This window comes from Felis catus, chromosome B1 (assembly GCF_018350175.1).
Source record: "Felis catus isolate Fca126 chromosome B1, F.catus_Fca126_mat1.0, whole genome shotgun sequence".
Lineage (NCBI taxonomy): Eukaryota > Metazoa > Chordata > Mammalia > Carnivora > Felidae > Felis > Felis catus.
Window position 1 is genome coordinate 192819674 of NC_058371.1, and position 61964 is coordinate 192881637.

The following is a 61964-nucleotide window of genomic DNA, read 5'->3' on the forward strand; positions in this document are numbered from 1 at the left end:
AAAAAAACAAAAACAAAAACAAACCTGACTCTCTGCTACTTTCCAGTGATATTCCTTAAATATAAGAATACAAAAAGATAGAAGTAAATGAATGTAACCTGTGTATCATGCGACATATGGGAAACAAAGTAGATTTTAAAGGATGGAATATTACTAGATACAGAAAAGGATATATAGTAATGATAAAACAGTCAATCTGCCAGAAAAATATTTTTAAATCTAAGCTTATATGCACAGAATAACATAGCTTCACAACATATAAAGCAAAAAATAAAAAAACGAAACAAAACAAAAAGTTTCAAAGGGGAAATATACAAAACCACAATCATAGTGGAAGATTTTCACATATTTCTCTCAGTAATTGATAGAACATGCCATCAAAAACAGTCCTTAAGGAAAAATAAGATTTGAACATATATGGAATAGTGAACCTAATTGACTTACATAAAATAATGAATTCAAGTGTAGGAAATATATCCTTTTGTGACTCCCATATAACAGCTGCCAAAATTTATTTATGCTATACCATAAAGTAAGTCTCAACAAATTTAAAATGATTAAACTACTATATATTCTTTGACTATAGTGAAATTAAACAACAACAGAACAACAAAAGCCAGCTGGAAAATCCCCTAACATTTTGAATTTAAGACTTACACTCTCAAATAACTAATGAGACAAAGAATAAATCAAAATGGATATTAAAATATAATTTAAGCTGGGACGCCTGGGTGGCTCAGATGGGTAAGCATTTGACTCTTGATTTCGGCTCAGATTATGATCTCACTGTTCGTGGCATCGAACCCCATGTCGGGCCTGCTTGTGATTCTCTCTCCCCTTTCTTTCTGCCTCTCCCCACCACTCATGCTCTCTCTCTCTCAAAATAAATATTTTTAAATAAATAAATACATAATTTAAACCAAATGATGGTAAAAATTCAAGACATTAAAACTTATGGTATGTGGCTATAACCATGCAAATAGTAAAATGTGTAGCTTCAATTAAATACATCAGGTAGGAAGAATGGCTACAGGTCAGTGATATAAGATGATAGCAAGGAGGACATGTCAAGAAGAAAATAATGAAAAAATATTTAAATTAATGCAATACAATACAAACGTTCAGCAAAGAGAATCAATAAATGTAAACATTGATACTTGAAAATTTCGTAAAATTAGTTAATTCATTGCAAAACACGTCAAGAAAAAAATGCTAATTTGCAAAAAAGTAATATAAATGGAAAACCTAAATTATAAACACTAAAATTAACAAAATTTTCTGATCAATTGTTTCCATAAATTAGAAAACTTAAGTAAGTGATTTATTAAAAAAACTTATCAAAACTGACACAAGAAGAAATAATCTAAATATTCCTATGCATACTGAAGATATGAAAGTAATTAAATATTTCCATAAAGAAATTCAAGACCAAGATAACTTCACTGGTGAATTCTTCCAAACATTAGAGAAAAAAATAACATCAATAGTATACAAATTCTTCCAGAGTATAGACAAAGACAGTACATCAAAGAAGGTACATTTCCCAAGTCATTGTAGAAGGCCAGTACATCTTTGATACCAAAGCCTGACAAAGACATTGCAAGAAAATAATTAGAGACCAGTATCTAACATGAACATAAATTTTTAAAATATCAAACAAAATATTAACAAAACAAATCCAGCCACACATTAAAAGGATAATTAATACATTATAACAACATCATATTTAGTTCAGGAACATAAAGCTAACTTAATAGTCAAACATCAATGAATGTAATCTATCATATTTAATAGAATAACACAAGAAAACTATATGAGCATGTTAATTATGCAAAAATTTGATAAAATTCACCATTAAAAACTTTGAGCAAGCTAGGACTAGCAGGGAATGTATTATATTTGATTAAGAGCACCTACAAAAAAAAAAAAAACTTCAGAAAATATCTTACCTAAGGGTAAGATATTGAAAGTAATAATGTAAGATAAAGAAATAAAATAGATAGGGTTTGGAAAAGAAGCAAGAGTGTCATTATCCCCAGATAACATTATTGTGTATATAGAAAATCTAAAATAACATAGAGATTAGAATTTATAAGCAAACCTAGCAAGGTCACTGGATAATTACTTAATATAAAAATTCACTCTTATCTCTATATACTGACAACAAACTACTAAATTTAAAAGATACTTTTTTTACAGTAGGATCAAAAACATCAAATGATTAGGAATAAAAGAAACAGAAACAGAGAAGGTGTGAGAAAGGTGCAAGACCTCTAAGAGAAATCTATTGAGAAAAGCATTTTTAAAACCTAAAAAAATAGAGGAATATATCATGTTCATAGATTGAAAAAAAATGCTGTAATGATTAACTCCCCACAAGTTAATCACTGTAATTTAAATCAATATCCAGAATGATTGCTATAAAAATTGACAAGCTGGTTTAAATATTTTTAATGGAAACATAGGGTCAAGAAAAGTCAAGACAGTCTCAAAGAAGGACAAAGCTGGAGGATTTATGGTGTCAGATATCAAGATGTAATATGAAGCTACACTAATTAAGAGAGAATAGTATTGACTTAAAGACAGACAAATAGGCCAGTGAAATGGGATGGAGAGTCCAGGAATGGGCAACACATAATGGACACTTGACATGAGAATGGCAAGGCACTGCAGTAGAGAAAAGATGGGTTTTCAATAAATGGTATTGTGTCACTTAGGTATCCATGTGAATCTGGACCATTACTTCATAAAGTACATAAAAATCTAGTCCAGACAGACTGTAGATCTAAATATGAAAAGGAGAACAATAAAGCTTTTACAAGAAAACACAGGAGAATATCTTCATGACCTCAGGGTTGGCCAAGATTTCTTAAACCAGACATAAAAGGTATTAATCATAAAGGGAAGGATTGATAAATTGGACTACATTCAAATTAAAAACACTTGTTCATGCAAAGACACAGTAAAGAGAGTAAAATGACAAGACACAGAGTGAAAAAAAGATAACCAACAAAGATTTAATTTCAGAATGTATCTTATGAATCAATAAAAAAAAAAGACTGGCAACCTACTCTTTTTACTGGGTAAATGGCTTGAGCAAACAGTTTAGAAAAAGCCAATAAATATATGAGAAGGTATGCAACCTCATTAATCATTTGAGGGACACAAATTAAGTCATGACACTGAATGACTACCTTTAAAAAGACTGAAAATCCCAAATATTGAGGATGTGGAATAATGAGACTTTTCTGACACCATTGCCGGCAGGGTATGTTGGAATGCTTTACGAGACTAGGTGGTTAATTGAATTATGGGTTCTAACTCTTCATTTCTGTGTAATAGAATCATATATCCACACCCTAACAAATATACCTTATGGGAGGTGGAGTGAATTTCTCCCATCTCTTGGGTTTGGCCATGTGACTTGTGTTATTCAATGGATGCTAGTGGACATAATGTGCACAGAGACTCCAAATGTGCTTTAGCAATTAATACCATCTTGGTTCCAGCCTTGAGAAGAGGCTTCGTTGGCCATTAAAAAAAAATGTGCCTTGATGAGCCACGGGTCCAAGAAGGATGACAGACATATGGAGCAGATCTGAACTGAATGTCCAGATCAGATCTAAGTCCAGCTGAGTTCAGCTTAGATCATCAGCGTCCCAGCCAACCCACAGATTTGTGAGTGTTAAATGCTTACTGTTGTAAGAAACTCATTTTGATGTGGTTAATGGTGTTTCATTATTATAATAATAGTTGATTAATATTTGCTCTACATTCTAGAGATCAACATATGTCTACCCAGAAATTTCACTGCTACCTATATCTCCTAATTACGTATCCAAAAGAAATTCAGGCATATACTCACCAAATGTATAAGAAGGCTCATTGGAGCATTATTCCTAATAGCCAGACATTAGAAACAACTCAAATATTCATCAACTTCAGAATGGATAAGAACATAGTAGTATACTCAATGAAAGACTACATAGCAAAGAAAATGAATAAATTTCTACCTACCAACACGGACAAATCTCACAAAGATAACATTAGACAAAAGAAATTCAGTCTCAAAATAATTCATATTGTATGATTCTCTAAATATAAAATTTAAAAACAGATTAGGACAAGAATCATCTGCAGGGACGAGAAAGCACAAGACCACACTGGAGGGCTGGAAAGGTTCTAATTCCTGACCTTCACAGTTGGTTATGTGGGTTCACTCTGGGAAAATGTGCAAAGATGTACACTTGTAACATGTGCATTTTTATGAGCACATGTTATACTACAATAAAAATACAAATTTTGATATTTGCTCTTTAGATTTTTTTAAGGAAAAAACCCTTATTGGGAAATCAGTAGACTCAGACTCTGGTTTTTCCTCTTCCCTGCACCCAATGGCTTCCAAAGTGAAACAGGAAAGATCATCTTTCGAGGTATAAGAAGATAATACTGGGGCAATTATTTAATTAGTTATCTTTTAAAAGAAAAGCCTTACTAGTATTTGATATAAGACTGACACTCTCACCCTTCTCTGGCCCTTATGTCAGAGGGTTCACATGCCTGCCACTCAATGTCCACAGGGGAAGCCCAAGAACAAGTTCTAGGATGCACAAGAGACACCTGCAGCTTCCTCACATGTCAATTCACCGCCAGTATACCAACATGCAGGTAGCTAAGTGACTCTGAGCATTTTATGGTCCAGTTTTAACCAACTTCATAATCACAAAATGGAGAAAGGACTAAAAATACTCCTGCAAAGAAACTGGATTGAAAATAACACAAGAACACAAGAGAAAAATAAGAAACTGGTAGATCTGAATTTTCCCCCTGTGATATTCAGTCTTAGTGAGCTCCATTACAAAATAGAAATAATTAAATCAGTAAAAATCTCTCAAAAATGTTTTTCAAAATTGTTGCACTGAGGAATTAAAGATTCACAGTAGGGGCACCTGGGTGGCTTAGTTGATTAAGCGTATGACTCTTGATTTTGGCTCAGGTCGTGATCTCACAGTCATGAGATCAAGCCCCGCGTCTGGCTGTATGCTGGGCATGAAGCCTACTTAAGATTATCTCTCTCTCTCTCCCTCTCTCTCTCTCTCTCTCTCTCTCTCAAAAAAAATCATATTAATAATAAACTTTACCTAAGTATATCATGCTCCCTGAGAGACTAGGATGTATGCGTTAAGCATAGTACAAAGCCATCACAACTCATGAAACAACAAATATTGTTCATCATCACCTCTTTCTTTTTTTTTTAATGTTTATTCGTATTTGGGGAACAGAAAGAGACAGAGCATGAGTGGGAGAGGAGCAGAGAGAGAAGGAGACATGGAATGTAAAGCAGGCTCCAGGCTCTGAACTGTCAGCACAGAGCCCAACATGGGGCTCAAACTCATGAACCATGAGATATGTATGACCTGAGCCGAAGTCAGATGCCTAACCCACTGAGCCACCCAAGCTCCCCATCACCACCTCATTCTTTATTTCTATCATGTATTTTATAAGGTACACAATATGTTAGTATAGTGATTGATGTATATGAATTGTTTTAGACACCATTTTAGACAGAATGTTTTAGACATCACTGCAAATTAAATTTGATTGTCTATAAAATAAGGAACATTGAATGTACAGCTGAATATTTCTTAGACTCACTCCTAGTTGGGTGTTCTGTGAGTCTATCATTTTATGTCTAAAAACTAATTTCCCAAAATCTATTAAAAATGGAAATTAGAAAGTAGAAAGGGATCGATATAAAGCACCAACTATGAGCTAGCAGCTTTGTCTATATAACTCATTCAATCACAACACCCCAATAAGGAAGATATTATTGATCCCAATTTCCAGATGAGGAAATAGATATGTGAATAAGTCTCAGATAAGGAAACAGACTCAGAGAGCTCCTACTGTGGAGGAATTGAGGGTTTATTTTTAATGTTTTTTTTTTAATTTATTTTTGAGAGAGAGAGAGCAAGCAGGGGAGGGACAGAGAGAGAGGGAGACACAGAATCTGAAGCAGGCTCCAGGCTCTGAGCTGTCAGCACAGAGCCCGACGCGGGGCTTGAACTCACAAGCCCTGAGATCATGACGTGAGCTGAAGTTGGACACTCAGCTGACTGAGCCACCCAAGCACCCTGAGAGTTTAGAGCCAAGATCTGAATAATTGCAAATTTTCTGTTCTAACACATTACCACTCTGATGCAGAAAGCAAAATTTATGTTTGGGTTTTTATATGACGTTTATGCTTATCAGAAATGTTTTGTTTTATTTTCCTTTGGAAGAGTCAGAGGTCTTGCCAATTATCACTATAAACTTCTATATTCCCAGTATCTAGTACAATTCCAGGCACCTGGTGGCATTCCATAAATACGTTCTGGGGGAAAATTTTTGAATGAATAGATTAATCAATTACTCAATCAATCACATGGTAGAATATGTCCCATGCCAACTAAAAAGCCACTCTTCTGTGAACAGAGACACTCTCTTACTCTGAATTTTGATTTTGCCATAAAAAAATAAATCCAATATGAGCCTTCTTTCAAATCTATATCGCACTGAATACAGAACCAAAACATGCATTTAAATCACTTATATCTAACTTTTTATGATGCCATTGGGGATGGTGTTCTTTTTTGCATTTGCAGTTAAAGGGTAGAACAGATGGTGGAAGTTTAGTTTCAAGTGATGGGCCCATTAAAATAACTTATGCTGTTGAGTGATTGTTCACTCTAATGGCTCCATTCATTATATCTGAGCTGGCAAGCTCCAAAATACTTGGGAAGGAAATAAGACTACAGGAAATGTTTGCTATATCAAGAGATTTGCTGGATTAGGAATGCAGACCCACAAACTCTATCCTTGAAAGTAAGAGCTTGCTGAAGCCTTCACATAGGACATTTGTTTCATGGAGAATCCATCAGCTTGGGAAGAGCCTTGCCAGAAGGAAACTTGGGGTTAGGAAGGAAGGAAGGTTCAAGGGAACAAGTATCAAGCACCCTTGAACCACATTTTTCCCTCAGTCTGGCTTCTAGGAGAATGATAATTTGAGAGTTATAAAAACAACTGTAAAGGCAGGATGAAAAAAAAGAGGAGAAGACCCAAATATCAAATCAGGATCTGGAGGAAAAGAAGCCTGGGAACCAAATGCAAACCTCCTTCACCCTATCGCCAATCTAGCAGCAAAGAAGTTCACACTACAAGCTGAGACACACAAGTCCTTTCTATCTATTGAACTCTCTCATGTTCTTTTCAGTTTCACTGGCCCAGTGGGGGAATGGAATGTGTGCCTTGAACTGGAAATCTGGGTTCTGCTGATAATGGTGGTCAGTGAATGCCAAGTGCTACATTCTGTGCCTGGGAACTCAGATGCATTAGCTCATCTAATCTTCTCAAATAACACAACGACTTAATTATTATTGTCTTCATTTTGTAATTAATAAAACTGAGTATGCTCAAGTCCCCAAGCCACTAAGTAGTGGCTCTAGGATACGAACCCAAGGCTATGTAACTCCAAAGTCTTTCCTCAGCCCGCTTTTTCACACTCCGGTGCTGCCACAAGTCACGCTAAAAGTTCTGTTAGATAAAATGATGGATCTTAGCTGGGAGATGTTTAAGATCAGGTCCAGTGTCACATTCTATGATTACTGCATGACACTACAAAAGTAAACAATTTTTGTAATATTTATCATAGAATATTCAATACTCATTCCATAAATATTAACTGAGTGCTGAGATACAGACTCTAAATATTGAAACCTGGTTACTGATTCAGTATGCCCACTGCCCATTTGGCAAGAAGCAGAGAGCATATTCAAGTTGGATAGGTTAAGAAGAGGATCATAAAGAGAATATTTACATAGATGGGCAAGGATAGACAAGCCACCAAGGAATAATACAGGACCTGCACCTAGTGACATCCAGGAGCAGTATATGTCTCATCCTGAAGTGGAAAAGAGAAGGCAAACTTACTAGGACCTTAGAGCAAGTCGCTGTAAGGAGAGGCATCTGACAAGATCTGAGGTCAACCGAAAGCTGGCATGAAGGCAAATTTGCAATCCCTTCTTCCTCGACTGTATCAGTGGGGAAATGTTGGAAGTCTCTGGATTGGAAAACTAGAGGCAGCTCCACCTTTGAGGGAATATTCAAAAGTGAGTTCTGGCTACAAGGACTGTTCTTTCTGACCTAACATAGTCAACAGGTATTTATTGAGTCTTTGTCCAAACACTGGGTTTACGAGGAGTGATTAAACCCAGAAAGTTGACACGTAAACACGGGCATTTACAATACAGAATGAAAATTAAAATAGGCATAGTTCTGAAGTATATGAAAACTAATCTGAGAAAAAAAGCTTCCTAGAGAAGAATACACATGCTTTGCGTCTTGAAGGACAAAGAAGATCATGTTACTTGACAGAAGGAGACAAGAGTGTTCATATCAAGATAGCCAAGCATGTAAAGACCTAAAGGTGGGAAAGAGCATGAGTTCCAGGAGCTGTGGGACATCAAAGGGGAGACGGCCTGATAGTTCCATCTGGAGCTGGAGATGGAAGTGTGGTGTCACCCATAAGAATGAGGAAGATGGCCAGGGAGAGGGTGTTAAGATGGAAGAAGAAATGACGGCAATCTATGGGGTTTGGGGTGGGCAGGAGAATGGCCTCCAAGAGATGTCCACTTTCTAATGCCTGGAAACTATGAATATATTTCTTCACATGGAAAAAAGACTTTGCAGATGAGTAAATTATGGATCTGAAAATGGGAGATTATCCTGCATCATATAGGTGGTCCTGATGTAAAAGATAATCAAGAATGAATCTCACCAAAGAATAGCCCCAGTCACCTCCACAGTATAGAGAGGAACCAAGGGTGGTATTTGAAAGGAACTTGGGCTTTATCTGAAGTGATTAATGGTTTTAAAGAGATACATTCATGCATTCATTGTGTAAATAATAGAAAGTCAAATAATTTTGAAATCCTTTAAATAGTGAAGAAAGTGTCCTGGACACAAATCCCTAGGTAATATCAACATTCTATGTTCCAGCAGAGGAAGAGACAGGCAGGCAAACTCACCAGAAGGAACAGCAAAGGGATGAGAAAATCTTAAGGAAGTGTCCAGCAGGTTCAACCATGTTAAATACTGCTTCTGTATGAAAAGTAATATAAAGGCTAAGAAAATACCCATTGGGTTTAGCCCACCAAAGGCAATGATGGCCTCAGGTGGCTGAGGAGTCAATGGGACGTCAGAAGTGGTGAGAGAGAAGGTTGCCAGGTCTTTAGGAAACCATAATGGAAAGATAAAGTTATGGAAACCAGAAAGACTCAAGGGGGGGTCTTGCAAGGTGGCAGAAGCTTGGGAATATTTAGGTGCTGATGGGAAGAAGGGAAACCGAAGAGGGAGGAGATAATTAAGGGAGCACTAGAGCAGATGTCTCAGGTAGGAAGGGAGGCCATCTGGTGGTGCACAGCATGGGCTTATCCTTGCAACAGAGCACGGGAATCCTTGAAGGCAAAGCTTCAAGGATAGATGAGCACATGGGGTGAGGAGGTAAAGGACATCAATGTGGCTTGCCTTGATTGTTTTTAGAAAATAGGAGGTGAATCTGTGAACCAAAAAGGGTACGATGTTGGGTGGAGGCTTTAAGGAGAGTGGAGGGGTGTGGAACACTGCAGAGAACTGGAAAGAGAGCTGACCCAAGAAATGCACAAGTGTTACCAGGAAACATTGAAGACCCAGGTGAGTTCAAAGACCAGGAACCTAAACACACACTGGTCCACAGTGGCAGTAGTGACCAGGAACCAGGTGGGCACTCAATGGAGGAAGCTGGGTAGACTGATCCAGGGATGGGGCTTACAGATCTTCTGGCCGACAAAGACCTATGATTCCTCGAACTCTCTCCACCCCCCACTAGTTACCAATCGCCACATTCTGTTGAATCCAGTTCCTGAGTTTCCCTTGAAAGTGTCCATTTCTTGGGGCACCTGGCTGGCTCAGTAGGAGGAGCAGCAGCTCTTGATCTCAGGGTTGTGGGTTCGAGCCCCACATTGGGTGTAGAGATTACTTAAAGTAAATAAATGGTTTTTTTAAAGTGTCCATTTCTCCCCATGCTTGCAGCATTTGCCCAAGTTGTGTTTGACATCTCATCTCACCTGGATTATTGTGGCATCCCTCTCTTCCATTCTGACGCTACATACTGCATCAATATTTTAAAAAGCAAGCGTGATTACATTCTAAATCCCTTTAATTCCTTCCCTTTCCTTCAGGACAATACCCAAACTGAACCTCCCCCAGCTTAGCTCTCACTGAATCCAGTCTCAAACTTCTTACCACACTGAGTACCTTACAGTTTCCTAAGGATGCCCTGCCTGCTCTTGAGTGAGACTGTGGTTAATTCCTCTCCCAGAACCATCTTCTTCCAGTTCTTCAATGTATGGACCCCCGTTCATCTTTCTGCTTCCATAGGAGACCTCATTTCCTCAGGCAAGTCTTCTCTGGCTTCCAAATCTGAAGAGATGCTTCCCTACAGGCTCCCATGAGCACCTCTTCTCTCCAGTTTTAGCTTTATCATGCTGTCAGAACAGCAAGTTTCCTGTGTGTCTCCTGCCATTACATTCTGAGCATCGTGAGACATGGGTGCTATGACGTGCTCACCAGTGGGTCCTCAGCACCTCACATCATGCCTGGAAAACAGAACACATTCAATACATAGTTATTGAATGTTACTGAAAACCAGACCTCCAAATCCCCGGCCTTGCCCACTAGATTCTTTTATCTGTAGCACAAAAGGCTAAAAACATGACATGCAGGTATTTGGAAAAGGGGATTTATTCCTGACAAGCTAATGAGCCAACCACTTAGTATCATTAAACCGGTAGCATTTATCCCCATAGCCTGAAAAGAATCTATTTTGATGAAGGACATGCCAGGTTTCTTAACATCAATGCCAAATTATTTCTTAATTAACTCACAGGTATTGTCAATAGGAAAGTCCGATGTTGATTATAAATGAGAATTAAGGTAAGGAAACTGCTTCCTCCAGGATTTTAAAAATATGTTGTAGCTATTAAATAATCAAGGTGATCTTTGAGTAAGGTTTGCACGGTGCCTAATCTGCTGTTAATCCCATCTAGTGTGTTTTTCATCTCAGACGTTATCATTTTCATATCTAGAATTTTGATTTGGGTCTTTTTAAAATCCCTGCTACGTCTCTCCTTCACGTGTTCAGTGATCCTCTGGCTCCTTAGACATATGGAATACAGATGTAGTAACTTCTAATGCTTTCTCCACCAATTGTATCATCTGGGTTGCTTCTGAATCAGTTTCAATTGATTGATATTTCTCCTAATTTGGGGTCACATTTTTTTGTTTCTTTGCATACCTGATAATTTTTGATTGGGTGATAGATATTCTTGCAAAACTCTTATCACAAATGCCTTGTAAATTATGAGGTTTTCTGCTTTGGCTGTCGGGGAAAAATGGCATAATTCCCACCCCTGCATAAGCTCTGGGCACTGCTCCCTGTAATCTTTTTGGGTGGCTCTTTCCTTGGTCTTGAATGGTTTCCACACAGACTCGTATGGGTTGCTACTCAGATGTATATTCGAGGGAGGTGACCCTCTGTACCTCTCCAGAGTTCTCCAGGCAGCATGTTGATATTATATCCTGTGACCTTTAATTGCCTCATCTTTCTGGGCCCCCCACATCTATGTCTCCAACTCCTCGAGTGTACTGGGCTCTTCCTGGTTTCCTATCCCTGTGCGTGGCTGGAAATCTGAACTTAGACTGGGTGAATCCCCAGGAAGGCTCAAAAGCTATGATCTAGAACTTCCTTCCACTCCCTCTCTGTTGGATCCCCTGGGTCCTGTGTTTTCCTATTCCTTGGTTTTGCTGAAATACACCTTCCAATAGCTTCATAAGAATGGTGCATGGGAAATAAAATTGTAAATCCTTTACTGCTTAAAAATGGCTTTAGTTTATACTCAGGCTTGATTAAAAGGTGACTTCATGGAGATTTATTGGTTGAAAATGATAAATGTCCTTCAGAATTTTGAGAACATTGCTCTTTGTCTTGTACTCTCTGATGCCATTCTGAACCTAGTTTTTCTGTATTGATTTGCTTTTTCATCTAAAAACATCAATTCTTCTCATTTTCACTGGTAGTCTAAAATTTCTTGCTGTTGTGCCTTGTCGTGGGTCTCTTTTCATTCACCATGATGGGGATGGGAGGGGGCCTTCAATATGAAAAGCAATGTCTTTCTATTCTGAGAAAGTTCTCAGTACTATTTCTCTGAAAATTTCCTGCCAGTTTTTCTTCATTTTACTCTTTCTGGAATCCCTGTTAGGTGGATATTCGATTCCATAGGTCGGTTCTCTAATTTTTCCCATTTCTTCTATTCTATTGTTCACCTCTTTGATTTTAGCTCCAGTTTTTGAAAGATTTTCTTGACATTTGTACCAATCTTTCTATTTAATTTTTCACTTTAGCTATTATATTTTTAAAATCGAAGAGTTATTCCTTTCTTATTGTTCCTTTTTTAAGTCATCCTGTCTTTTTCATGGATTCAGTATCTTCCCTATATCCTTAAAGATGTTAACAATACAACTTTTTAAATGTTCTTTTGCCCTCTTTTTTGTCTTTATTTCTTCTGAGTTTCTTTTTCTGTTTTGATTTCTGTCTTTCATGTTGGCATCTTTCTGGAATTTTTCGAGTGTCGAGTGATGCGCTACTGTGAGAATGAGCCACAGAAACACGAGTGGCAGCTCTGTACTGGTGAGCCTCGCCGAGATGCGTTGGAGGCAAACTGGGTTTTTCAGCAGGGAGACCTCTGCGTGGCCAGGGTGTCCACATCTGTAGCAGTTCTTCTCTTCAGCAGTCCCATATCTCCAAAGAATCTGTGATCTCCTTGCGTGCATTGGCGGTGATCGGAGGAGGATGGACCGTCCCTGGCTGATGTTCTGGAAATGAGTCAGGAAGCAGGGACCGGAGGTGGGCTGCCGTGTCTCAGCATTCAGTCTACAGACTTTCACTCAATGCCTCTTCTTTCAACCTGATTCCTCTTTTCACTGCACTCCGACTAGCGTCCTCAAGGCCTGAGACCAAACCTCCGGTCCATGGAGGAAGGAAGAAGGGCTGTCTCCTGGCAGCAAGAGGAAGGGGATCTAGGGTCTCACTGTTCTGTGTCAGACTTCCAAGCCATTCTGGTGTTTTCTTTTTTCTTTTTCTTTTTTTTTTCATTCTGGTGTTTTCAGTCTTGGTCCTCACCTCTGGCCTTCAGCAGTTCATGGTGCTTCCAAGTCCTCGAATTTTCTTGGGTTCTGCGGGGCCAACATAGGCTCACTTTATGCCCTTACCCATCCCTGTGGGCACTGAGGCTCTGCTTCCTCTACTCTGCTGTGCCATTTACCCCTCCTCTGGGTGCTTCTAAAGTGTCGTTATTTGTCATACTCTGTTTTCTCCTCTCTTGCTTCTCTCATTTCTGAGAGAAGGAGGCACACATAAGATTGATGCTGGGGCACCCAGTGGCTCAGTCTGTTAAGCAGCTGACTCGATTTCAGCTCAGGTCAGGATCTCGCAGTTCGTGGGTTCGAACCCCACGTCAGGCTCTGTGCTGACAGCTCAGAGCCTGAGCCTGCTTCGGATGCTGTGTCTCGTTCTCTCTCTGCCCCTCTCCTGCTTGTGCTCTGTCTCTCAAAAATAAACAAATGTAAAAAAATAAAAACGAAAAAATGATTGATTCTAATATATCCTAAGCAAATCACGTGTACTCTCTTATTTAATCCTTACAACAGTGAGATGAATGGCAATGAAACACCATCATGTAGACAGAGAAACTGAGGCCCAAAAGTTCTAAGGCATTTGCTTAGGTCACATGGTCACATGGTCTTAGGTGGCAGATGCAAGATACACAACCAGTTCTGAGTCCAAAGACCATGACCATGACCTTAGCCACAGGTGATTCTGTTCTAACTTGAAAGGCAGAAACATGGACCTTCAAGTTTATCAGTTCCTGTAATCATTTGCATCTAGGTCCCCAAAGCTCCCCTGTATCACCAAAGCCATGTTGGTCCATGCACGTGCAATCCCAGAGTATCCAATCTTGGCCTCCGATGTCCTGCATTACTGAAACACAGTCACTTGGACAAACTCCACAAGCTTTCCATTTTTTGTGTGCCATTTCTTTCATTAAGTACTTAATCTTGAGCAATGCCATATGCTGGGCACTGTGTGGAGAATGACTCAATGGAGCAAACAGGGACTGGTCTTTGGAGTGTTCACACCTAGTCACGGGAGAGACCCCTGAGATGAAGACACAAAGGAAAAAGGACAAACCGTGACAATGTGCCCTGATGGAGTAGAACCTGCTTTAGCTGGGATTTCAGGGATGGCCTCATGGAAGAGGTGATACTTACATGGTTTGTTTGTTCATTCTTTCCTATATTTATTGAGCATCTATGATGAAAAGGGAAATCCAAACTGACATAGGACCCTCCAAGTGCCTGGCACTGTCCTAAGTGTTTGATGTATGCTAACTCATTTAATCCTCAAGAGCCTAAGACACAGTTTCTGTTACTTTTCCCATTTTACAGAAGATAAAAAGGAGACACAGAGATTTGAAGTCACTTTTTCAAGTTGACACATCTAGTAAGTTTTCGGGCAAGATTGTGCACTGGTTGTTGGGTGCCAGAGTCAGCACGCTTGATCACTTTGCGAGGAGGAGGGGAGAAGATGGAGGTAAATGTAGCCAGGTGGGTGCCCTGCCCCCTGTGTAGTGTATATTCTAGAGATGGGAATGAGATGAAGCCGGTCATCAGGCACACACACACTAAGGCCATGCATTGTAAGTATATGAAATGGGCTTCTTGGGGAGAAGCTAAAATGTGGAGAAGTAACACAAGGCATGCAACCTCCCCAGCACTCATTTTCCCCCCCACACAGGTGGACTGGATCCATGGCAGCAGGTGCATGGGAAGAGAGGAAGGCAGACCTACTATGCCAGCTACTAACAAGCCTCTATGTGGGGGGAGAAATGGGACTTCAAGATGGTCTAGATTTGTCTCTCTTCACCATTCTAGCAAAGAGGGCATGGAGGGGGGAGGGACCAGTGTTTCAGGTGGAGGTAACCATGTCTGTGGGGGGTGTGAGGGGGTCAGAACATTGGAGGTCAAGGTTGGATACCTTGGGATTGTGTATATGGACCTGAAGGATTGAGGACTCAAGAGAGGTTGGAAGAAGAAGTCTTGGGAACCCCAATTGTGACTAGTGAATGGAATATGCATGCCCAAATGAAAACCCTTAGTGGAGGCTAGGGCTAGAGTGTGTTAGATGAGAAGGGAAATGGTAGGAGCAGGGGTTGGAATGGAGGGTGTGAGTCACATGATGCAGGGTTGGTAGGCCAAAGGAGGCTTGGTTTTCAGGCCACTGAAGGCCTGATTTCAGTTTTAAGAGCTCCTTCTGGCTACCATTAGGAAACTGGGTATGCATTGGGTGCTCAGTCAGTTCAGTATCCAACTCTTGATTTTGGCTCAGGTCATGATCTCATAGTTCATGAGATCGAGCCCCACATCAGGCTCTGAGCTGACAGTGCAGAGACTGTTTGAGATTCTCTCTCTCTCTCTCTTTCTCTCTCTCTCAACTAAATAAGTAAACAAATATATATATATATATATATATATATATATATATATATATATATTCAAAAGGCATGAGGGGAAGCAGACAGCCCAATTAGATATAAAAGATGTTGGAAGTTTGGACCAACAGCCTAGGAGTGGAGAAGGAAAGAAGTGCTCAGATCAAAGACATATTTAGGGGGTAAAATGGACACACTTGCTCATGTACTGGATAAGGAAGTTGAGAGAAAAGGAGGGAAGAGAATGGCATCAAGGTCTCTGTCGTGGCTAGACGAGAATTGTGATACCGTTGGGTGACAGATAACAAGTTGAGTGACAAAGTGGAGGTGAAGCAGGCGGTGCTTCAATTTATACCGATCGGCAGCGTCACCAGGATTGGGAAATATTGGTGGAGAGACACAGGCATCCTCGTACACGGATTGCCATGGAAGGCCAGTCCAGCTCTCCATTTACCTGGCGCAGAGTGAGACCAACAAAACCGAGTTCTCTGTGAGCTCTAATAGGCTGGAAACCAGGCAAGTTGAAATGAGTATCTACCCTAGACTCCTCTGGGTCACAGAGCAATCACCCATCCTGAAGTATGACCATTTTCCTCACATTTCTAATGCCATCTCAATGACACCTTACATTTTAGTTCAGATCTGCCATTGTATCCAGCTGGATTTCTTCTCAATTCAACCCAATTTTAACCCCGACGTTCAAGTTATTTTTCCCCATTATGCCCATAAATGGAAGCAAATCATACTATCTTGTATAAATGCAGCTGGTCTTCTCTCTCCTCTTTTCTCATTTTAGACGAAAATCCTCTGTCGTCGTCTTCTCCTTCTCCTTCTCCTTCTCCTTCTCCTTCTCCTTCTCCTTCTCCTTCTCCTTCTTCTTCATTAACAACACCACCCCCTCCCTGCACCGGCTGAGTTCCATACCATCAGCTCTTCCTCATCTCCTGTGTTCTTTCCTGTTTCTTCAGGGAGCCCCTGCAGAGATGTTTTCTTATATAATCAGATTATAGGTCAAATTCATCAAAGAGCCCACAGATACATTTCTTAGGAACATGTAAACTGATGTAGCAAGTAACGCATTCTTCATTTAAGTGGGAGCATTGGTAAATAATGGATGCTCTTTGGTAACGAAAAATGAAGTGAGGAATAAAAAGTATGCCAAAGTGCCTTGTTAAGCTGCAAAGCTGTGCAAATATACATTGCCATCACCACCGTTATTATGACCAGGTTACGGTGTTATATATTACATATTTATATGTTTTATCTTTTAATGTTTATCTTTTTGAGAGAGAGAGAGAGTGTGTGAGTGGAGGAGGGGCAGAGAAAGAGGGAGACAGACTCTGAAGCAGGCTCCAGACTCCGAGCTGTCAGCACAGAGCCCAACGCAGGGCTCGAACTCATGAACCGTGAGATCATGACCTGAGCTGAAGTCAGACGTTTAGCCGACTGAGCCACCCAGGCGCCCCTTATAGGTTTTATAGTGAATTAGTTGATTTCAGTAAAGATCTTCGGGATGCCTAATAAGAGGTATACTCTTTACTGAGCACAGGAGATGCAGAGATGATGGAAGATGGTCTCTCTGTGGCAAAGGGAAAACCCAAAGGAACAAAACACATCAACAGATACGTTTGATGGGGGAAATGGAAATGCTCCAGTAGTGGTAATAGAGGGAAAACACCTACAATAACACCTACAGCAGGAGGTGCTCTGGCCGAGAGCCTATTTGGAGTCAGACATTGTGAATCAGGCTTGATATACATCGTCCTGTTTGAGCCACCCGGTGATCATGAAAAATAAGACTATTAACTCATTTTATAGAAGAGATCACAGAGTTATAGCCAGGTTGAGTAGCTGACCAAAAGTCACAAGATATGGAGTAGTAGATGGAATAAGAGAGAATAAGTTCTCTCTAGCACCAAACTTGAACTCCCTCCCCCCCCCCCCACTTTTCCCAAGGACATACATGGAGTAGTTCAGGAGGATAGAGGAAGGCACTGAAATCAGCCTGCGGTGGGATAGGGGAGAGTGGGTCCTTGAGGAAGTCCACCAAAAAGAGATAACATCACAGCCATGTCTGAAATGTTGGGGTGGCCTGAGCAAGAGGGAAGGGGAGATGGGGCAGAAAAGCCCAGAGGCATGGGCTTTAGCACCAGCTTTAGGCTGGTGGGCCAGACTCAAGTGGTATGAGAGAGCTGGAGAATCACGTTCAGGGAGACAGGGCTGGGAGAGACGAGGCCAGGACCACATCACAGTGGACTATGTGCTGCACTGAGCAATCTGGACGTGATTCAGAGAGCAGTGGAGCAGCTCAAAGCATTTCAAGCCAATGGTGGGCACAGTTGATCTGGGCATGAGGAATCATATTGTCGGCACAGTGGAGGGTACACTGGGCAGGACAGAACTCAGATCATGATCTCACGGTTCATGAGTTAGAGCCCCACCCTGTGCTGGGCTCTGTACTGACAGCTCAGAACCTGGAGCCTGCTTCGGATTCTGAGTCTCCCTCTCTCTCTGCACCTTTCCCACTCGCACTCTCTCTCTCACCCCCTCAAAAATAAATAAAAAATCAGAAAAAAATAAAAACAAGAAAATAATTGCCTTTCACTCTCTTGGACTTCTTTTTTTACTAGCATATATTACTTTTTGTATTTTCTAGAAATCTAGCTTATTTTTCAAAAATATATGACCATATTCCAAACAACGTTAGGATTTTAGTGAGATGGATCCATGCCCATATTTAACAATTGAAACAACTGGGGGTGCTTGAATGTCTCAGTTGGTTGAATGTCCAACCTCGGCGCCAGTCACGATCTCACAGTTTGTAAGTTCGAGCCCCACGTTGGGCTGTGCTCACAGCTTGGAGCCTGGAGCCTGCTTTGAGTTCTGTGTCTCCCTCTCTCTCTGTCACTCCCCTGCTGGTGCACTCACGCGCGCTCTCTCTCTCTCTCTCAAATAAATAAACATTAAAAAAAAAAAGAATAAACTGAGTCTCAGAGGGGTGACACAATTTGCCATGCAGTATAAATATCTAAGAACATGGCTTTTAGCATCTGACAGATCTGAACTCACATTCCATCTCTGCCACTGTCTCACCTTGAGCAAATAGCTTCGCCTCTCTGAGTTTCAGTGCTCTTATCTGTACAATGGGATGAATAAGGTACCCGATTCATAGGGGTCAGTGTTTTTTCTCTTTTACTGAGATGTAGTTGATGTATAACATTCTCTTGGTCTCAGGTATACAACATGATTTGATATGCACATCAATTGCGAAATGATCACCACAATACACCTAATTAACATCCATCACCAACCTAGTTACACACTTTTCTAATGATGAGAACTTTTAAGATCTACTCTCTTAGCAACTTTCAAATATGCAGTACCCTGTTATTAATTATAGCCGTCTTGCTGCACATTACATTTCCATTGTTAATTTATTTCATACCAGGAAGTTTGTACCTTTTGACCACCTTTACCCATTTCACCCATATACAAGCAAATACTTAACTGCCTACTAGTAATCCGTGCATACATAGAAGTTCTTGTCCTTTTTTGAAACACGCGGTAGACTACCATATACTTTCTGCATCTTACTTTTTTTTTTAATAAATACATCTCAGCAATCTTCCTATAAATATACACGAAGAACTTCATTGTGCAGATGAATAAAAATGTATTTAACAGTCCCTTCCTGATGGACATTTAGGTTGTTTCTGATCTGCAAGTACAAATAATGATGCAAAGAATAACCTTGCACAGACAGCGTTTCTCCCACAGAGGAGCATAAATGTTGGATAAATTCCTAGAAGTAGAAGTACCAGGTCAAAGAATGCACGCATTTGTAAATTTCATAGCTGCTTCCAAATTGTCTTTTGTAGACTTGTGCAAATTTGCACTGCTTCCAGGTATATATGAAAGTACTTGCTCTCCTGTGGCTCTAAATTTTGGATTTTTGCCCGTCTAGAAGGTGAATAATGACATTTCCTCAATAGTTTTAATTTGCGGTTCTCTTTGTTGGAGTAAGTAGAACATTTTTCACATGGTTTAGATTTCCATTTATATCTTTTTTTCTATCAGTTCACATCCTTTGCCTTTTTGTCTTCTGATGGTGAGTGTGAAATAATAGAAAACATGTATATTGATCTCTGCAGCCAGTTCCTGACCCAGAGCCCCTAAAACCCTTGTAATTTTGTAAGTAATAAGAACACTAGGAGCTTACTTTGTTCTAATGTTTGGTTTTTCATTCTGCTTCCCGATGCCAAGTTCCTAAATCCTTTGGGATTTCTTGGTGATAGGAGTATCTTTTGTTCTAACGAGGGGACTCTTGGTGGGCTCCCCGGTGGGGGCTGGTCACCAGAAAGAACAAACCATGATTAGAAATTTGGAATTTTCAGCTTCCCCTCCCATTCTCCAGCGAAGGGAGATGGGGTGAAAATGGAGTTAATGATGGATCAGGCGTATGTGATGAAGATCAAAATCTCAAAAGCACAGGTTAAGAGAGCTTTCGGGTTGGTGAACCAGTAGGGGTGTAGGGAGAATGCCATGCCTGGAAAGGTCATGGAAACTCCGTGCCCTTCCCACATACCTTGTCCTATGCGTGCCTTCCATCTGGATGTTCAACTGTATCCTTTAGCATATCCTTTTATAATAAACTTAAACATAAACGACAAGTAAACAGTTTTCTTGAGGTCTATGAGCCCCCCCCCCCCAGCAAATTAATCAAACCCAAGGAGGAGGTCATGGGGACTTCTGATTTATAGCCGATCAGTCAGAAGCACAGGTGACCAGCTGGACTTGACCGGCTGGATTTGTGTCCCAAGTGGAGCGTAGAGGCAGTCTCATGGGACTGAACCCTTACCCTGTGTGATCTGACGCTATTTCCCAGTAGACGGCATTGGATTTGGGCTACACTGTAGGACACCCAGCTGGTGTCACAGAATTGCGAGACACCTGGTGTCAGAGGGTTGTGAGTCCAGTAGTAGCATCAGAGGATGGAGAGACAAGGAGTGAAGGTTTTGAAACCCTGGATCCTTCTCTTACAGTTTCCTAATTAGTCGTTTGCCTGGGACATGAGTTGGAAATGTTTCTCCCAATCTATCTTGTGCTTCTGAGATTGTCAAGTGTTTTCCTTTGCTCTTTTTTCTGTAGAAAGGGCATGGGGTTGGGTAAGCCATTGCCAAAGCTGTGAAACTCCAGGTTATTGCTGATTAGAGCTCGTGATCTTACTAGAAATAAGATGGCAATTTCTCCTGATAATACGGACCAAGTAGTGGAAAGAAAAAGTACCCAGTTGTCTGTTACGGTCTTTTTTTCCCTTAAAAAATAAAACTTTCCTTTTAAGAAAAGATTCACTCTGAAGTATGAACTTTATAAGGTTTGCTTGAGGTTTGCACATGCTTTTCTCTTTTACTAAAGAGAACTCATTTGGATTAAAAAAAAAAAAAACCTTATAGTAAGATGCTAATCTCTTATCTCAGACAAGAGTGCCTATGATTTTTGCCATAATACTTGGACCATGCGACCTTAGCAAGCCGCCACCAGAGGATTACATTTCACGAGCCAATTTTTTAAGAGGTGAACAAACCCCTTTGGGTGTTGATTTGAAAAATGAAAGGTAGAAAGTGACAACTTTGTGACACCATTTAAGAACGATAGATGTTTTTGATAAATCCAGCACTCACACTAAAGCCCGGCTTGGGATCCCATTTAATCATTCTAAAAATCTATCCATGAAGGGCTTCCTGGGTGCTTTTAAGTTGAGGGAGGTTATGACAAGAGATTTTCCATCATCACAGCACGTCACGTGGCGAGTAAGCATGCAAGAAATATTTGCTGGCTGACTGGTATACTTTGTTGTGTATCGTATAGAAGAGTTTGGAAGAATGCAGAACTTTCTCTGAGGAAGTGAAGAAAACAGCTGTTCCCTGACCTCAATTTATTAGTATGAGACTTATATGTAAGTAATGCTAGCACCCTTCTTTCCCCCCAAATACTGATGGGGTGAACTCTGAATCACTTACACTAATCGTTTGACATAAGGAACAATAGCAGATTCTTCCAGTGACTTCTCCTCCACGAGAGATGATCACTGGGTCTTCCAGCTGCTCCGCCAGAGATGGTCACAAGAGCTCTGTCAGTGCTTCACTGCAGCCAGAAGGCAACTGGATTATTCAACCCACCCATGGCACCCGGCCTCACTCTCGGATTCCGGAGATTCCCACATAGCCTACACCAGAAGACCGGGAGACAGACTGGCAAGAATACAAAAGCCATCACACTCTCCCCACCTCTCACGACTCTGAAGTTGGTGAAATTCAGACATTAAACTCTACTGTGATGCCTGGGTGGCTCAGTTGGTTAAGTGTCTGACACTTGGTTTTGGCTCGGCTCATGATCACACAGTTCGTGGGTTTGAGCCCCGGGTAGGGCTCCGTGCTGACAGGGCAGAGCCTGCTTGGGATTCTCTCTCCCTCTCTTTCTGCCCCTCCCCAACCTGTGAACGCTTGCTCTCTCTCTCTCTCTCTCTCTCTCAAAATAAGTAAATTAAGACTTTAAAAAGACATTAAACTATCATAGCAAAGTATGCACGGAGGGAGGTTAATTCTGTGAGAAGTATGTTATTCCTTCACCTTAACATAGATGTTGAGCACTTGCTATATGCCAGGCACTTGAAGTTCAGAAGGTCCAGCAGTGAAGGAGACACATGAGATTCCAGCCTTCACGGGAGAGACAGACAATGTATACAACATATGCACAGACAGGATGATTTCAGGGGACAGGACAACTTCAACAACTTAGACTGACTAGAAAGGCCTCTCTCAGGGGGTAACTTTTGAACTGGAAGTTTTACAGAATGAAAGAAAATGAATCAACTGTGGATAGAGTCAGGGAAATAAGAATATAGGAGCAGGGGCCTGTGAGGACAAATCCTTGTACTGAAAAGGATTGATGGGAAGAGTTAAAGAACGAGACAGGGAGTTTCAACTCCTGTATTTTAAAACACTGACCACCACTGACCCATCCTAACCTTCCCATGATACAGCTGCCTAAACCGAGGTTCAGAAAAATTATTTTCGAAAGGCCACCTAGCTTGGGCCACGTAGTAAAGGTCAGCTTCTTGAATGCCAGCCAGCTTGCTCTTCTTACACTGTGCTGCCTCTTTTATACACTCCTACATAGCTGATGTTGAACTTCCATAGATAGCCCAAATCTGTGACATGACTCCAGCACGGAGGCAGATAACATGATTTAGCTCTGGGGTTGGAAAGAACAGAGAAAAGCACTCAGATGCATATTAAAGTCTTCCATTTAGAGAGCCACACAGTCACTCAGGAATCTCAAGCACCAAAAAAAGCAATTCTAAACGATACTTAAAAAAAAAAAAAAAAAAGTGTCACTCAAAAATCCCCAAAGAACGATAGAAAAGAGAATGATGGCTCGGATCATGGTAAAATGGTTACTTCGATCTCGTCAAAATCAAGTTTTCAAGGAAAGTCTTACGAATAACACGATGCTGGGAAAAAATATATTATATATATATATATGCATATATATATACACACACATAACATATATATATATATACATACACACACAAATGTATTATATATAGTTATATATGTAATATACATAATTCATTATATATATTATATAAAAATACGTGAGAGGCTGCTGTTATGCCCAGCAAGGTCTGGATGGGCCTGTTGGTGTAATCCATGAACAGAAAATACACGGACTTCCTGCTTCCTGACGTGAACCAGGTAAGAAGACTGGCTCGTGTTCTTATGGCTGTTATTATGGGGTCAGCTTTCCATCCACACTCACTCAGGACTCAGATGCACATGGGGCAGTGCCCTTCACCCCTGGACTATTTTTTCAGACCCTCTGACCTCCTTCCATCTCCTTTCCCCACAAGAAACTCATCCCTCAGAGCCCCAGCTTCAGGCGGCCTCAGTCCAGCATGGTCAAGGCAAAGGTCAGCGTCTGGAGAGGCCAAGGTTGACTTGCACCAGGGTCTTCCAGAGCCTTCAGGGGGAAGTGAGGGAATCATCTTCAAGACAAGCAAACCTTCCAGGTGCTATTATTGTGCCCTCTTACTGAATGCCTCGTTTGCATTTTTATGCTTTCCACTGAGGATGAGAAACAGACAGAATGAGGGAATGAAGAGGACCCAGAATGTCAGCCTGCCTCCTGTGCACATTTCGGCCTCTGGAAAGGCAAAGGCAAGTTTTCCGTCAAGGCCTCCAGTGCTCCAGCTCTGTCAATCACTGCAGCTTTGGTTTCCATGTAGAATTGCTTCCCTGCCGGTGTGTCTGATGGAGGTCTGCTTAGGACTCAGCCACCGCGAATCTAACAGCTCATCACCTGGGCCCTAAAGGGAGGGGAAGTTTGGAGAATCCAAAAAAGTTAATCTTATGCAATTCTCGGAAATTGGTATTCCGTTCGTATGGGACCGGCCTCTTTCTCTCAGGCCAAGTTGACAGAAAGGGATCCAAGTGGCAGTCAAAAAAGCAAATTGTTGAGACTGTCTTTTAAACCACATCCTGCAGTGTGAAAATAAAGCATCTTATTTTTAGAATGCCAGCAGAATTGTTCCGGCTCTGCCCCTGCAGTTTCAGTAGTGGCCTTGGGCTCTAAAACCCTGACCTTGAAAAGAAAACGTTTACATTGTAAATGCACTGGCAGTGTGGAGACTATTCTATCGTGGAATATCCAATGGAGGCTAAAAGTTCAGAAGCGGCTTTGTCCTTTCTTCTGAAAGGCCTAATCCGTGGGGCTTTCACAGTGACAAAATCAACTCTTAGCAGTAATTGTGCATGGGTTCTAGCTATGAACTTGCATAAAATCTGAAATTTCACACGACCAATCCTGTTCTGGGGATTTTACCACTGATCATCAGAAAATGGAGTTTCTAGAGGGTTTTGGAGGAAATCAGAGCGTGCAGGCCCTTAGGCAAGCAAACTGGCTAACAAAACACCTTTAAAATCATCCCTTCTTCCCAAACACGCACGGCACCGCGCTTAGTCAGGACTAGACAGTCCCAGGTTCTGATGTGATGGCTTCAAGGGAACAGACTGTGTTTATTTCAGATATCTTGAGTCGACCTCCCGAGGCACTCAGACATTCTTACTGTTCCAGCGTTAGGCTGAAGAGGGAAAGACTCAAAGTGGCTTTATGGCTGACTCCAGGGCCTTTGCTAGAGTGTCAGGCAGAAGGATTAAGTCTACTCTGACCAGTGGGCAAAACCATAGTCAGTGGGTAGAACAAACGGGTGAAAGCTTTCAACTCATATTGGAGGTGGGAAGGGGGTCCTGTCTGGTCATTAGGACTGTAAAGCTAGAACAATCCAAATCCAAAGTCCACGATCCGCTTGTCATTGGAGATTCCCAAGAGCTTAACTGCCGATGACAGTGGGGACTGCTTCATTAACAAGCCCTGATTCTGCCTTTCTCTGTGGCCATGGCCAACATCACAGAGTGGCCCAAGTGGCCTCACAGAAGCAGCTTTGGAAAATGGGGTTACATGAATGGGTCGGGATGGGGACACTCACTTCTCTAGGGTCTCTTCCTCCTCAGGAAGTTTCCCCTATTTGCCATGAAGTCCATCAACTCATTTAAACTACACAACGACCCTAAAGAAGTAGGTACTGTTATCATTCCTGCTTGATAGATGAGGACACTGGGGCTCAGAGGTTAAGAATTTTTCCAAGCTCACAGAGTGAGCAAGTGACAGAGGAGGGAACCCTGCCTGTCATTCCCCAGAGTGCACTCATTTACTCTCTAAACTCTACCCGCTCAGAGTGACCTCTGCAGGCTCGCTGATACCCGGTCACGTGACCACCACTACCTGCTGTATCTGCCTTCCTTAGGAGGACTGCTTCCGTTGAGAGATCAGAACTCCTCTGATGTCAATTTTGTAATTACAATATCCCCTGTCCTCCCTACCCAGACTTCAAAAAATCTCAAGATTATCCTTTTTGGTTGATAATAGGCCTTTCAGTATATTTTTCAAATATACCTTCCCTGACACACACCCACAGCCTCCACCACCAATACGGTCAAAGCTAAGGAACAAAAGATTTAGAGTCAGCACACATGCACATATATATCACAGTTGAATTGCCTGGGCATTGTCAGATCAGACAGAGATGAGGTCAAGGTAAATATATCTATCTGCGCGTGTCTGTACATATCTATTGCTTTTGTGTCTTAATGTTTCCTGCTATAAGTAATTCTTGGCCGAAAGTCGAAAACAAAGGGAATGAAAATATAATAGCTAACATTTACGTAATGTTGCGTGCCAGACGCATCCTAAGATTTTTCTTATATTAGCTAATATAATCCTCACAAAAATCCTGTGAGGTTAGGTGGTATTATTATCCCCATTTCAAGGATAAGGAAACCAAGGCCCAAAGAACTTAAGTCACTTTCAGTTTCAATACTTGAACCAGTGACGCAGTTAGGATTGCCAGGTGAGAGAGGATGGCAGCCCAAAGTAAAGTAATTTGGGGAGAGGTATAGAAAACAATATTAATTCAAGAGACATCACAAAGGACTGAATCGACAGCATTGGAAATGGGTGACAAAGGAAAAGCACCAAGATAGCTCCCAGGCTTCTGGTTGGCCCAGCTCCTGGCCATCAACAGTGAAAACCCCGCCTCCACAACTTTGCTCAGCCTGTTCCCTTTGTTTGGAATGCCCTTCCACGCTCTTCCATGACTTTTCAAGCCATGAAATCTAATCTTAGCTCCTTCTCGCTATTCTGCATTTACACTCCCAGATGCATTTGCGACTCACATCCAGCTTTTTGTCTTCTTTCCCTCCTTCTTTTGAGCTTTTTAGGGATAAAGACACAACATAGTAGAAAGCAAGGAGTCCCAAACTTCAGCCATCTGAGTGTCAATTTTGTGAGTCTTGAATAGCCATGCCTGTGTTACTTTTAACTTTATTTTTTTATTGGTTATTTTAGGACAGCTTGAGATCTACAGAACGTTTGTGAGGCTGCTACCGAGGGCTCCCGCATTTCTCACATGCCACATTTTCCCTGTTACTAACATCTTATGTAAGTATGGTATCTTTGTCACTATTAATAAATCCATATTAGTATATTCTCATTAACCACACTCTCTAAATTTATTCAGATTTTCTTAATTTTTTAATTAGTGTCTTTTTTTTTTCTCTTCCAGAATCCCACATTTCAGTTAGTCATCCTGTGTCCTTAGGTTCCTCATGGCCGTTTTAGTTTTTCGGACCCTCCCTGACTTTGATGACCTTGATGGCTGTGAGGAGTACTGGTCAGGTATTTTGTAGAATGTCCTTGGATTGAGATTTGTCTGATAGTTTTATGATGATAATGGGATTATGGGTTTGAGGGAGAAAGATCAAAGAGGCCAAGGGCCATTCTTGTCGCATCATATTGAGGGTACATGCTGTCAGTATGATTTTTGACTGTTGATTTTGACCTTGGTCACCTGGCAGGAGTGTTTGCCAGGATCCTCCACTGCAAAGTTACCCCTTTGCCTCCTTTTCCATACTACACCCTTTGGAAGGAAATGACTATGCATAGCCCACACGTAAGAAGTGGGGAGTCAGGGGCACCTGGGTGGCTCAGTTGGTTGAGCGTCCAACTTCAGCTCAGGTCATGATCCCCGGGTTTGTGAATTTGAGCCCTGCATTGGGCTGGCTGTTGTCAGAGCAGAGCCTGCTTCGTATCCTCTGTCCCTCTCTCTCTCTGCCCCTCCTCCACTGGTAGTCTCTCTCTCTCTCTCTCTCTCTCTCTCTCTCTCTCTCTCTCTCTCAAAAATAGATAAACATTAAAAAAATAAGAAGTGGAGAGTTATGCTCTACCAATTTGAGGACTTGGGTAACTATCTACATAAATTATTTGGAAGTCTTCTGCACGAGAGACTTATCTATTCTCCCCCACTTATCTATTCAATTCATTTATGCACGTCAGTATGGGCACATGGATACTTTCTGGATTCTTTAGGTGACAACCCAATACGGCTTTATTCATTTTGCTGCTCAAATTGTTCCAGCATTGGCTACAAGGAGTTCTTTCGCTTGGTTCCTGTGTTCCTCTGATATGCCCCCCTCGTGGGAGATTTCTCTTTTTATGAGCACTTCCTTAGTTTCTGACAGTATAGGAGACTCCAGGTTAATCTTGCATATTTCCTACCCCAGTCCTAGAATCAGTCAGTTCTTCAATGAGCCTTGGTTCCTTTTTTGAGGATAATATTAGGAAATAAGATCTGGGTTCTAGCTATGTCCATTGTCACTGGGTATTGTCGCTTACAGTCCCTCTCAGCTTACAGAGCAGGGAAATATATACATATATACTAACCTGAGATATACAGATGTCTATCAACATTTCTATATATAACCAACTGTATCAATTTTAAACTTAACATGAGTTCATACCGATGTCTCCAGTTCTAATTTGTTACCATAGGAACCGTTCTAGCCTTTTCCCTAGCCTGTCTGTATCATGCTACGCCAACAGTGAGAAGCCTGGCTCCCACCATCCATCACCTGTTTACTTCATTATTCAATTTCAATATATGTATTAGCGGTCTCAGAATTGTTAACTACCCCTTTGGGAGATAACTTTATCAACTAAAGTATAATACTTATGTGCACTTTGTTTTGCCTTTAATCTTACAGACTCCACTTTTTTCCAGTTACTAGGATCAGTACCTTCCCCCCACCCTCTTCAGTGAGGTTATTTCAAACATTTGCAATAGAGTCAGATTGTTTTATAACGTCCTGCGTCCCGTCCTGATATGTCCCAACCTCCTAAAGGATTATTTTTAAGTGGTATATGCTAATGCTCACTCTTTAATGTTCACGCTTTAGTGTTTTGTGGGTTTTGGCAAATACACAGTACAACAACAGCATTATTCAGAATAGTTCCACTGTTATAAAAAAAAAAAAATCACAGGTGCTCTACCTGTTCAACCACCCTCTCCCTAATCTGGAAGCCACTGTTTTGTTTTGTTTTATTGTTTTTGTTTGTGTTTATGCCTGTGTGTGTTTGTTTGTTTTTTTATAGACTATAATTTTCTCTTTTTCAGAATGTCGTATAAATGGGATCATAAAGTATTTAGACTTCTCAGGCTGGCTTCTTTCACTTACCAATATGCATTTAAGATTCATCCATGTATCTATATGGCTAGGTAGCACATTCCTTCTTGTCCTTGAACAATAGTCCATTGTTAGGAGGTGCCACAGTTTGTCTATCTTTTCACCTGTTTTAGGACATACCAGCTTGCTTTTGGTTTTTGGCCATTATGAATAAGCCTGCTATAAACATTCACACAAGTTTTTGTGGGGACATCAGTTCTCAAGTCATTTGGGGAAATACTTTAGAATATGAATACTGGTCATATGACAACACAGTTGGGCGTCGTAAGAGACTTCCCTTGTCTTCCAAAGTGGCTGTCCAGTCTTTGCATTCCGATCCGAACAAGAGTTCCTGTTGCTCCACATGCTAACCAGCAATTAGCATTGTCAGTGTTTCATTTCAGCCCTCCCACAGCTATGCGACAGTATCTCTGTCGTAGGGTTAATTTCCATTTCTCCAGTGACAAATTGTGTTCGTCTACTGCTGCTGTGACAAATTACCACAAACGAAGTGACTTTAAATAACACAAAAGTGTTATATTTCCATAGAATTGGTTATAGGTCGGGGCACCTATAACTGACTGAGTAGGTTAAGCAGCATGACAGCTCAGAGCCGGGACAGCCTGCTTCAGATTCTGTGTCTCCCTCTCTCTCTCTGCCTCTCCCCACTCTCTCTCTCTCTGTCTCTCTCTCTCAAAAATAAAATAAAAACATGATTTAAACATTTAAAAAAAGAATTGGTTAGAAGTCCCACACTGGTATCGCCGGTCTCAGGGAGCTAAAATCAAGGTGTCAGCCCGGCTACGCTCCTTTCCGGAGGTTCTAGGGGAGAATCTATTCCCTGGACTCCCAGCTTCTAGAGGATGCTCTCATTCCTTGGATCATGGTCCCTGCCTCCCTTGTCAAACCCAATAACAACACATCATTGTGATCCTTCTGTCAGTCGATCTTCTTCTGAGTGCAGCCAGGACATTTTCTAGCTTTAAGGACTCACATGATGGGATCCACCAGGATAATCCAAGATAATCTTCCTTCTCAAGGTCTTTAACTGAAAGCATAAGTGCTTTGGCACGATAGGTAACATATTCGCAGGTTGTGAGGATTGGAATGTGTGCATGTTTGGAAGGCCATTATACTTCCTACCACACAAATGATATTGAACAGATTTTCCCCTCCTTATTTTCCATCTGTCTATCCTCTTTGGTGGTGTCTTTTTCAGATATTTTGCCTATTTTTTAAAGTTGAGTTGCTCGTTTTCTGACTGTTGAGTTGCAAGAGTTCTTTATATATTTTGGATACAAGTCCTTTATCATGTACGTTTTGCAAGTATTTCCTCTTAGACTGTGGCTTAGCCTTTTCATATTCTTAAAAGTGTCTTCTTCTTCAGTGAAAAAAGTTGTTAATTTAACAAAGGCCAACTTACTTATTTTCTCTTTCATGAATCATCTTTTTCAATGAAAAAAAGTTAATTTAACAAAGGCCAATTTACCTATATTTTCTTTCACGAATCATATATTGAAAAACCCATTGCCAAATCCGGAGTCACAGAGACTTTTTCTTTTTCTTTTTTTTTTTCCTAGAAGCCTTGTAGTTCTGCATTTTACATTGAAGTTTATGGTCCATTTTGAGTTGATTTTTGTTAAGGTGTAAGGTCTGTGTCTAGATTTATGCTTTACATACAGATGTCTAATTGTTCCAATACTATTTGTTAAACAAAACTATCCTTTCTCCATTGAAATGTCTTTGCTCCGTTGTCAAACATTGGTGGACTATATTTTTGTGGTTCTATCTCTGGGCTCTCTCTTCTGTTCCATTGGTCAATGTGTCCATTCTTTTGTCAATACAATACTGCCTTGATTCCTTTCACTTTAATGTAAGTCTTGAATTTGATGATGCAAGTCGTCCAATTTTGTTCCTCAGTATTATGCCAGGCATTTTAGGTCCTTTGCTTGTCCGTGTAAAAATTTAAAGTCTACATTTTTTTTTAGAATTAGGTGGTTGATATCTACAAAATAACTTGCTGGGCTTCTGATTGGAATTGCATTGAATCTCAAGATCAAGTTGGACATAATTGACACCTAAGTGATACTGTGTCTTCCAACCAACCTATCAACACAGAGTATCTTTTCATCTATTTAATCTCCTTTCATTTCTGTCATCAGTGTTTTGTAGTTTTCCATACGCATTTTCTACACATACTTTGTTATTTTTTTCTCCAAGTTTTGATTGAAATTCCACTTACTTAACATACAGTGTAATATTAGTTTGAGGTGTACGATGTAGTGATTCAACACTTCCATACATCACCTGCTGCTCATCACAACAAGTGCCCTCCTTAACGCCCATCACCTATTTCACCAAACCCCCCACCCACCTCTCCTCTGGTGACCATCAGTATGTTCTCTATAATTAAGAGTCTATTTCTTGGTTTGTCTCTCTCTCTCTCTTTTTAAACTTTACTCATTTGTTTTGTTTCTTAAATTCCACACGAGTCAAATCATATGGTATTTGTCTTTCTCTGACTGACTTATTTTTATTTATCTTAGCATAATACACTCTAGCTCCATCCATGTCGTTGCAAATGGCAAGATATTTTGTTAGATTTATATCTATTACATTTTTTTCATGCATTTAGCAATGGTATTTTCTTTTCAGATTTGAGTTCATTGTTGATAAGAAAGGCCTTTAGGGACACCCGGGTGGCTCAGTCAGTTGAGTGTCTGACTTTGGCTCAGGTCATGATCTCACGGTTCCTGAGTTGGAGCCCCACATCAGGCCCACTGCTGTGAAGCCTGCCAGCACAGAGCCCACTTTGGATTCTCTGTCCCCCCTTCTCTCTTCCCCTCTCCTGCTTGCACTCTCCCAAAAATAAATAAATATTAAAAGAAAAAGAAAAAGAAAAAAAGGCCTTTGACTGTTGTACATTGACTTTGTATCCAATTACCTTGCTGTACTTGCTTATTAGATCCAAGAGTGGTTGGGGTATTTTGTAGATTCTTTGGGGTTTGCTAGCCAGACGTGCCATCTTGGTCTTTTAATGAATATAATTAGGCCATTCATATTCAAAGTGATTTTTGGTATAATTAGGTTATTATCTTTTATATATGTAACCGATTTCTTTTTTCTCTTTTTAAATTTAGAGACAGAAAGTGCAGGCGGGGGAAAGGGTCAGAGGGAGAGAGAGAGAATCTTAAGGGCTGCTCAGTGCAGAGCGCAAGGTGGGGCCCTACCCCACAACCCTGGGATCATGACCTGAGCCTAAATCAAGAGTCAGACGCTCAACTGACTGAGCCACCCAGGCATCCCATATCCAGCTTTTTAAAATAACGATAAGAGTGATGGCTTCTAAGCTCTTTACCTGTTTGAGCTGAAACTTGAAGTCCCTATTTACTGTTTGTTTGTTTTTTTTTTCAAAATGTGTTTCTTTATTTCAGTGCATTCTATTGGACATTTCTTGTGATCCACAGAAAGCTCCTAGAGCCTATATATTGCTGTAGCTGCTTCTGTGAACATTCCAAGTAGTAGATTTCAAGGAGGTCTGCAAAGAAATAAGCACAGAGCAGCACCTGGCCTCCAGCTACACCTGCTCCAGCTACACCTGGAGCAGCACCTGGTCTCCAACTACATACTTCCTGTTTCCTGGCTTGGAGCTTTTGTGACACAGCCCTCAACTCCCCGTGGGAGCCCATGCAACACTTAGGCATAACATGCAACCCAAAAGTACAGGAGAGTTAAGACCAATAGAGGAAAGAAGTCCGTGGATAAATGTTTTTCCTCTTTAAATCCCAGGGAGACAAGAATATCAAAAAGTTCTCAGAAGATCCTGGTGAGACAAAACACCATCGCCTGCAGCAATGGTCAATTCAATAGTTTGTTCTAGTATTTGCTTCCCTATCTTCTCCCCAGTGACTGCTCCCTGGAATCACGTCGCAGATGAATAGCCTACAGACAAGTCTTTGTCTCTGGCTCTGCTTTTAGGGAACCCAGGCTAAGACATAAGTTTATTTAAGAAGAAATTCTGCAACATATCTGTAAATGGAGAGAAACAACCATTTGCCATTAGACAGATGGTAACCGCCTTACCATTGTTTTCCATGACATCCCCACCCATCAACAGCGACTCTTCTTAGCTGTTTCTCTCCATCCTTCTTCTGAAGTTCACCCACCTCTTTCTACATGTTGAGAAAATAGGGAGAAAAGAGAAGAAAAGAAAAAACAATGGCATTAACCCCTGTTGCTTACACCCCAGTGGTTAAAAAGGAAGTTTATTAAAAATTAGAACGGCACTACTCAAAGTGTGGTTCGTGGACTGACTGCTGGTCTGCCAACTGCTTTCTCAATCCATGAACAGTTAACAGCTTGCTCCAGAATGTAAGTCAGCTACATCACTACATGCAGTATTATGTTCAATTGGCTTTTTTTTAATTAAAAATTATCTTTAATTTACAGCGGACTTTTTTAGTAGCACAACTCCCTCCATGAAGGAAACGATGCACTGATTTACATTCATGTTTAGCCCCTTGCCTCATGGCTGGGGCTAAAGACTGGTTCTTTAGCAGTGAATTAAAGAGGTATAAAAATACTCAGAGTGGACATTTCATAGTAGATTCTACTTCTGAGTAATGCTCTACGGGCTTTACTGATATTACCTCATTTAATTCTTTAAAAGAATTAAAAGTGGATAATATTATTCTCATTTTACAGATAAGGAAGTTGAGGCACAGTGAAGTTCAATAATTTGTCCAACACAGCTAATAAGTGACAGTAGTAGCCTCCAAAGTGGCCCCCAGTGATCCTTGCCTTTTGTTATTCACACCTTTGTGCAGTAGGCTCCCATATCGTATCAAAATTAGTACGTGTGACCAAAGAAAACAGCAGAAGGGATGATTTTCAAGATGTTACGGACTGAACATTTGTGTTCCCTCAAAATTCATATGTTGAAATCCTAAGCTCCACCATGATGATGATATTAGAAGGTGAGGCTTTGGGGAGGTAGCTATGTCATGGAGGTGGAGCCCTTATGAGTGTGATTGGTGCTCTTGTACAAGATATTCCAGAGAGCTCTCTTGTCCTCTTTCTGTGATGTGAGGATACAGCAAGAAGATGGTCATGGGGGGCCCTGGGTGGCTCAGGTTGTGATCTCTCAGTTCATGAGTTTGAGCCCCACATTGGGTTCACTGCTGTCAGCCTGTCAGTGTAGACCCCACTTCAGATCATCTGTCCCCCTTTCTCCCTGCTCCTGCCCTACTTGTGCTCTCTTTCTCAAAAATAAATAAACATGAAGAAGAAGAAGAAGAAGAAGAAGAAGGCCATCTGCAAACCAGAAGAGGGTTCTCACCAGACGCAGATGGTGCTGGCACCCTGGTCTTGGACTTCCAGCCTCCAGAAGTGTGAGAAATAAATTTCTGTTGTTTATAAGTTCCGTCCACTAAAATCTGTGCTATTCTGCCATAGCAGCCCCCAACTGACGAAGACACAAGGGTAAGTCAGAAAAGACACTGTTGTTTCCCCCTTATTCTCTCAGATAGCTCTCAGAGAGCCTCTCTCAGAGGCTCTGGGAAAGGCAGCTTCCATATCATAAGGACACTCAAGCAGCCCTGTTGCGTGTGCCCATGGCAAGGAACTGATGCCTCCTCTAGCACCAGTTTGGCAGCCATGTGAGTGTGCCATCTTGGAAGAGGGTCGTCTAGAGGACTGCAGATGAGAGAGCCTGAGATAGAACCACCTGGCTTCGTTGCTCCCAAGTGTCTGGCCCACATGATCTGTGTAACAGAATAAATTTGTATTAGTATTTTAAGTCTCTAGGTTTGGGGCTGCTTTGTTTCATGGCAGAAGATAACTGATACAGGAGAACAGTCTGCTTCCAGGGCCTGTTTGCTTCACTGCTATGTGAAAAAGATCAAAGATGGAAAAGGAGATGACTCCTTCCTTATGTGATGTGATGTTATTTAACGCCAAACTTGCACACCACCTACCTTCATCTCAGCTGACACCAAAGGTAGGCATTCCAAACTTGAGAGATGCAAGGGTGCACAAGAGAACACGGGATTGCAGTAAGATATGCCTGGATTTGGGGGCACCTGCGTGGCTCAGTCGGTAAATCGTTGGACTTGGACTCAGGTCATGATCTCATGGTTCAAGAGTTCGAGCCCCACGTCGGGCTCCGTGCTGACAGCTCAGAGCCTGGAACCTGCTTTGGGTTCTGTGTTGTGTCTCCCTCTCTCTCTGCCCCTCCTCCCCTCACACTCTGTCTGTCTCAAAAATAAAATAAATATTAAAAGAAAAAAAAATTCAAATAAAAGATATGCCTGGATTTGAATCCTGGTTCAGACACGTTTCTTACTTTGGACATCTCCAAAAACGAGGCCCTCATAGCTAGGGAGAAAAATAACAACTTGTGAGTCCAGTTTCTTTAAGAAGAACTGAGACCTGGGGCTACATAGAGCTACTTGGGAAGAGTAGAATTCAGGGACCGATGGACTTTTCAGAGGTGAAGATGTTCACAGGTTGGTTGACCTTTAGCTGCGGATGCCTGTGTGACAGTGTTGCTGACTTGATGCCCTTCAGCACTGTGGGTGTTAAGGCAGGGTGGTTATTCATCAATGAGGATGAGTTTAAAACCAGGTTTGGCCAAAGAAAAATGAGTCCCTTCCTAGCAGGTTAGGAACTTTCTATTCTCCCTTGCAGCCCTTTCAATTCAATGTTCTCAGCAGCAAAATGAGAAGAACACAGATGTTGTGACAGCCACTATTTCATGCCTACTGTAAGCTAGTTGCCATACATTCTCTGTCGCAACTACTTAACTGAACCACCGTAGAGCAACGGCCACCAGAAACAATAAGGAAACAGGTGGATGTGGCTGCATTCCCATGAAACTTTTTTTTTTTACAAAAGTAGGCACCAAGCTGGACTTGGCCTGTGGGCCATAATTTGCTGAGCCTACTCTAGTTTATCTTTAGTGTCGGCTCCAATGTGCTTTTCCTCCTCTCCGAGCTTCTAGATATGCCATTCCTTCTATCTGCATTATCCTTTCCCTTCTCCTAAAATGCTTTGCTCCTGCTCCTTCCTCGGTTCCCAACTGAAGCATTATTTCCCTGGGGAAGGTGCTGTCCACACCTTTGTCCACACCCTGCTTCCCCAGTGTTCTCTATTTCCTCTTTTATAACCTTATCTCATGTTTGTCTTGTGCACCATTTGAGTCACAGGGCTTGGCCGAGCCTTGATAAATATCAAGGGAAAGAAGAATGAATGATGTTTGAGAGGGCATCTGAGACAAACTTGGACCGTTTCACACCTGTGTCTGCCTATTGTACAATTTTTCCTAAAGCTACCTGGCTCCCAAGAAATGGCTTCTATGCTCGTATATTTTGTTAAACTCACTGGTGATTTGGCCTCTATTTTACAGTGCAAGATTCTCAAAATGAGAAAATGTCTGTGAAATTCGTGTTTAAGACACTTTCATTCTCTTGCCACTATTTCCCCGCAATGGTGACCTTTACATTTAGCCTGAGTCTAAGTGGGGTTGTCAGGACATCAGGTTACATTATGCAAGGCAGCTATTTGTGCCTTTTAAAGACGACGTAGGTTCCAACATGGACTCACAGCAGGAAGGTGCGCTGATGATATTCTCGAAAGCTCAGCCGCCAGGATCGGATCCAGAAGTGGGTCAGCAGTCAAGAAGACACATGCTTCTTGGAAATCAGTTGCGCTGAAAAGAGGTCTCCATTTATCCTTCCAGAAAATAAGTAACCCTTGGCTCGTGCGCAGCCTCGCTCCTTTAGGCAGATTGCAGCGAGGCTTGTGTTTGAAGGAGAAGCATGGAATTGTACTCAGGAATTATTTTTCTCTTTCGGAGCTGGTGTGTGGATCTGTCGTGAACCGCGGACTCATCGATTGTCCCACCTTATCTGAGAACCTGAGAGCTCCCAGGGCTGGCTGGTGGCAGCTACTCCAAGGCATGGGCCATCTCCTGCCTCCGTTTTCGCAACAGTGTGATTCGCTGCCCCCACCTGCTTGTTGACAAATAGCTCAAAGGGCTCCCAGAGACTCTTCCCGCTTTGGGTCACACAGGGGATTTCTTCAGGGTAGTTTCCGTGGCAGAGCTGGAAGGGCCAACAGGGTGGGAAGGAGGGAGCAGGGAGAGGGGATCAAGCCCCAAAGGACAAGGCATGGGTTTCTGCCTGGGCTGCTGTGTTGTCCCTAGTCCCAAGGACTATGTGATAACCTGACATCTGAGAAGAAAGACAGGAAGCCAGTGGTACAGATGCACAGAGATCATACGTGGAGAAGAATAAGCACAATGTCTAGGTCACCTTGGGAAACTTCAATGTGGTAACAGAGGACACCCTCCTGAGCTTGTACTCCCAGTCCAGTTTAATTCGTAATGGCCCTGTGCAATTTCAGTTTTTAAAGCCCACCGACCTGTTGACAGGTGGGATCATCTAATAATGAGAAGCATCATTGGGCACTGACTGTGTTCCAGGCGCTGTTCTGAGCTCTGCAGCCTATTACATGAAGTCCTCGGAAACGGCTGTTTTTCTAGGCTCAAAATGGCTAACTACCGGCAATTCATGTTTCCATCTACTATCACCTTTTGTTATTTTGACAACCATCTTCTAAAGACCGTTGTTTTCCGGGGGCACCTGGGTGGCTCAGTTGGTTGAAAACGGACTCCTGATTTCGGCTCAGGTCACAATCCCAGGATCACGGGGTCAAGCCCCGCATTGTGCTCCATGTTAAGCAGGGAACCTGCTTAAGGTTCTCTCTCTCTCTCTCTCTCTCTCTCTCTCTCTCCCTCTCTCTCTCTTTCTCTCTCTCTCTCTCAAAAATAAAAAACTAAAAAGAATTTTTTTTCACTAGAATTAAAAATTTTTTAAAGCTGTTGTTTTCTGGTGCTTTGAAGCTCTGGCTGAGTTTGAAACTCACCTCTGCCACTCTGGTCGAATGTGCTTTAGTTTCCTTCCTTGTAAAATGGTACGAATACTACTACTGGCTTGGTAGGATCATCTGAAGATTTACAAGTTAGTGAATGTCATAGCGCCCGGCATGTAAGTGTTCAGTAAATACAGCCATTACCATTGGCTCTGCATAAAGTTATGTTTAAGGTCTTCATTCTAGAAATACCCTGTGCAATGATATATGATGGTTTTTTGTTTGTTTGTTTTTTGTTTTCCCTGCCAGGTATTTATTTCTTCTTCTGTGATAGCAGCCCAATTTCCCTTTCAGTTAACTTGCCCTCATCTGGTAGAGTTGTGTGTCAGCCTTGCCTCCCCTAGCTATGGATTACACATGGGGCCCAAAGTGGATCAATCCCAATGTGTCCTGCCTCTCATGTACTTTCAAAGCCAGGCTCGTCTGCTTTTTTTCTGATTCTTCAGCTCTTCTGTGTTCTTCCAGTAAATTCTGTTTTTATACAATGGGGGGAGGTGTATAATGAGAGGTAATTTAGCAGATTATTAACAAGTTAATTGGTTTCTGTTGTTGCCACCAAAGATCCTTGACGTATATATCATTAGAAATCGGCATTTTAACCTATTCTTTCTAAATAAAGAAACCAGCTAACATATAACTGACTCTCTGACTGGACCTTTACTATGTGATTATGTTTAAGATATCTTTGCAACAGTAAGTGTCATTAGCTCCATTTCACAGATAAGGAAATTAAAGACCTAGGTTTTCATGCCAACTCTCTCAGTCGGTGGCTATGTGTCCTTGAGCAAGGCTCTGAACCTCTCTGAGTCACGGCATCCTGATGCGGGAAGTGAGGTTGCTTACACACCCAACCCCTCCGGGTGGTTCTGAGAATTATACAAGATGATGGAGATACGAAAGCACTTCGTAAACAGGTAGTGCCATATAAGTGGACAATTGTATTATGATTTCCTTTGGTCAAAGGATAAATTTTAATACCTCTTCTTGGTGTCTAAGCCATTTGTTCTTTCTGCATCATCATAATAACGTTGAAAACAGAGGTTTTTAAGTGCCAGTCCCAAGTTATATGTACACCAGGAAAATGAGATTCTTTTTCCTGAGAGAAACATTGTACCTTCATGGATTTCCCTACTGCTTTTCTCCCTTACCGGGTCAATCATGGCTGAAGCTTGCTTTCCTCGCTTTTCTGATCAAACTGCAAGCGTTTCTCTCCTTTTACTCCTATTTCCCTCCTTTCTTTCCCAGTCTCGAAGCTCCCCAAGGACCAATAAATGCCAGCAATGACTACACCCAGCCTTCTGAGGGTTTTTAGTAAATTAGAGATGAGATCCAACTTCCTGTATTAGAACTGGGATTCAAATGAAGGCTTTCCAAAGTCTACCGATGATTATATAAAGAGTAAGCAGGAATTGTGAAAATTAGGGATATTATTTCCGAATGCCAGTATTTTTAATAGACAAATAATGCAGTGGATCAGACTGCAGTGTATTAGTAAAGGATAAAGAAAAAAGAAGGTAAACAGACTTCATTTGTGAAGGGCCGATGAATATTCTTATTGGCCCATAGTGCCATCTTGTGGATAGTTTTTAAATAGGGTTTAGTTTTCAGCCATGATTGCATTAGCTCGATTATTCCAAAGCATCCGTTAGAAGCCACAAATAATTTCCTGATAACCCAAGAAAACACAGATGATCACACCTGGGAGAACCAACTTGTTGATCTCTCATCCTCGCTGGGAGTGGTTGACCAGTCATCCCATGCTTTGAGTTACACACACACACACACATATATGCATGTGCCTTTTTGCCAAAAATTTTAGGGGATTCACGAAGCTCCTGACTCCATGTTTGGAACGTTTGCTTTGCAGCATTACATTCAGCGATGTGATGGAGTCCCAGATTTGTAACTATCACTCTATGCAGATGTATCTCAGATGCTCACGGGCCCTTCTCTCTTCAGGCCCTTGAGTCCAACTTCCTTCACTATTCCCAATTTAAACATCTTGCCCTTTCCTGTAGTTTAATCATGCTGACCGCCTCTCAAGAAATACTTCTGGGCACATTCAAATTCAGAGCCGTTCAAAGTCAGGCTCATATGCCACCATCTTTGGGAAGCTTCTCCCTAATCAGAAAGAATTAGCCTCTCCCTTTTGTTATCTCTTAGACCATTTTTTAAAAATTCTTTGCATAAAATAGTTCAGACTTCCCACAATCGATAACTGACCAGGTAAAGGGTTAGCTCTTGAGAAAAGGCAACATGCTCTATTTATCTTTGCAGTTTCTATAATACTAGAGGGAGGGATTTACCTTGTAGTCACTCCTTTAATATCTGTGAAGCTGAAAGACTTGGTTTAATTTTTTACTCTATACCTTGAGATATGAGCATGGGAAAGGTTAAGCTTTCCAAGCCTTGGTTCTTCATTTGTACACAGAGGTCCGATAGCTCTTACATGTGGATCCTTGAAGAATTCAATGAAGTCATGCATGGAATACACTTGGTTCAGTTCCTGGCACATAGTTGGGGATCAAAATATGTTTTTAAATAAAAGGATCCCCAGAGGAGGAAAAGGCTGAGGTCACTGTCTCTAAACAAAAGTCTTCCTATGATTTTGGAGATGAGTGGGTTTTCTTTTCTTTTAATTAAAAAAAAATGATTAAGAAGTCCCTAACTTTTAAGAATTGAGCCAGGTATTAGAGATACAAAGATGAATCAGCATTTTGCTCTTTGGGGGCAATCTTTGAAATGTCTCAATCGATATTGAGATGCCCCAACACATTATTAATAATTGTATTATTGTATTAATAATATTTATGAAAGGAATTTTTTAAAGCCTATTTTATTTAGGCCTCTGCAGCTGGGTTTCCAGTGTGATCCAATAGGTGGCAAGAGTAATCTGCTGTGGCTGGTTACAGTCTTGTGGCAATCGTCGTTTTAACAGCACTGGCACATTGCTCATGATGCAGTAGAAAAGGCACTGAAGTTGGAGGAAGAGGGTCTAACTCCAAGGACATGTCCTTCCCTCCAAACCACATTGCCAGAGAAGAATGAGCCTGGGCTTCTGCCACTCACGGATGTGTTCATTACTGTTGATATAACTTCATTGATGTCCTATACGATGATTTTTTGGCGCAAAATAGCCTGTGCAGAAGCTCATATTTGTAATTAAAAGTGTGTTTGTTTTATAACTAAAAACATAATATCTCATAATATCTTCCTGAGTTTTGCCATATTACTTGCCAGATTAGTCTTTAAAATGTTGATCCGGTGAATACTCCCAGCGCCTGAAATGTGAACTTCTGTTTTCTCATATCCTTGCCATCCTTGTCAAACTTCATAGTCTCTGAAAATCTGATTTGTTCAACTGACAGATATAACGTGGTGTCTCGTTGCTGCTTAAATTGGGCATTTCCATGACGATTGGGGAGATTGAACTCTTTTCCTCTATTGTAAGTCACTTAAGTGTCCCATTCTGGCTCCCCTATTCAAGTCTTAACCATTGTGTTGGTTTTCGTGCCTTCTTCTTGTTGACTTGCAGAAATACTTCACATATTTTAGATGTCAATCTCATTCAAAAATTCTCTTATTTTTTCATTACCTTACAGGTTTATGTTTCACATTTAATGCCCTTTTTTAAATATGTATTTATTTACAGAGAGAAAGAGTATGAGGGGAGGAGCAGAGAGAGAGAGAGAGAGAGAGAGAGAGGGAGAGAAAGAATCCCAGTCTCCACATGGTCAGCCACAGAGCCCGACACAGGGCTCCGTCTCACAAACTGTGAGATCATGCCCTGAGCTGAAAGCAAGAGTCAGAGGCTTCACTGAGCCACCCAGGTTCCCCTGTTTCACATTTAAGTATCAAATTATCTAAAAGCACCACCACCTGTGTGTATGATGTGAGGTAGGGATCTCACTTGGCCTTTACCAAGATCAGCTTCTTTAGAATGTGTCCTTTCTGCATTTATTTGTCTTGCCATCTCTATCATATATCAAGTTCCTAGACATGTGTATCTTCTTCTGAACTTTCCCTTTTTTCCCATTGTTGTAGTTGATTATTCCTGTACCAGTACCCTTTTCCTTACCATGGCTTGTTAGTGTGTCTTCATATCTGCCAAGGAATTCCCCTTATTTGCTCACCTTTTCAAAAACTGAATTGACTTTTGATATTAGCCACATATTTGAAAATTAATCTTTCCATTTTATCAAAAACTAATGCCGGAATTTTTTGGAAGTGTATTTAATTTATACATTAATTTTAGGAGATTTGATACCATTATAATTTTAAGTCATCCCATCTGTGAACGTGATGGTATAGTCATGTATTCAGATATTTGTCTATGTTCTTTAATAAAATTTTACGCACTGTAAAGATCTCAGGCATTTTTTTAATTTTAATTTTTTTTCACATTTATTTATTATTGAAAGACAGAGAGAGACAGAGCATGAGCAGGGGAGGGGCAGAGACAGAGAGGGAGACACAGAATCCAAAGCAGGCTCCAGGCTCCGAGCTGTCAGCACAGAGCCCATCGCGGGACTACAACTCACAAACCATGAGATCATGACCTGAGCTGAAGTCAGGCACCTGACTGAGCCACCCAGGCACCCCTCATGCATTTTTTGTCAAATAAACTGCTAGGTGTGTTATGAATCAATGCTATCATGTTATTTTCCATTATATATATTTTTTTAGTTTTTTATTGCTGGCATAGGGGACATTAAAGCTTGAATGATCTTCGCTAATATTACCGATATCTCTCACCAGTTCTAATAGTTTATGACACTAATATGGTATGTGGATCTTCACATCTGCCCTGGGTAGTTGGTCAGGAGGAGAGGCTAAACTCCAGTTCTTAGTTGCTCTCCTGGTGAGTTTAAGGAGGAGAGGGGACCATACCTCAGAACGCCGACTCTTCGGCATTCTATATTCTTCTCAATCTTTCCAATTCCTTACCAGGCAACTGGTCTCTCTATTAGTTTCCTAGGGTTGTTTTAACAAAGTACCACAAATTGGGTGGATTAAACAAGAGAAATTGATTGTCTTGTGGTTCTGGAAGCTAGAAATCCAAGATCAAGAGATGGGCAGGGTTGAGTCCCTCTGAGACCTATAAGGAAGAATCTGTTCTGTGCCTCTCCCCTAGATTCTGGTGCTTTGCTAGCAATCTTTGGTGTTCCTTGGCTGGTAGAAGCCTCCCCCAATCCCCGCCTCATCTTTACATGGCATCGCCCCTCTGTGTGTGCCTGTGCCAAAATCTCCCCTTTTTATAAGGACACCAGCCATATTGGATTAGGGGATAACTATAGTCCAGTATCATTTCATCTTATCTAATTGCATCCACAGCAATCCTACTTCCAAGTAAGGTTGCATCCTGGAGCACTGAGGGTTAAGACTTCGACATGGGAATTTTGAGAGACCCACAATCCGTAACAGCCTTCAAAGATCCTGTCTGGACCTCTGCCCTGAATGCTACAATACTATAATCTAATCATCTACTCCTTGACAAGAAGAGGGGAATGAAGAGGTTTGCCCTCACCTGTTGTTTGCTTGCCACCCCAACTGCATGTGAGTATCGTTTTTCTTTGGCCTCCAGTCAGGGCTGAGCTTATACTCCTGTTTCTGATTTACACTGGCAGAGAATGTGTGAGTGAGACACAAACACAAGAGAGCCTCCCTCACTGCAGTGCTCAGCCCGTCCATCTGAGCTGCCATTTTTCCTCCACTTTGTGACCCAGCCACTATTTCCCTCTCTGGGAATTTAGTATTGTTTTTATTCACGTTCTCAGAGCCGCCATCTTTTCTGTTGCTTCATTCATTTCAAGGGATGCTTTCGAGGGAGGAGACATAGTCTGCCTTCCTTTTCTATCTACACAGAGTCATCCTATGCCTGAAATTGTTCTCTGGAGCCTCAGTATGCAGACCAACCCTTAGTTCACCAGCCATTTCTGAATTAGGGAAGGGGGAAGAAAAGAGATATTACATTCTTCCCAAATGGAGGCAGGTGGATGGATAATTAAAGCCAAAAGCAAAGTTTTAGAGTATATTTTAAAGATTTTTGCTCAAGAAAGACTAAGCAGCTATAGAAGTCAGGATATTGATAAATGATGGTTTCCCAGACATGGTTATTGTGGAAAACAAAACGATGCTTGTTTAGGTGCCATGGAGATACTCATTTTTCTTTTCAGCGTTATTCAGTCGACAACTCTGTTGCGGTTCTTCCTTGTGTTGTGATGTATTTTGAACACCTGCGTGTAATGGCGGGAGCCCTGGTGTGGGAGACAAGATGCCCAGGGACTCGCCTTTGTCACTAGCTGAGTCACCTTGAGCGGATCACTGAGGCTCAGTTTTCCTCTGTCGGGCCATGGGTCAGACCCGTGGAACATTCAATTCTCACCCAACGGAACATGAAGTAGTGTTTGCTTGTCAGGGAGTGAAGATGGGTGTGTGTTGTAGCTCCATTAGTTTCTCAGAGACCTTAAGGGAGTAAATCTCTATGAAATTTTGCCCTTATTTCCTCTCCTATGTATTCAGCTCACAGAGACATGAGATGACCATTCATGGCTATGAGATATCTCATTCAAATGAGTTACTCATTTGAAATGATTGGAAATCAAGTTGGTCATATCTATCTGATGACAACCTGAGATGTATAAACACACAGTTGAACCCCAGTGTCTAGACTTCTACTTGTATAAAAAATGAACACGTTCTGAAAATATCCAAAAGAACACAAGAAGAAGAAGCAAGTGCTTTTTTGACTTAAGGAATTTACTTCAAAGGATGAAAGGGTTCTAAAAGGCCTCCAAAGAAAGACCTGTATGTATGGCCAGAGAGCTTTGAGAACCACTGCTTTCTGTTACCAATGCCTCAGAATGAGGACACGAGAATGCTGCCCTTTCAGAGATAGACCATATACACCTATTATGAGGGAAAAAACCTACGATGCCATTAAAAGTGATTTCTATTCAGAAATCATGCTTGATCAGCTGTCGTTGTTGCTGTTTAATAGACTTTAGTATTAGAGAAGTTTTAGGTTCATAGCAAAATTAAGCAGTAAGTAGAGAGTGTTATACACACCCTGTCTGCATTGCACACAATTACCACCCCAATTGTTAACATCCCCCACAGATGTTGCATTTGTTACAATCGATAAACCTACACCTGACATGTCGCAAAGTCCACAGTTTACAGTAGGGTTCACTCTCAGTGTTGTTTATATTCCATGGGTTGGGACAGATGTATAATGACATGTATCCACCATCACTGCATCAGAGACAATGGTTTTACTGCCTTAAAAATCCTCTGTGCTAGGGGTCCTTGGGTGGCTCTCCAACTCTTGAGCTCAACTCAGATCATGGTCTCCAGTTTGTGAGTTCAAGTTTGAGCCCCACGTCAGGCTCTGAACTGACAGCACAGAGCCTACTTGGGATTTTCTCTCTCTCTGCCCCGCCCACGCCGTGCTCTCCCTCTTTCTCTCTCAAAATAAATACATAAAACTTAAAAAAAAATCCTCTATGTTCCACCTGTTCATCCATCTCTCCCCTATCATGCTTGCTTTAAAAGAAAAAAAATCTTAGGGGTGCCTGGGTGGCTCAGTCAGTTAAGTGTCTAACTTCGGCTCAGGTCATGATCTCATGGCTCATGGATTCAAGCCCCATGTTGGGCTCTGTGCTGACAGTGTGGAGCCTGGAACCTGTTTTGCATTCTGTGTCTCCCTCTCTCTCTGCCCCACCCCTGCTCATGCTCTGTCTCTCTTTCTCTCTCCCAAAAATAAATAAACATTAAAAAATTTAATCTCAGTATAACTTTTTATTATGCAATAACTTAAGATTTTCAGAAAAGTTGCAAAAATACTACAGAGTTCCTGTACACCCCTCAACCAGTTTCTGTCGTTGTGAATATCCTACATTGTCAAGGTGGATTTGTCAAAACCAAGGAACTGAAATTTGTACCTTGCTATTAACTGAGCTCTAGATTTTATTTTGCTTTCATTTCTTTTTTCATTAATATCTTTTATCTGTTCCAGGATCCAATCCAGAAAACCACATTGCATTGAGCTGTCATGTCTTCTGAGTCTCTTCTGGTCTCCGTGACAGTTTCTCTGTCTTTCCTTGGTGGTCATGACCTTGAAAGTCTTGAAGAAGACTGTCCAGGTAGTCTATAGAATGCCCCATAATTTGCATTTGTCTCATGTTTTTCTCATGATGAGCCTGGGATTACAGGTTTTTTTTTTTTTTAAGATGGGTTTTCTGGAAACTAAAGATGTGAATTATCCTTCTAATTACATCAAATTAGGGGGTACATATTTGCATGACACCATATCACATGACATGATGATGTTAACTTTCATCACCTGGTTAAACTAGTGTTTGCCAGGTTTCACCACTGTTAAGACACTATTTTTCCCGTTCCCTATGCTATTCTTTGGAAAGAGTCACTGAGCACAGCCCACACTGAATAGGTAGCAAGGAAGGGGAGTAGCAATTAAACTTCAAGTCTTGGAGGGGGACCATCCACACATATTTGGAATTCTCTTTTATTGCTTGCTCTTTGATGTATACGTTCCATTTTGTTTTATTTGTTTGTTTTTGCCATATGTCGGCGTTGTGAAACAGTTGGCTCATATCAGTTTTGGAGGGTCTATTGTTAAATTTTCAGGAATTTTGCAAGCTGGTTGACATATCTTGGCAGCCTGAAATCAATCAGGGTAGGAGTATTTACACCACAGATATTGGCAAACACTACAAATCAGGGCTTCCCCACTGCTCCCTTCTCCCAGAGAGCTGATTGTTAAACAGTTACCAGCACACCCCTGTATGCCATATATGACAAATAAACATAAAATGCCCAAGATGGCAAAGAAAGATAGTGATTACATATCACTATGAGCTCTTTATTTCTTTGCTGATGGAAACAAACAGAAGTGTGAGAACATGCCCCTCCTCTGCCTCCTCACTCCTACATTAGATATTACACCATTGTGCACAAAGAGGCTCAGCTGAAAACCTGGGCAACCCATCTCCTGATAGCCCCCATCAATGAGTAAAATAGGCCATCTCTGGAGCACTAACACTCTTCAGACTACCAGCTGATAGGCTTCTAATATTTATATCGATTTCTATTATCCTGAATGCAAACAGGAGGTCATTGGATCAAAACAATCATTATTACTTACAGCAGTAGCTGTCTCCATTCCTCATGCACCAAGTCTTTCCCCTTCTGAGGTGGTGCCATGAGACCCTCACCAGCAGGGGAAGAGCCCTGATAACATAAATCTGAGAATTTGTATACATATTGCCTCCTCCACTCCAGAGAGGGAGAGAAACCCAAGCTCCTTAAAGTCTATGTATTCCCTTTGGGAGGAGAAGGTGAAACTTTTCCCCTTCAGTTTTTCCCCTTCATAATGTAATAAATGTCCCCCAAGGAGTAGATGAGGCAAACTGGCATTTATAACCAAGGGTTTTATCCCCCTTTGAGGAGTAAACACAGAGAAAGAGACAAGTTTCTAAACCTTTCCTGAGGTCTGTTGGTTACTTAACCATGCTTTAACTTTCCAGTCTGGTCCTAAAACCAAAGTCTCATTTCACTGCTTAGAAAGCCCTAACAACCATGTAGAAACATAAACATATTTTCTCTACTGTCCCACACCACCTTCTGGTCAAAAGTAGGAACAGTGCAGATTCTGAAGTTTTATTGGACAAGAAGTAAAAGGAGAACAAAACTCCTTGGCTGTCCTCAGTCTCTGGGGTCTTGACTTTTCTTTTGTTATAATCCAAACATCAATGTTATGGCTTAATCAATAGAGAAGAGGCAGCCCCGATTTATAGAAACCTAAAATCAAGCACAGATTTTTGAGGATGGTGTTTGGTCTTGTGAAGAAACATAAGTAACAAATCCTGCTCCTCATGAGAATGATAAGCAAACTCATCAGGCAGAATTAGTGATATGTCTCCCCAAAGTCAGCACAAAGGTTAGAAGCTAGAAGCTCTCCAAGGGCAGTGATTCTCAAATACAGCCTATTCTCAAACATGTATCTCCATTGCTGGGGCCCTGTGCAGACGTCCTGAACTGGAATCTCTGTGATTCTGGTGCCCAGGAATCTATACTTGTACAGGCTCTCAGGTAATACCCAAAGATGTAAACAGATTTGGCATCAACTGCTACAAAGTTAACTAACTCCCAACTCAAAATGATATGACTTGGGGAAAGGTGTGTGGCTCCACCTACAGGTGATCCTTGGTTCCGCAGCAATTCAATGTATAACTCAATATACACTTCTAACTAGAAGTACCCTTTCAGTGGGACATAGAAATAGAAAACTAAACATTTATATTTTTACAATTATTGCCTTCAGTTCAACTCTTTAGAATGTCCTTTGAAATACTTAGGGACATCTTGGACAGATTCTGTAACATTCTAGACATCTTCAGTTATTAAAAGTCCAGACCAGTTTAAAATTTCTAGACATCTTGAGCCAGACCAACACTAAACCATCTGCACACCTAGAAACCAGATCTGAGGATTAACACAATCTGTACAACCTGAACCACAGAATTCAGCAGGTACACAGCGCAGAGAGGTGAACTGGGGGAGAAAGAAGCCACGGAGGGCAGGGGGCTGCTTTTGTGTGCAGAGAGAGGATGGGGGTGTGGGGAGAATACGGGAAAAGCACCCCCCCAAAAGCAGCTGGAGAGAAAGTGGAAAAGTGGAAACAGCTGCAGGGACTGAACTAAAAAGGGAGAAAGGAGAAAGGAGAGGGTTTAAATTCCATTAAGACGATAAACATGGGGAGCACAGAGTCTGAAACTCTGCAGCTCGATACCTGGTGGCACTCTGGTGGGACGGGCGAATCCCCAGGAGCAGAGTGGAGTCCGGGGTTCTTCAGGCCACACGGGGAGAGCCAGTTCCCCTGCTGGGAGGACAACTGGTAGAGGTTGTGTAGGTCCCCCAAAGGCAAGGCCCCAGTGGACCCAGGAGAACAACTACATTCGCTGGTGCTGGAACAAGGTCATTTGGGGTGAAGCCTGGTGCCAGATGTGTGTTGTGATTCTCCATAATCCCTGAAAAGCTGCTGCTACACTATCTTGCAAATTTTTTCTGGGGTGGGCTGGCACCTGGTCACAGTCTCTGGGTATCAACAGCAACACAGTCCTGCAAACTTTCCTGGGTGCAGCTGGCACCTGGCCATTGCTCAGTGAGACCCTCCCACAGAGGGGTGGAGCCAGTCAAGGCTGCAGTCCCTCAGAAATAAGGGGTCAGGAAAAACAGCTGCATCTGAGACAAAACTCAGGAGGGAGGTGCTGCCTGGGGCTTGGTCACGGACTGGGCAAAAACGGAGAGTGGACAGAAGCTGAAGACAAAGGACGGATGCACGATTGGTGATCAGGGAGAACAGAGTTCTGATACTAGAGACTGGGTAGCTGGGTGATGCCATTTTCACCGCTCCCACGCATGGGCGTCCACACCTACAAGCACCACAACTCTCCACCCCAATAGGCTAGCAGCGCCATCTAGTGGATAGCGGAGCCGTTACACTGAGCCCGGCCCAACTGGGCCAACCTCGCTCTTTAGGAACACAAGTCTCTCCGCCTGCTTAGTTTACGGACTATAAAGTACTTCATAGTTTGATTTCTAGGGGAAAACAAAGTAATTTCAGATGTATTTAAGTCTGTTCACCAGTCCATCTATTCGATTTTTTTCTTTCTTTTTCTTTTTCCTTTTCTTTTTCTTAAATACAGAAAGATAAAAAAATCATTTTTGTTTTCAATTTTTACTAAAAATATTTTTCTTTAATTTTGTTCAACTATATTTTTTACTTTTGTGTAAATGTTTTAAAATTCTATTTTACTTCCATCTTTCATTTTAGTCTATAACAGTGTATTCATTTTCTCAAATTTTCAAATGATTTCTTTTTTTTTCTTTCCCCTTTTTTTCTCTAATCTATCAAGCCCCTTCTAACACCCAGTCCAAAACACACATATGAGTTAGCATCATATATTTGATTTTGTGTGTGTGTGTGTTGGTTTTTAATTTTAATATTTTTTAACTTTAATTTTTTTATTTTAATTTTTTTTACCTCATTAATTCATTTTCCCCCTTCAAAATGACAAAATGAAGAAATTCACCCCAAAAGAAAGAGCAGGAAGAAACAACAGCCAGGGACTTAACCAACGCACAGACAAGCAAGATGTCTGAACCAGAATTTAGAATCATGATAATAAGAATACTAGCTGGAGTCAAAAATAGATTAGAATCCCTTTCTGTGGAGATAAAAGAAGTAAAAGGTAGTCAGGATGAAATAAAAATGCTATAACTGAGCGCAATCTCGAATAGAGGCCATGGCGGCAAGGATGGATGAGACAGAACAGAGAATCAGCAATAGAGGACAAACTTATGGAGAATAATGAAGCAGAAAAAAGGAGGGAGATTAAAGCAAAAGAGAACAATTTAAGAATTAGAGAAATCAGTGATTCATTAAGAAGGAACAACATCAGAATCATAGGGGTCCTAGGAGAGGAAGAAAGAGAAATAGGGGTAGAAGGGTTAAGTGAAAAAATAATAGTGTAAAATTTTCCTAACCTGGGAAAGACACAGGCATCAAAACTCAAGAAACAGAGGACTCCCATTATATTCAACAAAACCGACCATCAGCAAGTCATATCATAGGCAAATTCACAAAATACTCATGCAAGGAGAGACTCATGAAAGCATTAAGGGGAAAAAAGTCCTTATCCTACAAGGGAAGACAGATCAGGTTTGCAGCAGACCTATCCACAGAAACTTGGAAGACCAGAAAGGAGTGGCAGGATATATTCAATGTGCTGAATCAGAAAAATATGCAACCAAGAATTCTGGATCCAGCAAGGCTGTCACTCAAAATAGAAGGAGAGACAAAAAGCATCCCAAACAAAAAATAAAGGAGTTTGTGACCACTAAACCAGCCCTGCAAGAAATTTTAAGGGGGACTCTCTGAGGGGAGAAAAGGTGAAAAAAAAACCAGATAAATAAAGACCAAAAGCAACAAAGACTAGAAAGGACCAGAGAACACCACCAGAAACTCCAACTCTACAAGAAACATAATGGCAATAAACTCATACCTTTCAGTACTCACTCTAAACATCAATGGATTCAATGCTCCAATCAAGACATAGGGTAACAGAATGGATAAGAAAACAAGATCCATCTATATGCTGCTTACAGGAGACCCACTTTAGACCTAAAGACACCTTCAGATTGAAAGTAAGGGGATGGAGAACTATCTATCATGCTAATGGTCAACAAAAGAAAGTCTTGTATCTCTATTTCTCTTTCTTCCTCTTCTGGGACCCCATATGATTCTGATGTTGTTCCTTTTTAATGAGTCACTGATTTCTCAAATTCTTAAATCATTCTCTTTTGCCTTAATCTCCCTCCTTATATCAGAAAATCTAGACTTTAAAATAAAGACTGTATCAAGAGATGCAGAAGGGCATTATATCATAATCAAGGGGTCTATCAACCAAGAAGAGCTAATAATTGTAAACATTTATGCTCCAAATGTGTGAGCACCCAAATATATAAATCAACTAATCACAAACAAAGAAACTCATTGATAGTAATACCATAATAGTAGGGGACTTCAACACCCCACTCACAGCAATGGACAGATCATCTAATCAAAAAATCAACAAGGAAACAATGGCTATGAAGGCTACACTGGACCAAATGGACTTAACAGATGTATTCAGAACATTTCATCCTAAAGCAACGGAATATACATTCTTCTCCAGTGCACATGGAACGTTCTCCAGAATACACCATATATGGGACACAAATCAGCCCTAAATAAGTACAAAAAAACGAGATCATAGCATGCATATTTTCAGACCACAATGCTATGAAACTCGAAATCAACCACAAGAAAAAATTTGGAAAGGTAACAAATACTTGGAAACTAAAGAACATCCTACTAAAGAATGAATAGGCTAACCAAGAAGTTAAAGAGGAAATTAAAAAGTATATGGAAGCCAATGAAAATGATAACACCACAACCCAAAACCTTTGGGATGCAGCAAAGGCGGTCATAAGAGGAAAGTATATAGCAATCCAGGCCTTTCTAAAGAAGGAAGAAAGATCTCAGATACACAACCTAACCTTAGGCCTTAAAAAGCTGGAAAAAGAACAGCAAATATAACCCAAAAACAACAGAAGACAGGAAAAATAAAGATTAGAGCAGAAATTAATGCTATCGAAACCAAAAACAAAACAAAAAAAAAGTAGAACAGATCAATGAAACCAGAAGCTTGTTCTTTGAAAGAATTAACGCCATTGATAAACCACTAGCCAGTTTGATCAAAAAGAAAAAGGAAAGGACCCAAATAAATAAAATCAAGAATGAAAGAGGAGAGATCACAACTAGCACAGCAGAAATACAAACAATAACAAGAGAATATTATGAGCAATTTTATGCCAATAAAATGGGCAATCTGGAAGAAATGGACAAATTCCTAGAAACATATACTCTACCAAAACTGAAACAGAAAGAAATAGAAAATTTGAACAGACCCATAACCAGTAGAGAAATCAAATAAGTAATAAAAAATCTGCCAAAAAACAAGAGTCCAGGGCCAAATGGCTTTCCAGGGGGATTCTACCAAACATTTAAGGAAGAGTTGACACCTATTCTCTTGAAACGGTTCCAAAAAATAGAAATGGAAGGAAAACATCCAAACTCTTACTATGAAGCCAGCATTACCTTGATTTCAAAACCAGACAGAGACCACACTAAAAAGGAGAACTACAGACCAATTTCCGGGATGAACATGGATGCAAAAATCCTCAACAAGATATTAGCCAGCCAGATCCAACAATACATTAAAAAATTATTCACCACGAGCAAGTGGGATTTATACCTGGGATGCAGGGCTGGTTCAATATCCACAAAACAATTAACATGATTCATCACACCAATAAAAGAAAGGACAAGAACCACATGATACTCTCAATAGATGCAGAGAAAGCATTTGACAAAATACAGCATCCTTTCTTGATAAATACCCTCAAGAAAGTAGGAATAGAAGAATCATACCTTGAGATCATAAAAGCCATATATGAACGACCTAATGCCAAAATCATCCTCAATGGGGAAAAACTGTGAGCTTTCCCGCTAAGGTCAGGAACAAGACAGGGATGTCCACTCTTGCCACTGTTATCCAACATAGTATTGGAAGTCTTAGCCTCTGCAATCAGACAACACAAAGAAATAAAAGGCATTCAAATCGGCCAGGAGGAGGTCAAACTTTCACTCTTCGCAGATGACATGATACTCTATATGGAAAACCCAAAAGATTCCACCAAAAACCTGCTAGAACTGATCCATGAATTCAGCAAAGTTGCAGGATATAAAATCAATGCACAGAGATCGGTTGCATTCTTATACACCAACAATGAAGCGACAGAAAGAGAAATCAAGGAATCGATCCTATTTACAATTGCACCAAAAACCATACCAATACCTAGGAATAAATCTAACCAAAGAGGGGAAAAATCTATACCCTGAAAACTATAGAAAGCTTATGAAAGAAATTGAAGAAGACACAAAAAAATGGAAAAATATTCCATGCTCCTGAATAGGAAGAACAAATATTGTTAAAATGTCGATACTACCCAAAACAATCTACATATTCAATGCAATCCCTAACAAAATAACACCAGCATTTTTCACAGAACTAGAACAAATAATCCTAAAATTTGTATGGAACCAGAAAAGACCCCAAATAACCAAAGCAATCTTGAAAAAGAAAACTAAAGCAGGAGGCATCACAATCTCGGGCTTCAAGCTGTACTACAAAGCTGTAATCATCAAGACAGTATGGTACTGGCACAAAAACAGACACTCGGATCAATGGAACAGAATAGAGCACGCAGAAATGGACCCACAAATGTATGGCCAACTAATCTTTGACAAAGCAGGAAAGAATATCCAATGGAATAAAGACAGTCTCTTCAGCAAGTGGTGCTGGGAAAACTAGACAGCGACATGCAGAAGAATGAACCTGGACTACTTTCTTACACCAGACACAAAAATAAACTCAAAATGGATGAAAGACCTCAATGTAAGACAGGAAGCCATCAAAATCCTCGAGGAGAAAGCAGGCAAAAACCTCTTTGACCTTGGCCGCAGCAACTTCTTACTCAACACATCTCTGGAGGCAAGGGAAACAAAAGCAAAAACGAACTATTGGGACCTCCTCAAAATAAAAAGCTTCTGCACAGTGAAGGAAACCCTCAGCATAACTAAACGCAACTGACAGAATGGGAGAAGATATCTGCAAATGACATATCAGATAAAGGGTTAGTATCCAAAATCTATAAAGAACTTATCAAACTCAACACCCAATAAAACAAATAATCCAGTGAAGAAATGGGCAAAAGACATGAGTAGACACTTCTCCAAAGAAGACATCCAGATGGCCAACCAACATATGATAAAATGCACCATCAGGGAAATACAAACCAAAACCACAATGAGATACCACCTGACACCTGTCAGAATGGCTAACATTAACAACTCATGCAACAACAGGTGTTGGTGAGGATGCGGAGAAAGAGGATCTCTTTTGCACTGCTGGGGAGTGCAAACTGGTACAGCCACTCTAGAAAACAGTATGGAGGTTCCTCAAAAAATTAAAAGTAGGGGCGCCTGGGTGGCGCAGTCGGTTAAGCGTCCGACTTCAGCCAGGTCACGATCTCGCGGTCCGTGAGTTCGAGCCCCGCGTCAGGCTCTGGGCTGATGGCTCAGAGCCTGGAGCCTGTTTCCGATTCTTTGTCTCCCTCTCTCTCTGCCCCTCCCCCGTTCATGCTCTGTCTCTCTCTGTCCCAAAAATAAATAAACGTTGAAAAAAAAATTTAAAAAAAAATTAAAAGTAGAACTACCCTATGACCCAGCAATTCCACTACTAGGCATTTATCCAAGGGATACAAGTGTGCTGTTTTGAAGGGGCACAAGCACCCCCATGTTTATAGCAGCACTATCAACAATAGCCAAAGTATGGAAAGAGTCTAGATGTCCATTGATGGATGAATGGATACAGAAGACGTGGTATACACGTACAATGGAGTATTACTCGGCAATCAAAAAGAATGAAATCTTGCCATTTGCAACTACGTGGATGGAACAAGAGGGTATTATGCTAAGCGAAATTAGTCAGAGAAAGACATCGTATGACTTCACTCATATGAGGACTTTAAGACACAAAACAGATGAACATAAGGGAAGGGAAGCAAAAATAATATAAAAACAGGGAGGGGAACAAAACATAAGAGACTCTTAAAATGGAGAACAAACAGAGGGTTACTAGAGGGGGTGTGGGAGGGGGGATGGGCTAAATGGGTAAGGGGCATTAAGGAATCAACTACTGAAATCATTGTTGCACTATATGCTAACTAATTTGGATGTAAATTTAAAAAATAAAATAAAGTAAAAATTTCTAGACATCTTCAGTTATTAAAAGTCCAGACCAGTTTAAAATTTCACACTTAAACACTATTTAAATCTCATCTCCTCTCTACACCTCCTTAACTACCATGCAACTCAGGCTAGTTTGGTGATGTAAGGGATTAGGATAGGAGTTTGGGGCATGATCTACTCTTTCTCCTCGATCCCAGAGCCCTTAAAGCAGAAGGAGAATTGTATTTAGCCCTGAAACACAAACATCCTCTCCCTCTTTTTGGTCTTGCTCTCCTGAGGTTGGTGGGAAGCAGGGAGGAGAAATATTTGCTGTGGGGAGAGATGCTCAGCCCTCTCTCTGAGTGAGGGTTCTCTTACTGACTACCTGAGGAGACCCTCTGCTCCCACCTTACTCTCTGACTTCTGTTTCCCTCACGGGGAGCCTAAAGGGCTATGGGGCCCTCTTCTCAGGATCACCATTTGAGCAAATGGGGTAGGTGTTCCTCTCACTCTTTTCCTCCTAGGTACTTGTCCAGCACAGTGGGCTCTCGCAAGTCTCCTGCCCTCAAGAATATAGAAGCAAAAAATAATTAACATCGTTCGGGGGACATGTCATGCTGTCCCAAGAACTCCTTACTACCGTCCACTCCAGTCTGCAGTGCCAGGCAGCCTGCATGGTCTGCTGCACCTCAGCAAGCTACTGGTAGGGAAGCAAGATGGCCGTCCTCCATGCAGGTACCTTTGATCCCTACACACGGCTTTCTTGGAGCATCCTCTGGTTGGGCTCTTGGAGGAGGGAAGTATGCCTCTCCTCCCTAACACAGCCAATAGTCCTGCACTTGGGTGAAGGGGGGAAACATGGCTAATAGTGTTAAAGCCTGTTTTGCCCACCTGTATGTAATCCCTGATTGGAGTCATCAGATCCCAATCAAAGATTGGCAGCTCTCTTTAAAATGCTGCATACTCCACACTTTTTTGTTTTCAGCCTTGGGTCCTAGTCACCAATAATAGAAGGTAAGGAAAAATCTTAATCAGGAGTCTGTTACACAGTTGTATTACCCCTGAAGCTGATTGTGGGAAAGACACTGAGCTCCAACCGATCTATTTACCATTGTATTTCCCATGCACAACAAGGTGCCTGTGACGTGGGGGTTACTCACTAATTCAAATGAATGAATGAATGAATAAATGAATGGAATGGATGAGTGAATAAATAAATGAATGAATGAATTTGGCTGTATGTTGGGAACCAAATTAGAGAATAGAGTCTGTCTTCTTCTATGTATACTTAAAGATATTGCTGGGAAACAGTAGCCACCCAGTAACTATAACTAGTAGTAAGACCAAAAAAGCATTCAAACGAATGCTGTGTAGGATTATGGTTTTACCACTTCCAACAGCCCTCTGAAGTGAGCGCTGTTATCATCATTTTCTAGAAGAGGAAACCAAGGCTTCGCTACTCTAGAAAAAGGCCTACGTACTCTAAGGATATATCAAGATTTCTCTGGAGCTTCTTTTCTTGACCACATTGAGTTTCCTTTCTTGACTGAAAGCCACAAGTTTTACTTTTTGATCCTTCAGAGTAGGAAAGGCAGCCAGGTGTAATTTCACAGGATAACATCTGAATGACAGTGGTTAATTGCAGCTCTGTGTGGATGGGGACACGGGGATCCCAGCATGGTCAAGTAATATACCTGCCCTGCAGATGTCAGGAGCAAGTGGTGGGGCACACATTCCACCCCTGATCCAGGCATCTGTCCATACTTTTTCTAGCGAAAGTTAGAAGTTGGCAAAGCCTATCTGGCGTCTCCAGCAACACTTCCCTCCACCACCTCGGTACTCTTCTCTTTCTTGGGCTTGGTGTCTGCTCTTTCCCCCACTCCTGTTTTGTCATGGATCGCTTTTACTCCAATCTACCCGTGCCTGTATTATCTCTCCCCGTGGGCATCTGCATTTAATCTTTAGACTCATTGGTTGCTCTGCTTGAGTACTGGACCTACAATCAAATGTCCCGAGTTTCAGCTCCACCTCCAGTATTTATTTCCTGTGTGATCAGAAAATAATTTCCTGATCCAGGACATAATTTCACTCAGGTGTTCACTTTTGCCAAAACCACTTCCAAGGTTGCTTCGGGAATTAAAACCAGGAAATTACAAGACAACGTAAACCCTTATTATTAAGATATAACAGCGTTTGTCTGCAGTTGAAGGAGGGTCAGGATCAGTGAGAAGCCGGAGGAGGTATTGTCCATGACAGGTCAGGCCTCTCAGAACCTCCGGCATTATCCCATGTGGACAACATGAAGCGATTCATAGTGGCTAAGACGGTGGGTTAGAATTTCAGCTGCAGAAGTCTGTGTCTTTTTCCCTATCTAAAAAAAATGGAATGATGAAAGTGACAATATGACAATAATGAGTACCTGCTGTTCAGTGTTCAATAAATGTTAGCTGTTATTTTCTCCCTAAGCTCCCCCTCCTCTCTCCTGTTCTGGCAATCTTCATCTTGGCTTGGTAAGCTGGTTACTGACCAGGGAGATCTGCATGAAGGCAGATGCCTCGGAGAGGTGAACGCTCCCTTCTTAGGTACTTCCTTTGTCTAAACGGGTTCCCATACTTCCTCTCATAGACCCTTCATGGACAACTCTGTAACTGAGACTCCACAGCCAGGGAATGAATGGCTATCAGAGTTAATCTGGTCTATTAATTTCTTCATAAAGCACGTCCATAGATTGTTAGGAGAGTCTGACCAGGATCCGTGATTTAGTGAAAACGCACATTTTGGAAGCCAGCAGGGATGCGCGTGAATGGCTATGTGACATGGCACAAGTTACTTAGCCTCTGGTACACTCTGGCAGACCCCCTTGTTTGGCCGGTCCAATATTTATTTTCGTCTCCTCTTTTCTCACCTTCCATTGTAATGGTTGCAAGGCTAAATACTCACTTTCCTAACTTCCCTTACAGCTTGATACAGTCACATGACAATGTTCTGGCATGTAAATAGAAGTCTTCTGAGGTTAGAGGGGACTTCTGGGGAATGTTACTCTTCCAGTTTAAAAAAAAAGTGCAAATAGGGGTACCTGGGTGGTTCTATGGGTTAAGCGTCTGACTTCAACTCAGGTCATGATCTCATGGTTTATGAGTTCAAGCCCCACGTCAGGCTCTGTGCTGACAGCTCAGAGCCTGCAGCCTGCTTTGGATTCTGTCTCCTTCTCTCCCTGCCCCAGCCCTACTCACACTCTATCTCTCTCTCTCAAAAAATAAACACTTTAAAAAAAATTTTTTAAAGTGCAAATAAACTAATGCCACCCCTTTCCCTTCCTTTTGCCTCGAATGCAGACATAATGGCCGAAGCTGTGGCAGCCATCTTGCAACCATGAAGAAAAGGCAAAAGAATTGCCCAGATGTCAACCCTGCCATTATTGAACTCCTGAGTGAACACCAGACCTGCATGAAGAAAACAAACCCTTATTCATTGCATCTGCCCTAAACAGTTCTTCAGGATTTTTAAAAAGCATCTCTACCTGAAATAATATCTGTCAGAGGAGATTACCTGATTCATAAGGTTATTGAAAGAATTAAATGAGATCCTGTATGTAAATTGCTTTGAAGCTAATAGATGTCCAACAAATGTTAGACCCTAAAGAGCAATTCTTTGCCTTTTCTCTCTCTTCTTACCCTGTGGATTTAGGGAGGTGTACCTAGCCAACAAATACATCAGCCACCATTGTTCTCTCTTCTTGCTGTTTCCCAGAAACAGATCCAGCAGCAGGAAATGGGACAGCAGAGTGGATACGGGTATAGAGTTTGAGTCAATGAGATGTGAGTTCAACGCTCACAGTGGCAACTTACTAGCTATCTGACCTTGGGCATGTTGTTTAACCATTTCTGAGCCTTGGTTTCCTCATCTATGAAATAATATTAACATCAAAGTGTTGTGGCCATCAGTATAAAAAGTTATTTGTTGGGGCGCCTGGGCGCCTCAGTCGGTTAAGCATCCAACTCCCGATTTTGGCTCAGGTCATGAACTCATGGATCACAAGTTCGAGCCCCACGTCAGGCTCTGTGCTGACAGCTCAGAGCCTGGAGCCTGCTTCGGATTCTGTGTCTCCCTCTGCACCTCCCCCGCTTATGCTCTGTCTCTCACTCTCTCTCAAAAATAAAATAAACATTAAAAAAACTTTTTTAAAAGTTATGTGTTGAGCCTAGTGTCTGCCACATGGCAAGCAGTGAAGACAGTTGGTGGCAGTCACTGTTCTCACTAATGTATCTATAAGTGCCAAGAGGACTAGGACCAGCTCTGACATTTTTTCCTTTGACTCCAGGCCCTGGCAAAAACTAAGTACCCAGTGCAAATTGGCCAAAGGAATGAATGAGTAAAGCAAGATGCTTCTTGAAAGTAAGTTCCATCCATCTTATTTGCAGCTGTACCCTTACATCTAAGGCTGTTCCCAGCAAATCGTGGAAAAATCAGTATTTGTTGGATGAATTTTCAACCTTTAATCAAAATGAGTCTCCAGTCAGATAATGGAAAGCACTGAACGTTGACATTCAATATAAGAAAATTTATTTTATGGACTTCTCAGAGGTAAACCTATTTCGTTAATTTGGATGTATTCAATTTTGACGCCCCCTCCCTTTGGAGATTATATATAAATAAAATTCTGGTATATCAATCTTCCTTATAATGAAGACAACAAATAGGAAAAGTCATCTTAATGACACGTGACATTTTCTCCCCCTCTTTGGTTTAAACAAATATCTCTATGATACAGGCTTAATTTTTAGACCTGTATTCAAAAACTTGAATTTTCCAATTTGATAATATCTCTGCATTTTTTGAAGTTCATGATCCTATATAAAAGATTTTTCAGTTTCTCTATTATTGTCCTCTGTCTTTTAATTTGTTAGTAATAGATTCCAGTCCCTCTTCAGACACTTTTGGTAGATTTTTTTACGTATGACACATTAGCAGGACATAGTATGAAGGGTGGTATGACCTATCACCAACATCACTGTTCTTTATTTATTTAAACTGAATTATTGCCAATGGCTTTTAATATATACTGTCTTTTACATTTTTCATTTTTATTTATTTACTTTTTGAGAGAGAGAGAGAGCAAGCCAGGGAGGGCGAGAGAGAGAAGGAGAGAGAAATCCCAAGCACTGACAGTGCAGAGCCCAACATGGGGCTCAAACTCAGGAACTGTGAGATCATGACCTGAGCTGAAACCAACAGTTGGAGGCTTAACTGACTGAGCCACCCAGATGCCCCTAAAATATACAGTCTTTTATAATGTTTAATTTTCTACATATTTCTACAATTTCCTACTTGTTCTAACATAAATGATTTTTCTTTCTTTTTAATTTTCCGGAACCCAGCCTAAAATTTTTCATTGTCTTTCAATCGTTCTGAATGAAAAATAATATTAGTGATTCTCATTAATATTCTGGGAGAATAAAAAGAAATAATTTATTTATAGTCTTCAGTGCTCACATTTTGCCTGAAGGAGGAACCATTTTTTATTTAAGGAAGAAAGACTGTTGTCATCATTATCTCTCAGTAATAATTCAAGATGCTTATTATTAATAGATATAAAATTAAATTAAATCTAGAACTTACTGCTTATGCCAAGAACTTTCCAATAGTCAAGACCACTATAATCATAACTCATATTTGTATAACTTTTTACCAAAACATTTTCATATTCATTATGAAATTTACTCAATAAGACAACTCCATGAGGTGGGAATAGTTTTACCAATTTGGAGACAAGGAAACTGAGGCTCAGAGTAGTTATTCAAGATACAAGTAGAGAGAGTCAATCCTGACACCAGTTCTGGAACTCACTCCATTATTATTTGATAGCTGTCTCATGAAAATCACAGAATGAAGGGAATTTAGACACAAGTGATGGAGGAAAACATGGCAACTTAAACAGATAGAGTTGAAGTGCATTTATGCATCCTACAAGAATGAGCTGGAACCCTACTATGTTCCATTGTTGATCAGTGTTGGGATAAAAATGGTGAACACAAATGTGGTCTCTGCCCTCTATGAGCTTACTCTCTAGCAAAGAAGAAATGTAAATAAATCAGTATTGGGAATCACAAAGAGCATCTGAGATCTCCTCTTGCAATCCATTCAATTCGCAGGTAAAGAAAGTGAGGTCCTGGGGCACCTGGGTGGCTCAGTCGGTTAAGAGGCCGACTTCGGCTCAGGTCATGATCTCGCGGTCCGCGAGTTCGAGCCCCACATCGGGCTCTGTACTGACAGCTCAGAGCCTGGAGCCTGTTTCGGATTCTGTGCCTCCCTCTTTCTCTGACCCTCCCCTGTTCATGCTCTCTCTCTCTCTGTCTCAAAAACAGATAAATGTTGGAAAAAAAATTTAAAAAAAAAAAAGAAAAAAAAAAAAGAAAGGGAGGTCCTGAGAGGTGACAAGACTTGTCCAAAATCTCACAGGAAGGTTGCCAGAAATCCAGGACAGGAAGCCAAGGTTCTAAATTTCCAGTGTTGTGGTTTCCCAATATATAAAAATCATTTTCGACATTATTATTGAATAATAGGCCAAAGAAAACAGGGAGATTTAGAATCAGAATTCTTATTTCATTTTTAACGTAGGTGGGGATTACCACACACGCATTTCCATATTATTGTGGCTGCGGTCACTACAACAGCAGACTTGAGTAGCTGTGACAGAAAATATTGAGGCCTGCAACACCTAAAATATTTACCCTCTTGAACTTGAAACAAACATTTGCCCGTTCTTGTGGCAGTAGAAAGAACTCCAACCTGGAGTCAGAACATATTGATCTTAACGCCGTTTTTACTCTTTGCTAACGGTGTCCAGGAGATGGTCTAACTTTTCACCTG

The 61964-nt window shown here is 41.1% G+C and overlaps 1 long non-coding RNA gene across 1 annotated transcript; it reads left to right on the forward strand.

Annotated features, from left to right (window-relative positions):
• The first annotated feature begins 42301 nt into the window (after positions 1–42301).
• LOC123384713 lies at positions 42302–55755 on the forward strand. Its single transcript, XR_006596169.1, has 3 exons — positions 42302–43231; positions 45693–45819; positions 55619–55755. It is a non-coding gene; the product is annotated as an uncharacterized LOC123384713 (long non-coding RNA).
• The last annotated feature ends 6209 nt before the right edge of the window (positions 55756–61964 follow it).